Here is a 72,089-nt window from a genome sequence, read left to right on the forward strand (position 1 = left end):
GCACAAGTGGATCTTCTCGGAACTTGCATCTTTTCTCTTCCTCCATGCGATTGACAATCTTGCTCTTTCCCTTGTTGCACACTAGTATACTTACTTTTGTTGCTACTCCTGCTTCTAGTGTTGGTGCTATCTGGGATGTTGCTTCAAGTTGTTTCTCTAACCACTCCACAGTGAATTCAACCTATTCATTGTGTCTGAAGAAACTGTAGAAATATCTCCATGGGTCCTGCTCTACCTAATGAAATGCCTCGTGGATCTGGTTGAACTGTACTCTCGTACAGTAATATTTCATAAGACAATGTGGGTCATATGGATTGTAACTTCGGAGGTCGAACATATACTTCTTCATTTGTTCTGCTTCAACTTACGCTTGCTTGAAACTCCGGATCTCATATAACCCAATCTAGAGCGAAAGATTGGGCCAAGGTGCCTTCTTCTTCCAGTGCAGTCTAGGTGTCAATCCTGCCGAGATGTGATATGCTACTTCCTGCATGATGAGTATTTCCAAGGAAAAATTCAGTAGAACATGTGGAGTCTTCTTCGCGCTGAACATCCATATGAAGGTGTCGGATGGTGACGCATACCAATCATCGATGTCTATCAATTCCTCCATTGCTTCTTTCGACATGCAGGGTGGATCCTGTTTGAATATCATCTTGTAAACCGGGGTGAAAAAATGATCAGACAACCATGTGATAACTCCTTTGAAGCTACATTCGGGCAACAACTTACAAATAAGTGTTCACAGAAGTCTCCACCAGTGACCATGCCCATTCCAAGCCCAGGAACTCCTGTCAAGCACAGGTTTCATATAAGATGTAGGTGGACATGTAGACCTCTGATTGTATACCTTTTCGGCGACTGTCGAGCCTTTGTTACTTGTTCGTTCAGCTGATGAGCCGATATGCTGGACCAGTTACATGGTTTTCCCTCTCTGGCCAGTTGGTCCAGCATGATCACCCAACTCTGTGGGAAGGTTTCCATGCTTTCTTGGCCATACAGTCGACATGAAAATATGACCAAGTATTGATACGCCTTCCGTAGTATCTTTGTCTTATATATCTAGTTGGGTGTCATCCTAAATCTAGCCAGCTCCTTTACCTAGTTCTTCAGAATGTCTCTGGAGTTGGCACTATTGATGGGTAAGCTGAAGGGAGTCTCCATGATAGTCATAGGATCTGACATTTGATACATCTAATCATAATCCTGTTCCTAGAAGGTTTCAATCTTCATCTTGCTAACAATGCTCAAAGTCATCATCTCAAGATCAGTGTGCGAGATGATCCAATGTATCATGTTCCCACATGGGAATGTGGGGTATCTGCATGCAATCCAGTACAAACCCGACTTGTGAATTTTTACATACTCCTGGCAGTCTTCTAGGTCTTCCTTGAAAGTGCCTGAAAATGCTTCATTGACCTCTTTCCATTTTAGCTTGATGTCCTTTCCTAGAAACAACTTGGTATCTTCATAGATTGGTAGACATGCAGACACCCATTCAACTCCTACTCTAGTTGCACTTTTGTCAATTTCCTTTGATATTGCTCTCTTCAAGGCCATTGATCCTATACTGTTAAGAGGTGGATGAACACTTGAATGATCTAGATACAAAGCGACATGCGTGGCAAGAAATTTGTCAGCCAAAACTAAAGCAAATTCGAGAATGACTTGACACATACCTAGGGATTGATATGCAAAGATTGCTCAATTTCTTCTGGGAGGCTAAGAGAATGGCTACCAGACTTGTGAAAAAAGAAGTCTAGGCTTTCTGCGGAGGATGGTTGGCTACTGGATTTGCACAATTCGTAATCGAGGCTGACGACTGACTGTTGGAATTGTGCAAAGTGCAATTCTAGCTGGAAATGACTGTAGGCTCAATGACTGCATTATGCAATTTTCTATGCAAGAAATAACTATCCCTCAAAAATGTGTAAAGAAATCCTAGAGGATAATTCTTGGGTATAAATGTGCATTTTTGGAAAGGTATACAAGGCCTTCCTTCTCCAGATTGTGCAATGATGTCTTAGTGAGGCAGAGTATGGGCCAAGGCTGGCCATACTGCCGACAGGAAACTGAAAGAAAATATGATAGTGAATGCATGGCGATACTAAGTGAAAGCATAAGTGATTTATCATGCATGCAAACATTGAATGAAATATTCAGAAAACAAAACAACATGCATGTGGGTGAAGCCAGTCATCAAATCAGTGACCGTTCATGCAAAACATTTTCATGCATGCGACAGTAGTGAGATAACAACAAAAAGTAAAATGGTCCTAGTACATGTTAGTATGCATGTAAATGATAACAAGCATTCAAATAAATCAAGCAAAAAACACTCACACAAGTGAAAACACAAAAAGTGGCAGAAATGCTGAAAAAGACAAGTTGAGACCACTTACCCTTAAATAGTTGATCCGGATGTATCGAAGAGTCCTAGATGTGTTGTGCGATGTTAGAGCTCCAAGATCAATGTGAAAAAATGAGCTCTGATGCATTGAATAAATAATCTTGGGCTCATGAAACCCATGCCACAAATCTAGGAAAAACTGATACTTGGAGGGAAGATTCTAAAATGAACTTTTCATGTAACCTCCAGCTGATAAAAATAGCTCCCTAAAACAAGGGATAGTTTTTGCATGTTTCCTTTTTCTATTTTGGGAAAAAGAAAGCCATGCATGCAAGTCAAGCTTCCTTGGTCCCGGGTGGCATTGGTCAACCCAAATACACATGAAAGAGGCTACTCAACTGCTGAGAGAAAATGCACATTTCTGGATGGGAGCTAGATTGGCTGCCCAGGAGGTTTGTGCAATTTCTAGGTAGAGTAGCTGACTGCTACTCAAGACTGCACAGTTCCTGTGCTGAGCAGCCCTGCTAGAGAGAATTGTGAAATTGTTTGGATCAAGCATGACTGGAAGGATTGTGGAATTTTGGAGCCCAGCAGGCCGCCAAACAGAATTGCACAATTTCTTGAAGGAAAGCTGGTTTCCCTCCAGAATGGTGCATTTTCTTGAGGGAGTTTCTCAACCTACAGCTGGACCAATTCGTAGGAATAGCCTTTGAGGGAATGGATCAAGCTTTGATTAACAGGGTGTCTTTCTGCAAGAAAAACACTGAAGATTGTGTACTTGACGAAACAAGACAAGGTGTTGTGAAAGGTTGTTAGGGAGGCTTCAAAGTGAAGCTAAGGAAAAATTTTGGAGTGTGGTTGTAGCTACTACAACACTTGACAACACACTGGTAGAACTCCAACTCTCTGAATGGACCTTGTTCGTGAAAAACAAGTCTAACACCTCCAGAAGTATTGTTCAGTTCTCAGTTCGTCTTGGTCTCACACTAGCTTGATTGTAAGATGTAGCATCTGCCAAGCTCTTGCTCGATTGACACACATTCCAAGCCAATGCAACATAGTTGTTTCAAATGGAGATGAGGGGTGTATTGATGCACAAGCATTATAGTCATTAGAGTCTTAGTTTCATCTCTGGTGTTGCTCCACTACAAGTAGGCCTGGACAGTAACATAGCGGAGTCACATAGGAACACAAGCATGGCTCCACTACCAGCGAGCCTAGTTAATACCCCAACGAAGTTACTTGCATCACCTCTTTGCGTAGGAAGCCTTTCTCTTCTTTTTCCTTATTCATTGTTCATTTTGAATATTTCACTTTCTATTTTTTTGTTTTTCATTTTTATCATAACTGTGCATAGCACTTATTCATTTCAGAGGTGAAAGAGGGATCTTGACTTATTGAGAGAAGAAGAGGTTGTTCCAAAAGAAAAGTAGTTTATTATACCTCTGACACGCCTGTTAAGATTTTCCCCCTCGCCTTACTCTACTTGACTGAGCTGACAAGGGTTAACCCAAAAACAACTGACTAGAGTAGGTGACATTTGTTAGCACTCAAGCACTGTGCTTTCACCAAGTTTCACTTCAAACAGTACGTATTTTCCTTCGACGTATCATGGACTAAAAGTAGCAATTTCTTCATACAGAGGTAGGATGACAGATAACAAAGCAGTGATAGCTTCACAAGGCCTCTTGTACTTTACCCAGCTTGTTTCAAGAGTCATACATGGCTTCATGTGAAATTACCTACAAACAAAACAAGCAAACAAATGAACAACAAAGAATATTATAAGTAGAAGCAAAAGCGAAAGAAAACTAAGAAAACAAGTAGGCAAACAAATAAGTGAACAAAGCAACTAAGCATAAAAGCATGCAAGAAAACCAACTGAAAGAAAACACTACTCCCACTCCTAAATTAATGGTGCATGGGCTTGATCATGTGAAGTGATATTTCCAATGCAGCCACTGGCACATTGGTTGACCCATGTTGGCAAGGGCTTTGTTTGCGAGCAACCCAGTTGTGTGAACCAGCAAGCAAGAAAGATATCACAATGAAGACAACCACACTTTGTGTTTCAAGGTACCCATGGGACATAAGTGAGTGCAAGTGCATGATGAGGAATCCATGGAATTATCATGGTGATGTGCGACATTCCGTGCAGCTTTGAAGCATATGCACACTCTTGACTATGACATGCAAGCAAAGGAAAGAAACAAAGACAACTTGCGTCATGCACATGTGCCTGTAATGTAAGATTCCTCCAATGCATGAATGATAGGATCATGCAGGACAAGTGGAGGAAGCATGATCAATCTTCAATGTATACAGATGAGTGATGAGGAGCCTTGGGTGATTGAAAAATTTCTTGATTGGAAGTGAAACGAACTTCAAGGTAGCGAGGGATTAATATAACACCTAGCTCGAGCTGAAGTGCCTCGACAATCTTGGGTGTTTCGACTTCATTGCTAGATAGGTCATCATAAACCGGTGGCTTCAAAAAATCAACTGCGATAGAATAATGATCGTGATAAAATATGGGAGCATATGGATCACTACAACCATGATCAGAAAAACCAATGATTTCATCGGTGTCCTCATGATCTGATGAATCAAACAAAGGTGTAGATGAAAAGTGAACAAATTGATCCTCTGTGTTTCTGGAAAAGGTAGATGAAAGATCAAGTATATTTTCAGTGAATAACTTATCCTCTCCATTGTCCGATGATGGAATGACATTTGTTGTGTCTTGCGAGTGATCAATGATGGGTGCATCCATGAATGAAGATAAACATGTGAAATCATGGATCACAGGTTCACCAAGGATGTTAGGAAGGAATGGAGGGGGCTTAGACTGAAGCAAGTCATCCTACACCGATTGTTGATTCTCAAGGTCCCACTCACACTCTTCATGAATGACAGCGCATGTTGGTTGTGCAACACCAACTCTGTATGTGGATTTTTCCTCATTCACAATAAGTGTAGAGTATGGAATGGAAGAACACAAGACAATATCATCTGGAGGAACAACTGGGTGCAAAGACAGAGGTTGTAGAACAAAATGCATATGACAACCTGAAGGACTCACAACCAAATTTGTGTGAAAATTAGGCGAAGTGATGTTGGGATGATGTGATAGCTGAACCAATGTGTGTGCATGATCCTCAACATCACTCTATAGTGGTGGAGCTATTTGATGAGGGGATGGCAGAGAGTCACTTGTGACAGTGACTGCATCTGTTTGAGATTGTGCAGCTCCATCACTAAAGAATGTTGAGCGAGGTTTGATTTCAAACTTCTTCTTGGGACGAGCAAATTTTTTGATGCAATACTCGAATTGGTCCCAAATATAGAAAATTTTCACCTAGCTCTTCGGAGCTTGAAACTGCAAATCACAGAAGCATTGCCAAAACTCCATAGTCGATTCATGCAGACTCTTCTGTTGTTGTAACATCTTTTGGTCAAGATGTTCTAGATCAAAATGATAGAAAGTGTCTTCAATGAGATCACATAAGTTCTCAAGTGAGTGCACGGTGTCAGTCAGTAGGTTGCATAGCCACCAACATGGGGATTCACAAATTGTGTATGCAAGGATAAAACTGGCCTATTCGTCAGAACATCCATCTTCCTCATGAATCATGGAAAGAAGGTCATGTAAGAACTCAGGCCAGGCCACTTCGCCTTCACCATCATACGTGTAAGTGGACAAGTGATCAAAAAAATCCCTCGTGATGGTGACATCTTCGTGATTTGAAAAACATCCTGGAGGGAGGAGAGTGCAAGAATCCATGATAGATATGCAAAGGTTCAAAATAGGATGAGAGGACACATCTTGTCCTCTGGCCCTATTTCTAGTGCCAAAAATGTTGACAGTGTTGGACCTGCCAACATGTCAGGGGATCTCCCCCGTAAGACGTCCCAATTAGACCTTAGACCGTTTGGTGTTGGAGTCCCAGTAGTGGGTGTCACAGCTACAGTGAGCCAAGGAAGGTGCATGAGAGGTTCTAACACACGGGGGTTGAGATGAGTGCGCCCCTTGGAAACCTGTGACAGCACACAGTTAAGAAGGGAATACATGAGCAAAGATGCATCACAACATGGAAGGAAAGTTAGCTAGAAATCCAAAGTGATGGTAAAACCAACAACACATTTCAGAAAGGTCCATACATGCATACACAAATAGCTCTACATGCATGCATAAGTAGACATATACATATATCATTGAGAGTAAACTAGATAACATAGAATACAATACAACATATGCATGAAACATGTTGGCTCTTATTATATTAAGAAGTGTAAGTTCCAGCCATACAATACATCCATGTCCAACCACTAGTTCCGAAAATGGAACGTTATAGCCACAACCACATGCTCCTCCAAAGATATGCACTAGCTCTATGCAGTGGAGAAGCCAAGACTCGTTACAATACTATCTAAGCTCTCTCCAAGATAGTCTTATCAGAAGCTTGGTTGAACAAAAGCCTTTAAAATGAGTTATGAGGGACTATTTATAGCAAAGGGTGGGTGACCCTTCACACTCCTCTTTGTGATAGTTCATCTACCCTCATGACGCTTCATCTACTCTATGGCTATTACATCCAACTATCGACACTTGACTTACACTTGACAAGACATTACATTACAATGCGCATGTACCCATGTGAGACAAAATGACTTGAGAAAGCCATGCTAGACATCATTATGACTTAGACAACCATGGAAGTACAACTCTTCAACATCCTTGGCATGATCAACAGTAACATACTGATGCCAAGATCGGTAGTCTATGATGGTGTCTATGTGCTCCAAGGTGACATCTTTCTGGAACCTAACTCTTTCCTCCATAGCATCCGGGTACACTCCTCAAGATCCTCTTTCCAACTCGTCGAAAAGCATGTGCATCATTGTCATTAATGTGGCGATACCAACAACATACTTGTGCATGATGTCTACACTTATGGGCAAGTTTGGGCTAGTGGTAATGTGCATCAACTCATCGAAGTACGAGTCAAGCTCTAGTCGGACCTGTGCCTTTGTCTTTGCTTGTGTGAGAGTCCCAATAGATGGGATTGCATGTGCACGCACCACAACATCCATACTCTTGAGTACATGTGCATGGGAAGCCTATATATTAGTGACGAGAGGTGCGAGCTATTCATAGTTCCGAATCTAACTCTAGATATGTAGCTTCAACTCGACCACACTGACCTTCATCATCTTAGGCAAGTGAAGTGGGGCTCCCTTGTATCTTATCGTCCATGTTTGCATGTAATCAACAACAACATGTAAGTTCACCAAGATGTGTGCTCTTCTAGCACATCGTTGTTGCCATTTGTTGATATGGACAAGTGCCTTATGCACGATACCAAACCTAAAGTACAATCCTTGCATAACTATGTCAAGGGACAATACTTCATCTATTATTGCCTTCTTCAATTTAGCTTGGGAGGATGTTGTTACCAACTCTCCTCCTTGCTTTCCCGTCTGTAGTTCCTTAGCCATTTGGTCATTCTCATTTATCAGAAAGCGAACACTTGAGCTAGTGGCTTCAGCATACAGCCTGGTAGAATCGGCCAAGGTTGCTCGATGTTTGTGCACATCAAGCACAATCACTTGTTCCTCATCTTGCACAGGAGATGTATGATCATCTAGAGTCAACACTCTGTGAGATTGCACAACTCTATGTTGAGACTCGTCGAATGAGATGTTGTGCATCTATCCTTCCAGTTGATCACTAAGGATCTCAGTGCCTCCTTGGTCGCTTGAGACTTGCTCATCTTCTAGATGCAGTGAAGTGGGTATTTTGACCTCTTGGTGATGAGGCATAAGGTTGATGTCATGTTCAAATTATTGTTTCTCCATATCTGTATCCAACTGTTGAAGTGCTTGCTCTATCTCATGAGAAAAGCCTTTCTCCTACGATGGTTCACCTTGTCTACCTGATGATAGCTGCTCTGATGAGTCCACTACCTGTATGGGTATTGTTTCATCTGTTTTCACAAGTTGTGCCCCCTGTTGTATCTATTATTGTTGTGCTTCCCTCTCATGTTTGCACAGCTCTTCTTCCTTTCGGAGTTGCTCCTTCAGCTCATTCAACTCCTTCTTCATTTCCTCCATTCTTCTCTTCTCCTTCTTCTTTTGTGTGATTGTCTTGTCGTGTTGTTGCCTCTTTACCTCTATAGAAAAAGCTAATTTCTCCACAAGTGGATCTGCTCAGAACTTTCTTCTTTTCTCTTCCTCCATGCAATTGAAAATCGTCCCCTTTCCCTTGTCGCACACTGGTATGCTTACTTCTGCTTCTGCTACTACTTCAGGTGCTGGTGCTCTTCGGGATGATGCTTCACGTTGCTTCACTAACCACTCCACAGTGAAGCTGACCTATTCAGTGTGTCTATAGAAATTGTAGCAATATCTCCTTAGGTCCTCCTCTGCCCAATGAAATGCCTTGTGGATCCAATTGAACTGTACTCTCATGCAATTATCTTTCACAAGACAATGTGGTTCATACAGATTGTAACTTCGAAGGTCGAATGGATGCTTCTTCATCAGTTCTACTTAAACATCCTCTTGCATGAAACTACGAATCTCGTACAACCTAATCTGCAACGGAAGAGCGGGCCAAGGTTACATCTTCTTCCGGTGTAGTCTAGATTCCAATCTTGCCAAGATGTGATATGCTACTTCATGCATAACGAGTATGCTCAAGGCAAACTTTGGTAGAACATGTGGAGGTTTCTCTACATTGATCATCCGTATGAAGATGCCAGACGGTGAGGCATACCAATCAGCAATGTCTATTAGTGCCTCCATTGCTGCCTTCGACATGCAGGGTGGATCATGTTCGAATATCATCTTGTAAACTGGGGTGAAAAAATGATTGAATAGCCATGTGATAACTCCTCTAAAGTTTCATTCGGAAAACAACTTACAATAAGTGTTCACAGCAGTCTCTGCCCGTGACCATGCTCACTCCAAGCCTGGCAACTCCTGTCGGGCATAGATTGCATCTAAGATGTAGGCAGACATGTAGACCTCTACTTGCATATCTTCGGGTGACTGCCGAGCCTTTGTTACCTGTTCCTTCTACTGATGAGCCAACATGCTAGGCTAGTTACACGGTTTTCCCTCTCTAGCCAATTGGTCCAACACAATCACCCAACTTTGTGGGAAGGTTTCTATGATTTCTTGTCCATACAGTCGACATGCAAATATGACCAAGTAATGATACGCCTTCTATAGTATCTTCATCTTATAGATCTGGTTGGGTGTCATCTTCAATCTAGTTGACTCCTTTACCCACTTCCTGAAAATGTCTCTGGAGTTGGTATTGCTGCTGGGTAAGATGAAGGGATTCTCAATGATAGTCATGGGCTAGGACATCTAATACATCTCATAATAATATTGTGCCAAGAAGGTTGTAATATTCATCCCGCTGACACTGGTAAAATTCATCGTCTCAGGATCAGTGTCCGAGATGATTGAGTGTATCATGTCCATGCATGGGAACGTAGGGTATCTGCATGCAATCTGGTACAAGCTAGACTTGTGAATGTTTACATACACCTAGAGGTCTTCAAGGTGTTCCATAAAAGTGCCTACAAATGCTTCATTGACCTCTTGCCATTTTAGCTTGATGTCCTTGTCTAGACACAACATGGTATCTTCATAGATCTATAGACATCCGGACACCTGTTCAACTGCTGCTCCAGTTGCACTTACATCAGTGTCCTTTGATCCTACTCTCTTAGAGGCCATTGATCCTGTATTGCTAAGAGGTGGATGAACACCTGAAAGATATGGAGACAAATTAACATGCATGGTAAGAAATCTATCAATGAAAACCAAAGCAAATTTAGGAATGACATGACACATACCTAGGGATTGATAAACAAATATTGCACAATTTCTTCTAGGAGGCTGAGAGACCGGCTGCCAGACTTGTGCAAAACATAGTCTGGGCTGTCTAGGGAGGCTGACTGGCTACTAGATTTACATAATGCGCAATCCAAGCTGACTGCTGACTGTTGGAATTGCGCAATTCCAGCTAGCAATGACTGCAAGCTAAGTGACTGCATTGTGCAATTTTCTGGACCAGCAGTTACTATCCCTTAGAAATGCGCAAAGCATTCCTACAGGATAGTTCCTAGGTAGAAATGCACATGTCTCGAGAGGAAGACAAATCCTTCTCCAGATTACACAATGTTGTCTTGATGAGGCAGAGTCTGGGCCAAGGCTAGCCAGACTCGCTAACAAGAAACTGAAAGAAAATATGATAGTGAATGCATGGCGATACTAAGTGAAAGAATAAGTGATTGGTAATGCATGCAAACATTGAATGAAAGATTTAGAAAACAAAACAAAATGCATGTGGGTGAATTGAGTCACCGAATCGATGATCGTTCGTGCAAAACAGTTTCATCCATGCGACAGTAGTGAGATGGCAGCAAAAAATGAAACAGTGCTAGTACAAGCTAGTATGCATGTAAATGATAGCGAGCATTCAAAGAAATCAAGGAAACAACACTCACACAAGCGAAATCACAAAAACCAACAGAAATGCTGAAAAAGACAAGTTGAGACAACGTACCAGTGAATAGCTGAGTCGGATGTGTCGAAGGGTTTTGGATGTATTGTGGGATGTCAGGGCTCCAAGATTGATGTTAAAAAATAAGCTCTAATGCATCGAATAAATAATTTTTAGATCATGACGCGCATGCCACAAATATAGGAAAAATTGACACTTGGAGGGAAGATTCTAAAATGAACATTGCTTGTAAGCTCCATCTTCTAAAAGTAGCTCCCTAAAACAAGGGATGCTTTTTGCATGTTCTCTTTTGCGATTCAAGGAAAAAGCAAGCCATGCATGCAAGTCCAGTTTCCTTGGTCCTGGGTGGAACTAGTCAACCCAACTGCACATGCAAGAGGTTTCTTAACTACTGGGAGAAAATGTGCATTTCTAGATGGGAGTTGGGCTGGCTGCCCAGGAGATTTGTGCAATTTTTGGGAAAAGAAGCTAAATGCTGCCCAGGATTGCGCAATTCCTGGGTTGAACAACCTTACTGGGAAGAATTGCTCAATTTTCTAGAAGAAGCTTTACTGGCAGGATTGCACAATTCTAAAGCCCAGCAGGCTGCCAGACAGAATTGTGCAATTTCTGGAGGGAAAGGTGGTTGCCCTCCAGAATTACACAATTTCTTGAGGGAGCTGCTCAACCTGTAGCTGGACCAAGTCCATAGGAATAACCTATGAGGGGAATGCATCAAGCTTTGATTGACAGGGTGTCTTTCTGCAAGAAAAACACCGAAGCTTGTGTACTTGATGAAACAAGACAAGGTGCTATGAAAGGTTGGTAGGGAGGCTCCAAAACAAAGCTAAGGAAAACTTTTGGAGGGTGGTTGTAGCCGCTACAACATGTATCTAATATTTGGAAAGTAGTGTGTGAAGGTTGTGGAGAAGATCTAATTCCAGATGGAGTTTTGTAGTAGGATGCACAAGCATGGTGTATAGCATATGAGAAACTTCATAATGATGATATGAAGAGACTAGTGAGTTTGAAATGTGCCAAAGATATGTGGGACACACTAGAATCCATATTTGGAGATGGTACACGCAACAAATTTGAAAATGAGAAGAAGAGAAACAAGAAGAATAAGTAAAAGAAGAGTTTCTAGAAACAAGAATCTAACTACAAGAATCTCATTTTTCTAGTGTGCATGCTTCAACAGATGATGAGAAGAAATGAGAAAGTCATGCTCCTAAAGGTATAAACCTTTATGATTTTATATTAAGTTATAATCTTGATGATTCTAATTTAGATCATGCTAAAGCACAGAGTGAAGATGAGAATGTTATTAAAACTCTTAGATCTAAGATTTGTAGACTAACAACTGCATGCAAGGATCAATAGAAACTTTTGTAGATCTTTGATGACAAGAAGGCCAAGCTCAAGGAAGAGGTTGTGAGCTTGAAAGTTAAAATGGTAGAGTTTGAGAGAGTTGAGGAATGAATGAGGAAACAATATCAATTAAAGGTAGAAGAGTTTGAGAAATTAGAAGCTGAAATTGTTTCCTTTGAGAAAGCAATGGACGATGGAAAAGAGTACCATCGCCTTGGATAATTTGATTGAAATCCAAAGATCACCATTGGATAAATCCAGTATTGGATTTCAAAATGGTGAATCTAGTTTTCATGCAGGTAATAACATCAAATAAGAACCCAAAAAACCTGTTGCAAACAATACCCACAGCAAAAAGGAGAGACAAGGAACCAAGAAGTAGATCCAACAGTGAGTTAGAAAACAAAAGAATCAACAATTAAAAAATAAGAAAAACCAACAACAGAGTAGAAAATCTCAAGGAGAATCTACATTCAGAAGATCCTTTTCTCCTAGATATGTTTGTGGCCAAACCATTAGATTTCAAAGGAAGAAAAATCCTTTCATTCCTTTGATGCATGAGATACAATGCTACAATTGTCACAAGTTTGGACATATTGCAGCAAATTGTTGGAGCAAAATGTATAGACCATATCAACAGAGATTCCAACAATATCAGCAGCCAAAGACAATATCCAATAGGTATACTTGTGATTTTTATGGTTATTGTAACTCATATCACTTGTTTGGCCATAACACAAAGATTGTAGGTCTAATCATTAGAGGAGAGACAAATTTCATGCATTATTTAGATTTGGCATGAGTAGAAGAAGATTTTATCCTCTTGACCATGTGGAGTGCTATATTTTCCATAGATTTTGCCATCTGGTAAGGGATTGTTTGCTACCCCATTACTCAAGGCAAAATCCTCAAAGGCATAAAAAACCAAGAGGATCTAGCACAAAACTAGTGAAGGGAGAGAAGTAGATAAAGGAAGAAAGGAAGAAACCCAACACCGTGTGGAAGAAGAAGGAGCTTCATCTCTTCAACTAGTGAAGAGCATTCCCTCTTGCCGTCCATGGTTATTTCATTCATACTTATTAAGGACTGCAGATTATGAGAGGTGCATAACGTCAAGGGGAGCATATTATGGAGTTTACGACAACATATGATGAGTTCATTTTAGCCTCATGCACATTCAGGTCCATATGATCAGCATGTCTTATTGGAGGTGAACTGTATTTTTATGTCTGATCTATTTTCTTCAAGTTTATTTATCAGTGGATTAGCTATGTTGTTACTGATAGTGTTTGGAGCAGCTACATGTTGGAGTAGTTATGATGCTAATATTGATATGGTAGTCATGCATTGTCAAGATGTAGTGAGAAATCAAACATTCAGGGGGAGAATTTGTGCTTCCAAAATTTTTTGCAATGTGTTGGCATTGTGTTTCATGAATATTTTTGTTACGGCTACCACACATTGCATGTTGGATGATCTAGTATAGTTGCATGGCAAATTTGACATTGATTTTATCGATAGATGATATTATGCCATGTGTATGTTACTGTCGTGGACATTTATTGGCTCATCTAGATTTTGCACTTTAGTGCTCATGTTTTTATCTAGATGCATTATGCATGTTGCTACTCATATATGCAGTATACTTGTGTTGTTTCTCCCCAATTTGTTACTTATGCCTCATTGATGATATATTGCTCATCTTTAGTGAGGATAAGTACTAGTCATTCCCTATGATGCTTGGTATGTTGGATTTTGTTGCTTGAACATAATGCTATTGTTGCTGCTACTACCTATGATGCATTATGGTGTGGATGTATTTACTATTGCTTATGACATATTCCTATGTTGATGCTATTAGTTTACTTTATTTTTGGTACACATGAGGAGTATGGTGGTTGCATGGTGATTTTGTTGTAGGATATTTGTTGATGGGATGATGGCCCATGCACTAGAACAATTTTTGGTCAATGTTCCTATTTATTATTGCATTTGGAGAGCTTATGCTATATCTCATGGAGGCCTTGTGTTTGATGGATATACCATGTCTCACATTGTGTTGATGTTGCCATATGGAGCATATGTTGATGCTCATTGTTTCCATGTACTCAGTTATTTCATGTTTTTGGGATGTATCAATGATTGCACCATTGTGTGTAGATGTAAAATCCATTTATTTTCATTATGTCATCTTTTGGGAACATTTCTCATGGAGATACCCATGGTGTTGAGTATGTATTGTCATTTACTATGTATGGGTCAATGGAGTCGAAGTCAAGCATTTCATAATGTATATCTTTGATGTAGCCCCACTTCATTGGGTGCATGATGTAAACTTGGCTTCATAGATTCATGGTTGGTGATATGATCTTTTTTAGAGGATTCGTATATCAGTCCTATGTATATGTCACAATCATGTACTTGCTCCATGAAGCATATTGTATTGTAATGTATTGTATATCAAGTCAAAAGTGAAGTTGGAGTCACGGTCATGTGGATTAGTCTATTGGATTTACCAAGGAGGATTACTGCAGAAGGCAAAGTGTATGGTTGCATCTTCATTACATGCTTAGGGAGAGCATGTTTAGTGTTTAGAGTTGGCATGGTGTTGGTAGTGGTATTAGCAACCATTTTCCTTGTAGGAGACACATCTTTGGGATGCATTAATTATGGTGTTTAGTATGACAAGGGGAGAACTCTTCTCTTCCGAAACATTATTGGCATGGTACTTCCATGTTTGCATGGACCTTTTCCATTGATGTTAAAGGGGGAGATATTTTGGATTGATGAATTAGCCTCACATGTTTTGTTGAGGTTGCCATCAATGCCAAAATGGGAGTTTGTTGGCATTGATGTCAAAGAGCTCTTGGTGATGTTGGTCATATGCATGATTGGTGATGGTCTTGTTAGTTAGCATGGATGTCAACATACTTATGAATAGACCTAGTAGAGATGATGTTGTGGCTGCTAAGTGGATATGGATTCCAGATGATGTGTTGATTGGTGATGCTTCCACTGTAGGAGGATGGTAAGCTTCTCATGGAGTGAGATGTTGCTACTATAGGTAGTTGAAGTGATGATTTCTTGGTGCTGCATATGTCTCTATTTGCCTTGGAGACATTGGTTTGTTTCTTCATGTGATGGTTTGAGGTTGGTTTTGTTGGAGGTGCTTCCACCAGTGTTGGAGGCATTTGCATGGCATGTTTCTGATGTTGTAGGACTTCAAGATGTTTCTATAGAGGATAGAGATAATGTATAATAATTTTTCGTAAGAAATCACATTGAAGATTTTGGTCGAGCATTTCAACGAGTGTGGTTCATCTTCAGGACACGGCGAATAAATAGATCTAGGAATAGGGTTAAATAGGAGACAAGTCAACCTAACAGCTAGAAGATAACAACTATATTTGACTTGGGGAGATAACAACTATATTAGAATGGGGGAGAGAAAGAGGGGGAATGTTAAATTATTATTATTATTATTATTATTTAAAAATATATTTATATTATTATTAATTTATTAATTGTTTATTTTAATAAAAATGTATATATAAATATATTTATTCTTATTAGCTTACTAACAACTATATTTGACGATATTTGACTCATTTATATGATAATCAAAGATTAAAAATAATAACTAATCCTTATTTTATTACGTTATATTCAATTATAATATATTGATAAATAATATTTATATTATATATATATATATATATATATATGGTTATTTATGTTGATATATGTAATAATAGGTTAATATAAAGAATCAAAATTAATTACTTATAACAATCTAAATATATAAAGAAATTAAATATTAGGGTTTTAGAACTATATAATTTATTTTATTTTACTTAAATATATAACGGTATAATCAAATATTAAACTACCAATAAAGAATTAAATTTCTAATATATCTATATTATATTAAAGATCAAAAATTAATTAAAAGAGATCAAAATCTATATTATATTATTAAAAAATACTATAAATGACAATAACAATGTTCGTAAAATATTGTTAAAAAAAGAAAAATATAAGGGGCCTGGACAAAGATAGAGAAAACTAAGAAGAGAGGGTGGGAATCCAACAGCTACTAATTTTCCAGCCGTCGTCCCTATTAATATTACTGGAAGACCTCTCAATTTCAATGGCTTCCCTAAACTTACGATGGTGGAAATGAGGAATCTTAGCGATAACCCTAGCCTCCTCAATGCATATATGATGCTTTAGCATGGGAGGACCAAATCTTCAGCTTTAGCCAAACATGCAGAGAATACCACGCATCATATATGCATTAAGGAGGCTAGGGTTATCACTAAGATTCCTCATTTCCACCAGCGCAAGTTTAGGGAAGCCATTGAAATTGAGAGGTCTTCTAGTAATATTAATAGGGATGATGGATGGAAAATTAGTAGATGTTGTATTCTCGCCCTCTCTTCTTAGTCTTCTCGGTCTTTGTCTAGGCCCCTTAGTTTTTTTTTTTGAACAATACTTTATGAGCATTATGATTAGTATTTATAATATTGTTTTATAATATAATATAGATTTTAATCTCTTTTTATTAATTTTTAATCTTTAATATAACATAGATATATTACACATTTAATTCTTTATTGGTAGTTTAATATTTGATTACACCATTATATATTTAAATAAAATAAAATAAATTAAATAGTTCTAAAACCCTAATCTTTAGTTTATTTATATATTTATACTTTTATAAGTAATTAATTTTGATTCTTTATATTAACCTATTATTACATATATCAGCATAAATACCCATATATATATTGTTAGCTCTGCTACATAATTTGGTATTTGTTGGGCCAAAGACAGCTTGGCCGTGTTGTTTGTGCTTAAAGAAAGCTTGCAGCAGTCTTCCTCCCTCCTCCTTCATTTCCCTTATATTTCCCTTCACCCTTGCTTATAATTTCAAACCCACTATCTCCATTTTACCTTTTAAACTCTGTGTAATCCCATGTTTCCTCTAACCCCTGAGCACTAAGCTTTAGCCACCATATGACTTGGCGCTTTCATAAATCATAGCCTTAATCCCCACCATTGATCGCGCATCCCGATCTAACAGTCTCTATGATTTTCCCGCTCGTTAACCTGTTAGCTCCTTCCACCGTCCGATCGTTCCTGCCGAACGATCCAACGGTAGTCACAGCCTTGGCTCCTTTGAGTTTCCCACTTGATAACGCGCGGAGAAAGAGGTTTCCCACTGGTCACATCCGCCATGTGTCAGGCCCTGATTGTGATCGCGCCCCCACATACGAATACTACCTGACCCCGTAAGCAGTGCGGGGAATACCGCCTACCGCCCACTCGTACATTCCTCACTCACTATCGTCTGCATGCTTCTGACCCCTGATCACCGTCGGATCTACCTGATCGCGATAAGACAGTCCACGATTTTCTACCACTTCTCCCTCCTGATGGGTCCCTCCAATTCAGTCTCCGCCGTTCGCCTGTTGGATCCAACGGTTGTTGTTCGTTCCTCGACCTACTCTTACATCTACCATGCTTGTGTCTTCGACCTGTATCATACACACGAAGGTGCCCAGCTACCTATACCCGGCACAATTAGATCCTCAACAATTGCATTTAAGGAAGAGGATGGCTAAGAAGGAAAAGGATAGCCACGAGTAGATGTCAGCATTTATCAGTTATGGAGCTTCTTTCAGCCAACACTCCACCAGTTCGTGAAGTATAGTAGAGTATCAGAAAAGATCGATTTTGTTCACTAAAACAACAGACTGCACTCAGACACTCCATCAGTCAATTAAAATAGTTGGTAGGCAATTATGACCCCTCCACGTCCAGAATAGCAAAATATCTTTGTAATAAAACTCTATATATACCCAGAACATAGATGTAATCAGGGTTGATGGTTGTTGCTTTGATGTAAGGTTCAACTTCTGGAGACTGTAACTACTGTGATACCTGCAGCATCTGGTCTTCATTTTCAGCTAATACAAGCTTCTTTTGCTGTTAATTGCTCACTTTCCATTTCTACTATGTTCTAGGTTGTGCCTGTTATGCATTTTTCATGTGCTCTTGATGTTTAGCATTAGAGGGGCTGTCATCGCACCTCTGTGTTAGAATCTAGTATGTATCATTGAATGTGTTATGCAGGTTTCTGTTTGCTTAGTGCCAGAGAGCTGTCATCCTGTCTGTGCATTAAGAAATAGATTTGTAGACCTATTTACTGGTTACAATCGGCCATCACATGGTCTTGTGCATCTGCTGGTGTGGTCAATATTCTCCATGTTCAATTAATCCTCAAAATGTGAGTAATTGGTGGTCTAAAGCCTTGTAGTCTGGGGGTGTTCACCGATGTCTGGGGTTAAGCATAGTAGAAGTTGTTATCTGGCTTGAATATGCATCATTACTTCCATTCATCCACCTATTTCCAACATTTTATGTTGAGTTTGTAATGTTCCTGAGCATCTCTGAGATACAACCCAGGAGATTTTCTTGGGGTGATAACATTAATTGGCGCCGTTGCCAGGGAGAGGCGATTGAAGCTTAGCTTCCCTGGGAGATGACACAATTCTAGGTTTTGATGATAGACAAGGCCTGGACACATTTCTGGTTCTAATCATCTATCTGGTGACTCCACTAGAGGAAGACCAACCTTTGGTGACTCCACTTTACATTCATGGCTCAGTTTGTGAGGCATGCTCGAAGAAATCTTCAGAAATCACCAACTGTCCCAGTGCCTGACCCTGAGAGGATTGTCAAGAAGAAGAAAATATTGCAGAAAGGAGCATCAAGATCAGGTAAGCCTTAGAAATCTTGTGTATCTCTGCTAGTGAAATTCACCCTTAGAGATTTATAAAGCTCCTTGTTCATTCATCTCCCTTTCGGATCTCAGTCCAAAGAAGCATCCATGCTGTCCATAATATTCCTCTGTCTCTGTAATTCTTTTCATTGATTCATACCACTCAGTCTACTAGTATCCTTTCATATATCCCAGTCATGGCAGGTCAGCATGGTCTTACAAAGATAGAAAGAATCGTTGTTGCTAGGTATGGACCCTTGGTCTTGCCTGTCCCTTTGAATGCCAAACCTGCAGGAGATTATCAAGAATATATGCCTAAGTTTACTGGTACAAAAGGAGTAACAGCTGAAGAGCACCTTGAATCCTTTTATAGCTATGCTGATAACCTGGATATCAATGAAGATGATGTGTGGATGAGGGTTTTTGTCCAAAGCCTAGATGGGGAGGCTAGAAAATGGTTTAGAGAATTACCCCCTAGGTCTATTGCAGACATTGAGGCCTTAGATGATGTGTTTTTAAAGCATTGGGGGGATAATAAAGATCTGCTCTATTATCATACTGAATTTGGGAACTTGCAGAGAGAAGAGGGTGAGCTGTTGTCTGATTTTAACAAGAGATTCAACCATATGTACAGCAGAATACCATGTGAAATAAAGCCTACCCCTACTTCTGCTATGCTTACTTATGCCAATGCCTTCGATTCTCAGTTCTGCCTGCTGTTAAGAGAAAGAAGATGTGCTTCTTTGGCTGATATGCAAAATGCAGCCTTTGAAGCAGAATCGAACATTTTAGCTGCAGAGAGGCTCAAAGAAGAAGCTGATAGGAGAAGACGGGGAGGAGAACTCTCATCATCCTCAGATCTTAAGATCGATGAATTAGCCAGGATGATATAGTTATTAGCCTCTGAAGTTTCTAGATTGGAGGTTGAGCAGTATTCTGAAGAAGCAGGAGCTCCTTGTTCCTTTACTCTTCCAAAGCCAAATATATATAGAGGAGAACAGGAATAGTTGCATATTTTGCAGAGAAATAAAGATGCAAATGAAGACAAAAGGGTGAAGACCCTTTTTCAGAATACAGTCATGTAGGAAGAGTAGTTTGAAGAAGAGGAGGAGGTCCATGGTTTGGAAGATAAGGGCAGTGCCCCATTCTTAACTAGGGCTACTTATGAAGAAGCATTATCCAAAGGTACTGCTCATCAGTTTGTTGTACCTGCAGAACAACAAGCTCATCAGCAGAAGCAAGTAGTAGCAAATCCCACCATCCTGGAAGAATATGAGCCTGAAATCAACACGTCTTCTAATGGCTATGCAGATCTGCAAATTATCCAACTTGCTTTTGTCCCCTGCCCAGTGATCAATAAGGGAGAAGAAAGCTCCTTGTCATCTTTTGTCCCTCTATTTGCTCAAGTGGAAATCACTCATAGTTGCCCAATAGGCACTAAGGAAGACCATAGCTCAATACCCAAGTCTGATACTGATCACCTGAATCTTGGTATTCTGAAACTTGCTCAGTTGGCCTCCACACAGCTTGAAAGGGAAGCTTTCCAGATGATAGAGGAAGAGGATGTACAGTTTTGGGACTCCTCCTTGGATGTGGACTGCCCTAAGCAAGATACAGGAGCAGATGATGTCTTTGTGTCCTCCACACATGAACACATTGGTACACCATTCATACTAATTATGTAGGCCACAGATGACAGAGATAAGTACACAACTACCATTGTTATTCATCAGGTGTACAAAGGCTCCCATGAAGAACATCCAAGTAGGAGAGCACACAGAGAGGGGATGAAATATAGATCATCTCTACCAGATAAGGCCAAACATCCTAAAATATTTGAGGTAGAGGATCAAATAAAACCAGTTTTGCTGATTTATGATGAACCGGTCGAGAGGAGGAGAAATAGTTTTGATGGCCCATCAGATCGCCAGTTCTTGAGGATTTATGTTTAAGGTTTCCAAGCCTTAATGATTGTAAGCATTTTCTTTCACAGGTTTTAGTGTAGACTTAATTTGACTCCATGCCCAATGGATACTAGCCACTATTTTTAAGCTTGTTTTGTATGAAGGCATTGGTTTGCAGTTCTTGAGACATCATAGGAAGTTTCTCATCCCCAGAAGGAGCCAGTGTTTGCTCTGCTACATAATTCGGTATTTGTTAGGTCAAAGATAGCTTGGCCATGTTGTTTGTGCTTAAAGAATGCTCGCAGCAGTCTTCCTCCCTCCTCCCTCATTTCCCTTATATTCCCCTTCACCTCCGCTTATACTTTCAAACCCGCTACCTCCATTTTACCTTTGAAACTCTACGTAATCTCATGTTTCCTCTGACCCCCGAGCGCTAAGCTTTAGCCACCATATGACTTGACGCTTTCATAACTCATGGCCTTAATCCCCACCATTGATCGTGCATCCCGATCTAACAGTCTCCATGATTTTCCCACTCGTTAACCTATTATCTCCTTCCACCATCTGATCATTCTTGCCGAACGATCCAACGATAGTTGCAGCCCCCGCTCCTTTGAGTTTCCCACTTGATAACGCGCGGGGAAAGCAGTTTCCTACTGGTCACATCCACCACGTGTCAGGCTCTGATTGTGATCGCGCCCCCGCCTACGAATACCGCCCGACCCCATAAGTGGTGCAGGGAATACTGCATACTGCCCACTCGTACGTTCCCTGCTCATTATCGTCCACGTACTTCTGACCCCCGATCACCGTCGGATCTGCCCGATCACGATCTAACGACCCATGATTGTCTGACCCTGCTCCCTCCCAATAGCTCCCTCCGATTCAGTCTCCACCATTCATCTATTGGATTCAACGATTATTGCTTGTTCCCCGACCTGCTCTTGCGTCTGCCATGCTTGTGTCTTCGACCTGAATCATACACCCGAAGGTGGCTAGCTACCTGTACCCGACACAATTAGATCCTTAACAACTGCATTTAAGGAAGAGGATGGCTAAGAAGAAAAAGGAAATCCTTGAGCAGATCTCAACATTTATTAGTTATGGATCTTCTTTCAGTCAAGACTCCACCGGCTCGTGAAGTACAACAGAGTATCAAAAAAGATCGATTTTGTTCACTGAAACAATAGACTGCACTCAAAGACTCCATCAGTCAATTAAAATAGTTGGTGGTCAATTATGACCCCTCCATGTCCAGAATAGAAAAATATCTTTGTAATAAAACTCTATATATACCCAGAACACAGATGTAATCAGGGTTGATGGTTGTTGTTTTGATGTAAGGTTCAACTTTTGGAGACTGTAACTACTATGATACTTGCAGCCTCTGGTCTTCATTTTCAGCTAATACAAGCTTCTCTTACTATTAATTGCTCACTTTCAATTTATACTATGTTCTAGGTTGTGCCTGTTATGCATTTTGATCTGCTCTTGATGTTTAGCATTAGAGGGGCTGTCATCCCACCTATGAGTTAGAATCTAGTATGTATCATTGAATGAGTTATGCAGGTTTCTGTTTTCTTAGTGCCAGAGAGCTGTCATCCTGTCTGTGCATTAAGAAATAGATTTGCAGACCTCTTTACTGGTTGCAGCTGGCCATCACATGGTCTTGTGCATCTGCTAGTGTGGTCAATATTCTCCATGTTCACTTAATCCTCAAACTGTGAGTAATTGGTGATCTAAAGCCTTGTAGTCAGGGGGTGTTCACCCATGTCTGGGGTTAAGCATAGTAGAAGTGGTTATCTGGCTTGAATATGCATCATTCCTTCCATTCATCCACCTATTTCCAACATTTTATGTTGAGTTTGTAATGTTCCCAAGCATCTCTGAGATACAACCTAGGAGTGTTTCTTGGGGTGATAACATTAATTGGCGCCATTGCCGGGGAGAGGAGATTGAGGCTCATCTTCCCTGGGAGATGACACAGTTCTAGGTTTTGATGATAGGCAAGGCTTGGACACATTTTTTGTTGTAATCATCTATCTGGTGACTCAACTGGAGGAAGACCAACCTTTGGCGACTCCACTTTGTAGTCCTATCTCAGTTTGTGAGGCATGCTCAAAGAAATCTTCAGAAATCACCAGTTGTTCTAGTGCCTGACCCTGAGAAGATCGTTAAGCAGAAGAAAATATTGCAGAAAGGAGCATTAGGATCAGGTAAGCCTTTGAAATCCCGTGTATCTCTGCTAGTGAAAGTCACCCTCAAAGATTTATAAAGCTCCTTGTTCGTTCATCTCCCTTTTAGATCTCAGTCCAAAGAAGCATCCATGTTGTCTATCATATTCTTTTGTCTCTGTCATTCTTTTCATTGATTCATACCACTTAGTCTACCAGTATCCTTTCAGATATCCCAGTCATGGCAGGTCAGCATGCTCTTACAAACATAGAAAGAATCGTTGTTGCTAGGTATCGACCCTTGGTCTTTCCTGTCCCTTTGAATGCCATGCCTGCAATAGATTATCAAGAATATATGCCTAAGTTTATTGGTACAGAAGGAGTAACAACTGAAGAGCACCTTGAATCCTTTTATAGCTATGCTGATAACCTGGATATCAATGAAGAGGATGTGTGGATGAGGGTTTTTGTCCAAAGCCTAGATATGGAGGCTAGAAAATGGTTTTGAGAATTACCTGCTAGGTCTATTGCAGACATTGAGGCCTTAGTTGATGTGTTTTTAAAGCACTAGGGGGATAATAAAGACCGACTCTATTATCATATTGAATTTGGGAACTTGGAGAGAGAAGAGGGTGAGCTGCTGTTTGATTTTAACAAGAGATTCAACCATATGTACAGCAGAATACCAAGTGAAATAAAGCCTACCCTACTTCTGCTATGATTACTTATGCCAATGCCTTCGATTCTCAATTCTACCTACTGTTAAGAGAAAGAAGATGTGCTTCTCTGGCTGATATGAAAAATGTAGCCTTTGAAGTAGAATTGAACGTTTTAGCTACAAAGAGGCTCGAAGAAGAAGCTGATAGGAGAAGAAGGGGAGGAGAACTCTCATCATCCTCAGATCTTAAGATCGATGAATTAGCCAGGACGATAGAGTTATTAACTTCTGAAGTTTCCATATTGGAGGCTGAGCAGTATTCTGAAGAAGCAGGAACTCCTTGTTCCTTTACTCTTCCAAAGCCAAATCTATATAGAAGAGAACATGAATAGTTGCATATTTTGTAGAGAAATAAAGATGAAAACGAAGACAAAAGGGTGAAGACCCTTTTTCAGAATATAGTCATGTAGGAAGAGCAGTTTGAAGAAGAGGAGGAGGTCCATGGTTTGGAAGATAAGGGCAGTGCCGCTTTTTTAACCAGGGCTTCTTATGAAGTAGCATTATCCAAAGGTACTGCTCATCAGTTTGTTGTACTTGTAGAACAACAAGCTCATCAACAGAAGCAAGTAGCAGCGGATCCCACCATCCTCAAAGAATCTGAGCCCAAAACTAGCACATCTTCTAATGGCTATTCTAATCTGCAAATTATCCAACCTGCTTTTGTCCCCTACCCAATGATCAATAATGGAGAAGAAGCTCCCCGTAATATTTTTTTCCTCTGTCTGCTCAAGCGGCAATCCCTCACAGTTGCCCACTAGGCACTGAGGCAAGCCATAGCTCAATGGCCAAGTCTGATACTGATCACCTCAGTCTTGGTATTCTGAAACCTGCTCAGTTGGCCTCCACACAGCTTGAAATGGCAGCTTGCCAGATGACAGAGGAAGAGGATGTACAGTTTTGGGGACTCCTCCTTGGATGTGGACTACTCTAAGCAAGATATAGGAGCAGATGATGTCTTTGTGTCCTCCACACATGAACACATTGCTACACCATTCATACTAATTGTGTCGGCCACAGATGACACAGATAAGTACACAGCTACCATTGTTATTCATCAGGTGTACAAAGGCTCCCATGAAGGACATTCAAGTAGGAGAACACACAGAGAGGGGATGAAATATAAATCATCTCTACCAGATAAGGCCAAATTCCCTAATCTCTTTGAGGTAGAGGATCAAATAAACCCAATTTTGCTGATCTATGATGAACCGGTCGAGAGGAGGAGAAACAGATTCGATGGCCCAGCAGATGGCAAGCTTTTGAGGATTTATGTTTAAGGTTTCCGAGCCTTAGTGATTGTAAGCATTTTCTTTTATAGGTTTTAGTGTAGACTTAATTTGACTCCATGCCCAATGGATACTAGGCACTGTTTTTAAGCTTGTTTTGTATGAAGACATTGGTCTACAGTTCTTAAGACCTCACAGGGAGGATCTTATCCCCAGAAGGAGCCAATGTTAGCTCTGCTACATAATTCGGTATTTGTTGGGTCAAAGACATCTTGGCCGTGTTGTTTGTGCTTAAATAAAGCTTCCAGCAGTCTTCCTCCCTCCTCCTTCATTTCCCTTATATTCCCCTTCACCCCCACTTATACTTTCAAACCCACTACCTCCATTTTACCTTTGAAACTCTGCGTAATCCCGTGTTTCCTCTGACCCCCGAGCACTAAGCTTTAGCGACCATATGACTCGACGCTTTCATAGATCATGGCCTTAATCCCCATCGTTGATCGCGCATCCAGATCTAACGGTCTGTGTGCTTTTCCCGCTCGTTAACCTGTTAACTCCTTCCACCATCCAATCATTCCTGCCGAATGATCCAACGGTCGCCGCAGCCCCCGCTCCTTCGAGTTGCCCACTTGATAACATGTGGGGAAAGTGATTTCCCGCCGGTCACATCCACCACGTGTCAGGTGCTGATTGTGATCACCCCCGCATACGAATACCGCCCAACCCTGTAAGCGGTGCGGGGAATACCGCCTACCACCCACTCGTACGTTTGCTACTCATTATCGTCCATATACTTCCTACCCCTGATCACCGTTGGATCTGCCCGATCGCGATCTGACGGCCCATGATTGTCTGCTCCTGTTCCCTCTTGATAGCTCCCTTCGATTCAATCTCTACCGTTTGTCTGTTGGATTCAATGGTTATTATTTTTTCCCTGACCTGTTGTTGCATCTGCCATGCTTGTGTCTTCGATCTATATCATACACCCAAAAGTGGCCAGCTACATGTACCCGGCACAATTAGATCTTCAACAACTGCATTTAAGGAAGAGGACGGTTGAGAAGAAAAAGGACAGCCTCGAGCAGATCTCAGCATTTATCAGTTATGGAGCTTCTTTCAGTCGACACTCCACTAGTTCGCGAAATACAACAGAGTATCAGAAAAGATTGATTTTGTTCACTGAAACAATAGACTGCACTCAGAGACTCCATCAGTCAATTAAAACAGTTGGTGGTCAATTATGAGCCCTCCACATCCAGAATAGCAAAATATCTTTGTAATAAAACTCTATATATACACAGAACACAGATGTCCTGCAGCATCTGGTCTTCATTTTCAGCTAATACAAGTTTCTTTTGCTGTTAATTGCTCACATTCCATTTCTGCTATGTTCTAGGTTGTGCCTGTTATGCGTTTTTCATGTGCTCTTGATGTTTAGCATTAGAGGGGCTATCATCCCACCTCTGTGTTAGAATCTAGTATGTATCATTGAATGTGTTATGCAGGTTTCTATTTGCTTAGTGCCAGAGAGATGTCATCCTATCCGTGAATTAAGAAATAGATTTGCAGACCTCTTTACTAGTTGTAGCCAGCCATCACATGGTCTTGTGCATCTGCTAATGTGGTCAGTATTCTCCATGTTCACTTAATCCTCAAACTGTAAGTAATTGGTGGTCTAAAGCCTTGTAGTCTGGGGGTGTTCACCCATGTCTGGGGTTAAGCATAGTAGAAGTGGTTATCTAGCTTGAATATGCATCATTCCTTCCATTCATCCACCTATTTCCAACATTTTATGTTGAGTTTGTAATGTTCCTGAGCATCTCTGAGATACAACCTAGGAGAGTTTCTTCGGGTGATAACATATATATATATATATATAATATAAGTATTATTTATTAATATATTATAATTGAATATAACATAATAAAATAAGGATTAGTAATTATTTTTAATCTTTGATTGTCATATAAATGAGTCAAAACGCGTCGACAAAATTATCTCTATGTGATTTTCGCCGAAGATTCTTCTCAAAATTGATATGGATTAGAGAAGCCTAAATTCTATAATCATGAAATATAGTCGTTAGTAAGTTAATAAGAATAAATATATTTATATATACATTTTTATTAAAATAAACTATTAATAAATTAATAATAGTATAAATTTATTTTTATTAAAATAATAATAATAATAATTTAACATTCATAAAGGTGGGTGAACGCATAAGCGAAGCAGGAGCGACTAGGGTTTCAGGTTACGGTGGAAGTTATCCCCATGGATGGGCATAGAGGAGGGAGCTTCACTCCCTCCTACAAGGAGGCGGTAGCCAACAAGAGCAAGATACCTCTGGATAAAGGCAGAGGTAAAGTTGAGGAAGGAAGGAGAAACAGGGAAGAGGAAACAAAAGGTTCCAAATCGGAGGAGAATGATGGCACAAAAGACAAGGAGGAAAATGACAAAAAACAAAGAACAAAAGACAAAAATAAAAAAGCACTGTGTAAACACAAGGCTGAAATCACTCCTAGAGTAGTATTGAATAATCCAACGCTGCAGGTGCATAGGGAGCACATGCAGACTTATGCAATCATATGCAAATTCATGGGGTTGTGGCCCATTGGAAAAGCTTTACAAACTTGGATCAGATACCACTAGAAGCCTAAAGGGAGAATTGATTTGCATCTGGGGTCCAAGGGTTTCTTCACGGTGGTGTTCACCAACATTGAGGATAAAGACAGGGTGTTTGAAGGCGGGCCCTACTTCTATGTAGCAGCAGGGCTCTACATGAGGTCATGGATGATGAATTTCATTCCGAAGAGGGAAACTTTTACTTTAGTCTCAGTTTGGGTAAGACTCTATTCTCTACCTCTTGATTATTGGCAAACAAAATCACTAGCAACCATAGGCAATAAATTAGGAAGGTTTGTCAAAGCTTTTGAAGCCACAAGGAGGGGAAAACATACCTCCTTTGCAAGGATCTGTGTGGGGATGGATCTATCTAAAGCTCTTCCAGATGAAGTTATCTTGGAGGTATTTGATGAGGAATGGGTGCAGACAGTAGACTATGAGAATATTCCATTTAGATGTCATAGATGCCATGAACACGACCACCTTCTAAGAGACTACCCTGTCAGTAAAGCAAAAAACAAAAGCAAAACTAACACTATGAAAGATGCAGATAGCTTTCACAAAGTTGTTCATAAAGGAAAAAGTAGCAAAAAAGGGCCAAAGAAACATCAAGCGAGAGGATAGAAGGCCAGTCAGAATCAGTTCCAAGTTCTCGAAGAGGATGAAGAAATAGCAATAGAAGATCAACTAATGAAGGAAGGTTATGAGAATAGGGAGAAGGAAGAAGATAATGATCAGACACAGGAAAATGAAAAACAGAAAGGAAACATGATGAGTGAATCAGAACTAGAAATGGATCAGGAAATGAACCAGAGTGAGATGGAAATGGAGGACAATGAGCTACAGGAGATTCTTGACAGAGGAAACCTAGATCTAGAAGGGTTCCTGAATCAGGGAACTAAGGGCAGGGTAGAATCGTTACCCCAAGAAGAGATCAATAGAATACAATAGTTATTCCTATGCAAAACTTAGGCAAAGGGTCTGGAGGAAATAAACAACATTGAAAGACAAAGTAATGAAGGAGTGAAAGCAGTAAAAATGACTTCGGGGCTTGCACCGAGAAATCCAGGAAAAAAAAGAGGCAGGAAAAAACAGAAAGAGCTACTGATGCAATGTGGAAAGCTCATGGTAGACTCAGGCAAGATGAAAGATTTAACCAGTTACTCCTTTATCAATCTATAATTATGAAGTTCACAACTTGGAATATTAGAGGTCTAGGCAGCAAGAGAAAACAGAGAATGCTAAATAACAGAATGAAGCAATCAGCTCCGGATATAATTTTTGTCCAAGAAATGAAATGCTCTATACAAAAGTTAAGGAAAATCCATAGTAAATGGCTCAGCAGATTTGAGTTTCTAGAAGTTAAAGCTGAAAACATAACAGGGGGTATCCTCACTCTCTGGAATCCCCAAAAGGTTGGAATAATTGATGCGGAAGCATCAAGGAACTATTTATCAGTGGTCATACAGCCTGTAGGAGACAGGGACACTTATCTAGTCACGAATGTTTATGGCCCTCAAAGGTTGGATGACAAAATCAGGTTTATAGAATCCTTGGTGGATCTCCGGGTCAGGCATGTAGGATTACCTTGGGTCATAGGAGGAGACTTCAATATGATCAGATCTCTCTCGGAGAAAAAAGGGGGTACTAGAGCTCTAAACAAGGATTCCTCAGCCTTCCAAAACTTTTCAGAAAGCATGAAGCTTGTTGACATTGAGACAAACAATGGCCTCTGCACATGGAATAATAAAAGAGGAGGGGATTCCCAGGTAGCCTCCAAGTTAGATAGATTCATGATCTCTGAAGATCTCATGCTTTTAGACAAGGAAATAATTGGAGGAATTCTCCCTTTTGGAGGCTCAAATCACTGGCAGGTTTGAAAGTATTTGGCTTTCACACCCAGATTTCATCAACAACATTGGAAAATGGTGGATGGAAGATTTGCATATTCAGAGATCATCAATGATCCTACTACACAAAAGATTAAAGCACATCAAGATGAAGCTAAAAGCTTGGAACAAGAATGTATTCGAAAATATTTTTGTAAGTAAGGAATCTATTGAAAATAAAATTCTGGAGATCAACCAAGCTTTGATCAAGGAAGGATTTGATAAGAAAAAAAATGATAAGGTAGAGAAATATCATCTAGAATGGGAAAAGTTATGTAAACAAGAGGACATTTTTTGGAAACAAAAATCAAGAGTTCAATGGCTAAAGGAAGGAGAGCGCAACACCAAATTTTTCCATAGATCCACCATTGCTAATAGGACTCACAACAGGATCTCTTCGATCAAGGATGAGGATGGGCAGATCCATCAATCCCATAAGGATATAGAAGCAGTGTTAGTTAAACACTTCTGAAGTATTGCCCAGGAAGGCATTTTAGTAAGGGAACCTTTCATCAAAGACTTCACTAAACACATCCCTAAGTTGGTATCTAGAGAGGACAACTGTAATCTCAACAGACCTATAACTGAAAAGGAGGTAAGTGAGGTGCTCAAGGAAATGCAAAATGGCAAGGCCCCAGGTCCAGATGGATTCAATGCAGATTTCTTCAAAGTTTGTTGGAACATTGTCAAAAAGGATATTGTAAGGGTAGTGGAAGATTCCAGGCTGAACATAACTATTTTGAAAGCTCTCAATACCTCCTTCATCGCCCTAATTCCAAAACAGGATAATGCTCAAATGCCAGAGAGGTATAGGCCCATCACCTTATGCAATGTAGTTTACAAGATAATTTCCAAGGTAGTGGCCAACAGACTCAAACCTTTGCTGCTTATGCTTGTTTCGGGGGAATAATCTAGGTATGTGGAAGGTAGACAAATACTAGATAACATCATTCAAGCTCACGAGGTGGTTCACTCGTTAACTAGTAAAAAGAAAGCGGGTATGATAATGCAATTGGACATAGCCAAAGAATATGATAAAGTGAACTGGACATATATCAAGAAAGTGCTCACTGTGCTTCGTTTTGATCATAATTGGATCAGATGGGTAATGGCCCTAGTGACTTCCTCCAACTTCTCAATTTTAGTTAATGGCTCTCCCTCTGAAACGTTTCTTCATTCTAGAGGACTCGGACAGGGTGATCTGCTCTCGGCTTTTCTTTTCATCCTCATGATGGAAGGGCTAGGGCAGTGCATTAAGCATGCTAAAGTAATGGGCAAAATTCAAGGACTCCAACTATTGGAGAATAGTCAAGCTCTAACCCACCAACAACTTGTAGACGACACCATGTTACAGGGAATTCCTACAATCAAGGAAGCGCTAACATAAAACAAATTTTGAATGACTTTGCCATGGCAACAAGTATGGAGGTCAATCCTTCCAAATAATTTTTTTTTTTCTTTAACACCCACATTACCATCCAGAGAAATGTCTCTAGAAATCTTGGTTTTCAAAGAGATGCCCTCCCGTCTAGATATTTGGGAGTTCCTCTAACAAATAAACCTTTGCATAAGAGGGTTTGGGAACCCTTAATCATAAAGATGCAAGACAAGGTCAGAAGTTAGACAATCAGGTCTTTAAATCTGGCTAGTAGATTGGTTCTTACAAAGGCAGTGCTCCAAGCTATCCCAGTCTTTATGCTATCAGCTCTCCCTACTCCAAAAGGAGTCCTACAGCAATTTAGAAATATCCAAAGGGATTTTCTTTGGGGAAAGGAGGAAACTAGGAAAAAATGGGCTTTAGTTTCATGGGAAAAGATCTGTAAACCTAAGAACCAAGGAGGCCTAGGATTGGATGATCTAGAGATTCTCAGTAAGGTTCTTGGGGCCAAAATTTGGTGGTGGTGGGTTAAGGATCCTAAGGCTCAATGGGCAAGCATCTGGAAGGAAAAATATGCCAGCTCCTGGCACTCTTTTGAACTAATAAGAATGTCTGGAAACATGAAGGGCTCTCCCATATGGAACAAAGCCTAGGAGAACAAAGAGGTGGTTCAAAAAAACAGTTTCTAGGAAATCAGAGATGGAGATTAAGCACTATTCTGGGAGGATAAGTGGAAAAAAGAACCAACAATGTTGAAAGAGGAATTTTTGGGCCTCAAGGAAGAAACAGACAACCAAGGATTAGTAAAGGTAAAGGAATTTTGGGAACATGCTCATAACACAGAAAAATTGAGAACATGGAAAAAAATAGATGGCAAAGAGGACAATACCCTCAACAGTAGAGCAGAGACCCTAAAGAGGATGTTGGATCAGAGGATGATTTTAGTCACTGAAGGGAAGGATCAACTAAGATGGGGTAACAACAAAGAGGGCAACTTTAATATTAAGGAAGCAAAAGGTATTCTCCTTGGACTGGAATCCCAAGCCCCGGTCAGAATCTGGTAGAAGCTATGGAGGAACAAAGGCTGGATGAAGATCAAGCTCTTTATGTGGCTGGTTCACCATAGGAAAATCTTAACCTGGGACAATATTAGAAAGAGGGGTATGCTGGGACCCTCCAGATGCCAGCTCTGTGAAGCACAAGAGGAGACAATGGAACATCTTCTCAATAGCTGCATTTTCACCTCAAGGTTATGGGATTTTTTTGCCACCATCTTCAATCAGTCTGATAGAGACAGAGATAGCATCACTAACACCATAAACAATTGGAGGAATAATTTTTCGGATTATGAGATTCTTAACTCTGCCTGGGCTCTCTTGCCAAGTTTCATAATATGGAATGTGTGGAAAGAAAGAAACAAAAGAATTTTTAAAGAAGAGAAGAACTCCTCTCTACGCCTGTTGGAGCAAATATTGAAATAGCTAAAAGAGACAGTGGGAACAATAGTTAGGGATCTCCCCAAAAATCCTCCCTCAGAAATAGAATTGAGAATACTCAGGTAGCTAGACATGCAGGGGTTCATTCCACAAGGACTTGACAGGAAAATAATCTTGAGGGAATTGGTTAAGGAATTTTGGAATTTCCCCCGGGAAGTTTTTTTGAAATATAACATTGATGGAGCTTCAAAATACAACCCGAGAATGGCAGGCTTTGGAGGAGTTCTGAGGGATGAAACTAGAAGCATCATCTCCCTCTTCCATTTTCATTTAGGAAAAGCTACCAACAACATGGTGGAACTAATGGCATTGAAGAAATGCTTAGAATTTTTGAAACAAGAAAACCACCAAAACGTGATAATAGAAACCGATTCAGAGCTAGTCATCAATGTGGCCAAGAAAATTAGTCATGGAACAGGGCTGAAAAAAGTTTCAAGACATTGGAGGTTAATGCTCCAAAAAATACAGGATCATCTTCAGGGACTACGCACACTTAGATTCATCCATGTGCGTAGAAAGGCCAACAAATTGGCAGACATCCTAGCAAACCAAGGGGTCACCTGTAAAGACAGTGGAATTTCGATGAGTTGGAGTGCAATGCCGCAAAGTGAACTAAAGAGACTTTGCCACAACAAGGTAGAAGAGGATAAAAAAGTGTATCAGGACAAAACTCAGGAATCTAATATGCAATGAGCAGATTTCTGCAGGATTCACATTTTGGTCAGACAAGTCTATGGAGGATAGCTCGCCAAGGGTGGCCTCTGCAGTTATGGTCATCACTTCACTGAAAATCCCTGAAGGCGGGTGCCGGGTTTTCACAATCAGGAGAAAGGTTGAGAACAATAACTGTGCTGGTGGCACCATTTCCCATTTTTCCCAGTGTTGGGAGACAAAACCACCCCTCAATTGGTTTTGGTGTGATCGAACTGCTTTCAAGTCAAAGGTGGTTTCGAATTCTTAGTAGCGATACCTTACAATGCTTGACACGTGGATGAGGGATGGGTCTGAAAACCACCCTCATCGCACAATAAAATTCAATGATTTTTTGGCGCACGATCTTCCACTCCACCGTCCGATTTGATCATGTCTGATCAACGATCAGGATTGTACGAGTGGTTCAGTGGGGTTGGGGGTTTAAACATCTTGCTCCTTTATAAAGTGATATGTATCTCCAGTGTAGGATTTTATAAGAAATTTGGATGGCAGTGATTAAGAAGTGGGTTTTTGTGGGGAGGGCTCAGGTGCCCGGCGACTCCCGTAACTTGTTTTTGTCGGTTCTCAAAAGTGTTCGATGGGAACTTTTTGGGGTTGGAGGGCTTAGATCCTTTAGAACATCTTCCTATTTTTCCTTGTACCACACAGTTTGGTGGAAAGGTGTAAATATTGTAAATTTTGTTTGATTTAATGAAAAAGAAGGCACGACTCTTGCTTTAGCAAAAAAAAAATATAATAATAATTTAACATTCCCCCTCTTTCTCTCCCCCAGTTAAATATATTTTGTATCTTCTAGTTGTTAGGTTGACCTGTCTCCCTATGTAACCCTATTTCTAGATCTGTTTCTTCATCATGTCCTGAAGATGAACCACACTTATTGGTTCGAAACGCATCGACCAAAATATTCAATGTGTTTTCTCCCGAAAAATTCATATAAATTATGATATGGATCACAAAAGCTTGAATTCAAGGATAGAGATGCTGCTACAAGTATCAAAGAGATTGAGGTTGTTGCTTGAGGAGCATGAGGTGTTGGTCTTGGTCCTAAAGTTGGCAAAATAACTCTAGCATGTATTAGACGTGTCCCTTGCCTATTCATTAGTTCCAGACCTATTGTAGAGGCTTGGAGGAGTTTAGAAGAGTAGAGGAATATGATGGATCAGGTGGCATAGGTTCTGGACTGAAGAACAATTGTTTTACTTCAGTTTTAGGCCCAGTTGTTGAGTATGGTGTTTGGATAGAAGTGGAGGTTTTGGATTAGACTTTCTGGGCAAATGAAGATTAATTTCAAAATTATGAAACATGGGTTTTATGGACAATGGACCCAGTTGTCTTTCACTGTGATCATTTTTTTGAAATACCATCCGGATTGCGAGAAAACGAAGGTTCTCTACCCTAGATGCAAGCATAGAGGCTTGTGGGAGTGACTCTGGTCATTGGCATAGTGTGTCATGAGAATTACTGATGACCTACACTCTTGCATAGTGTGTCATGGGAGTGACTGAGCCTGTAGATTAGTTTTCTCTATGTTTCTCGTGCTCCTCAATTTTTTTATTTGGTTTTATATTATATCTTCGTTGGAAATTTTGAGTATGTGGTCATAAAAGATCATGGTGTCTCTAGGAGTGGATCAAGTTTGAAGATATCGAAGGGATAACGTAATTAGTGCTTGATTTGGTCAAGATGCCTTCGTAAACCAAATCTGAAGCATGGAAAATGAGTTGTTAAGTCTTCCATAACCTGTAGCATTTACTGAGTTAATCATCTCAGGAATTTTATAAACAAAGGAAGACATTGAGTTTATTGATTGTCTAGAGAGTGTGTTGAGTGAGTGAGAGCTTGGAGTAAAGCTAGCAAACTATGTGAGCCATATTATGCAGATTTACTGAATCAGTTTGCAGTTGTAGTAGTAGTGAGCTGAAGCACATTTCAGCCATTATGTTTATGTAGTGAGTGAGTTGCTTATGTGTTATTGTAGTAGTGATTGAGGAGATTTATTTTGTGGTTGTGTGGATATTTTTGTATGGAGATTTGATGGTAGTTGTTGCTACAAATTTATTGGTGTTTTGATGCTATGTTGTTGCAATGCTCATGTTGAGCAAGTTTTCATAGTCCAGTTTGAAAATAGATGAAAGGAGGCTTGCATGGAGGTAGTGAAGACATGGAGGCTTTGAGTAGATAGTGACTTGGTGGATTTAGTAGAAGGAAGAGTTTTCTCCATCCAATAGGAGTTGGATAGTCCCATCAGAGTGGGTGAGGATTGATTGATCGTGGTGGCCTTCAGCAGATGGTAGTCTGGAGGTCCAAGAGAGAAATAGGTTTCTGTTTGAAAGGATTAAAATACTGTGAAAGAAGCAAGTCTTCAAGGCTAATTGGAGTGAGATTATCCATGTATAATTTTTTTAGCTATTAATAATAGAATTGAGTAGTGCAACAATAGTAGGGTGGTTTTTTTCTCAAGATGGTTTTTCCAACATAAACCATTGTGTCACTGTGTTGACTGGTTTTGTGATTTCATGTTTATTTTTGTTGCACTAATCTCTAATTATATGTTTCAGTTTATGCATGCTAAAGATTAAATAATTGGAGAAAATTTTTGTCAGTGCCCTCAGTACTAATTCCCCCCCCCCCTCTCTCAGTAGTGAATATATTTCCAACAAGTTATTAACTAGTTTTGGGCGTACAGGTGTTTCATGCAATCAGTGATCAATCCTTAGGAAAGGTGCAATAAATTTGGAGGAAATTCTTATATTTTAGGGCTAATTTCCTGAGGATTATGTAAGGAAATAGGAGGCTTGGTGAGAAAATAATTGGCTATTTGTTGGAAAGAGTTATTCATTGAGCAGAGAAAAAAATTATTCTTTTGTAGGTTGGGCTTAGAGTTGGAGCTAGCAATTGTAGTAGTTTCTTTATTCATCTTAGTAATGCAAAGAGGCTTGAGGGGTTTTCCCCAGTTGAGATTCCATAGAAATCAATGTGTATTTGTGTGTTTTATTATTGCATGTATTTGCATGTTTTCTAAATTGTGATTTACATTCCACAAATCAATAGAGTAGAATTGTGTCTCTTGTTTCCAAGTTTAAATCTTGAGAAGCTAAAATTTCTATAAAATTTCTACATACTTGGTGAACATCCAAATGAGGTATGTGCCTTAAAGAGGTTGTGGTGTTGGTATCCATATGTATTCCTCCTAGAATTATGTTCTAATCTTGTGGGGAGTTATAAATGTTCAAGTAAAGGCCTTGTTATATTGCAATTTGACAGTGCTAGTTATGATGTTGATGTCTGATGATGCCTTATCAATATGACACTTCTTCTTAGAATATTTCAATTTGAAAGTATCCTTGTACTGGTTATGTAATTATGAACATCTCCCAAGTTAAAACAAAGTGTAGGAAAACATAAATAGGTTCAATATTCATAATTTTCATTGTATATGCATCATTATATATTTCATGTAAAAAGAAAAACAAGAATTTTTATTTTTATTTTTCAAGCATGGGTTTCATGCTCAAGTTAAATTGTTATCTAGGTTTAGCATGTTCTACATGCTTCTAGGGTTTATTGAGTCAAAAGAATGTTTGTCATAAGTCAAATTATTGTAATTGAGTTAAGTCCCAATTAGACTCTTGAAAGAAAATGGAAAAATAATTTTATTTGTGTAAAAAATATCAACTTTTATCCCACAGGACCAAGTCAACCCTTCTTGTAAAATTCAGCTTTGGAAGGGACCCATTCTACCTCCTGGATCTGTATAAATAAAGGACAATTTGACCTCATTTGAAACATATCCAGAAGATTTGATTTCTATGCCAAGAAGAGAGAGAGAATCAACAAAGAAGTCAAGAAGAAGAGCTAAAGTCAAAAGAGAGAGAGCAAGGGTCAATGTAGGAAGAAATTTGTCAGACGTGCAAAATTGCAGGAGTTCTAGGGGCCAAAAATTGTAGACCTAATTGCAAGGGTTGAAAACCTATTGTGGGGGCTGAAAATCAAAAATTTGACTAGATTTAGAAGGCTTTGGCTTGAATTAACTTTGACTTGTTGGAAGAGCTTGGAAGGAGGGCTAACTCAGGTCTTGTGGGAGGTCATGGTATTGGTCTTTGGGTCTTGGATTTATCACACTGATTTGATTCTATAAGAAGGGGAGATTTGAATGGGTTTTACCCCTTATGGGGTTTTTCCCTAGCTTGGAGCCTATATCTTGCATTCATTTTCTTTTTTTTTCTTTTTTTTCCCCTAGGAAAAAATCGTAATTTTATTCATGTTGATAAAATTACATTTTGTAGATGCTTGAAGCATATGCAAATGGATGTTCCTGTAATAACAGGCAACATAACAGAAAATAGAACACAGAGACTATTCCTGTGATGACAGGAATACAGCAAAATTTTAAAAAATTGTATCTACCGGCCTATATTTTCCTTCCTTTTTTCTTCTCCACTTTTCGCCAGACTCCAGTATTGGCAGTGGGGACAATTATGGCAAGTTGGTTTTCCTCTATGTGCCCAGGTTGTTCTTTGTCCGAGTCCGATCCTTCGGTACTATGTGCTCGTTTGGCACCGCTTATTTCCAGCTGTAGTTCTTGCTGCCGTACCATGCTGTTTGGTTCTAGTTTGGGCCCTTCAGTGTTTTCTTCCTGCATTTTTTCCTGTCTCCTATATATGTCTGTGGGTTCCGTGTTTAGTGCCTCCTCCTCCAGTGGTTCAGTGTGCTGCCAACCTTTTGGCTTTTTCTGTTGTTTCTTATTCCCCTTGGGCTCCTTACAAGTCAGTGGACATGCATATTGAAGGTGCCCTGTCTGCAAGCAGCTGCGACATCTGAAAGCCGTGTTCTCGTAATCTAGTTGTTGCGTCCACAGTGAGTTATTAAAGTTCAATGTGATGTGATCTGGGAGTCCTTGACTTAGGTCCACTTCTACACATATTCTGGCATATGTGAAAATTCCCCGGTTGGCTCTGTCCTCATCTATTTTGAGATGTTTTCCTAAGGAGTTCCCAATGGATGTTAAAGCTTTTCGATGCCAGAAATGCAGTGGTAGGTTGTGTAGCCTTACCCAAACTGGCATTGTCGATACTACCATGGTATTGGCGTCGAAATCCGGGAACCAGGGTGTGAGAAAGAGACCAGCATTGCCCCAAAACCAAGGCCCCTGATTAATGGTATTGTCTCGTTCCAGCTCTGTGCTAAATCTGACTATGAAGAATCCCTTAGGGCATAGATATATTTCACAATTGGTTGTCCATGATGTGTAAATCCATTGGTGCAGTGCATCAGCTTTGGGCCAATAACCGTTAAATCTGCATATAACAACATTATGAGTTAGATCTGAGTATAGATCTGTTACCTCTGGCAATGATACAGTAAGTATAGGTGCTTCTGGCTTTAGTTCCACTATGTAGGGTCCTGTAAGCTCTGGTGTGGATGCTGGTCTGTGTTGCATTGGTTCTTTTCCTTTAACTGCATCGCGAAAAGAGCCTGAATTTTTTGAGCTGGTTCCCTTGCATCCGCCTCGGAGTCTTAGATTGAGGATGATGGTTGAATCTTTAACAACCCCGTAATGCTGGAGAGTGTGTTGGTCCTGCATACAGAACCCTGAGAATAAGAGACTTTGGTTTGCTTCCGGAATACCCAGTTTGATCTGGATCTGCTTTTTTAACTCCTGGATATCCATCCCCTCCTTGATTTGTACGCAACATCATTTTCCTTCTACGGATCTGATAAATATTTGTTTCAGATTTGATGGATCGGCCTTAATCAAGCCCTGATTCCCATGATTGTTCTCCAGATCTGGCGTTGTTCCATCTCCTATCATCCATTTTTTAGATTCAATAGCCTTAGATTCTGAGTGTGCCTTATTTGATTCAAGATCGGAGGTTCGTGTTCTTTTCTCCCCAGGGCTTTCTGTTATCAGATCTGAGCCGCTCCTGCTTCTTCCAACTGGAAATGGGCCAGTATTCTTTATGGCTCCTGCTCGCGCGGTCATCTCTGGCCAATCCACTTCGCTCTCACCCTTAATCGTAGTTAGAGACTGCGGATCAAGGTAGGGTTGCGTTATCAACTGCAGATCTGAACGTTTGCAGTCTAAATCATCCTGGCCGTAACCTGTTACAGTAAGGGCAAAAAGTTTATCATGAAAATAACCCTTAATCAGATAGTGGAAAACCGTCCATGACCTGTGAGCAAACCATTGTTCATCCGCGGCTCGATTCGTTGCTGAGGGATTGTGGTCTCGACCTCTGCAGTACCAGATCCATATCGGCGTATTCAGTTGGGTTGGTCCGGCGTTCGACCTCCATGGATTCTCTGTCGCCTCTGCCTCTTCGCAGCGCAGTGTGTCGACGGCGCCCAAGTAAACCCTAGCCATCCTCGCTTCAAAGCTCTCATTCAGGGGTATTTTAATTTTTTCATTTTCTATTTTTTATATTCATGGTTTATGGTTTTAGTAATTGTTTTATGAAAGTACATAATAAAATTAATAAGAAGACAACATATGTTCACAAGAAATGATCCAGTACAAGAGAAATCACCCTAATTGTCTCCCTATTGATTTCTCAACATGTTACAAGGCACCATCCACTTTACACATCTTTTTTCTATGAAAAATGTATTGTGCATCAAAGGAAAGAATTGATGATAAGTAAGACCTATGAGTTAACATGCCCAACTATTTTCCTATATGTTTACTGTTCGGGTCCTATAATAATAGGATTCATAATTTTTAATTGGCTATGATCAGTCTTGTAATATTATACATCACTTTTGCTTTTTGAAAAATGTTTTCCCATATTAAAAATAAAAAATGTAAAGAGGGTAAGTCCTAAAAGAATAGAATTAAAAAAAAAAAAAAAAAATATGAACCCCACCAAAAAGAGATAAAAGATAGATTGTGAAAGGGATGCAAATTCAAATGCCACTACTTTTTACTTTGCCTTTGCAAAATAAGGTTGTGTGCAGCTTGTCAAAATGCCACAATCCATGATGGTCAAATAGTTTAATATTGATTCATTCATGCTTTAAATTTCATGTTGATAGATAGAGAAGAAATATCTAGCCAAACTGTTTAATTTCGGCAGATCAGTAGTTACGTAGAGAATAGTAATGAGCTCATCAGTTTAATCTAAGCCATTGGAAGTTATAAGATTAGAATTAGATAGTTTTCTTATCATAGAGAAATAAATAAAGGGTCAACAAGCTCAAATGCACCCAAAATACTGAAAAGAAAATGCTAGGGTAAATAAATGGTAGGTAAAAGAGGTTTGGGATGCATAAGGTTGCTAACTCAAATGCACCTTCATCATGCTTGATCCTATGTTTCATGTGCAAGAGGAATTATCAAAGAGAAAGGACATTCACAAAAGTTGTATGTTACTTTGGGGTATTTACCCTAAAATGTTCTATATAATTTTAGGCCTGAATACTAAAGCTCATTCACTAATTTTCTCTCATTTCACTAAACCACTTACATGTCTAATTTATTAATTTCCCTCCATTACCCCTTCATTGATTTTCATGCACTAATTTCCCCTTCTTGATTCCAAAGGACCCTTCCCTTTCATTTCCTCTTATTCTAATACATTTCCCCTTTATCTTTACAATTCCCCTTTCCCTAGACATTTCCCCTTTAAAAATCATTCTCCCCTTAACAATTTCTCATTTTCCCATGTAAACCCACTGAAATGCCCTTATCCTAAGTTTAAAAAAGTTAAATGTATTGAACCCCATTGAAAAACCCTCCCTGATACCCTTTTGACTCGACCCTCACAAGACCTTTGTATATATTTAACCCACTACAATATTTATCCCCGGGCCCGCCAATCAATCTCCGACTCATCCCTTACAACTCCGCCATGCGATAACCCTCTAATCACTGACCTTCAGATCCGATGGCCCACATCCCATATCGTGCGCTCCCAAATCTGATCTTTAGCATCCCAAAAGCACACGACATTTTCGGTTTTCCTTATCGCCCTTTTGCTATGTGGCAGCCCCATGTTATATTGTGTGCTCCGAAAAAATACCACCCTACACTAAAAAGTGGTGCGATAAGCCATAAGACTACCTCCCCATATAGGATGAAACTGTATAGTATTCAAACATTAACTCTGCTCCCAAAATCAACCACTATTGGTTAAAAACCAAAAAGCCACCCTTTTTACACCTTTTCGTTGTTATTCCACTACCAAGAAACTTTGCCAACCAATTCTAAACCCCAGAAGATCTATTCAACTGTTTCAACCCATTTTTTGACTAGAAGACACTGTAGGCACCAATTTGAAGCAGTATAAAGACAATTGAAGCCTCAGAAATCCTCTGGTGCTACCACAGAACCCTGATTGCACACCAAATCTTCGTTTTCTAGGTATTCCTAAAAGCTACCAGAAAGGCCCTCTACATAAGCTCTACACAGTGTTTATAAAAGGTTAATTAATTGAACTAATTAAAAGCCTAGACAAACTATAGAAATCCACTGTGCATCTAAAAAACCCCTTTTCTACAGACTATATTCACCTTTCGCACTGTTCTAGAGGTCCTAAGCTTACTCCTTAAGCCAGTTAAAAATAATTCAATAAAACAAACAAATTGTGGCTTCCCAAAGTATTCTGAATGAAAAGCCCCTACAAATCCTCACCTGGATATTGACCACCTCCCATTGGTTGAGTAAAGATAAATTCCTAAACCAAAATGATGACATTCATTTATGGGAATCAGATTTTCCCAAATACTTGTTCCCACAGGTATACCAATTCCCTGAAATCATCCACCTATTCCAACTCTGCTATATCCCAAGCCAAAGAGCCATAGTCTCTCCTGACCAGCAGATTTTGTTTACAATCACTACAGAGTCAATAAACCAAATGTTGCAGATCCAGCAAAAGCCAAATGAAACCCCGTTTTCTATTGAAAACCCACTTGAACTATACCTAAAGCTTGACCTACCCAAAAGATATCACATTTTCCTGATTTTCATCCTAGAAAAGGCTCATATTCCTACAAACAGTCCTCCATACTCTACCACCATTTTCTCTGAGAAGGTCAGATAGGTTGTAACCATGATGTCTTGTATTCTAGGATATACCACTGATGAGCATTTAGATGAGCCTATACTTGCTTTCCTCTCTATTTTTTTGCCTAGGCAAGCCTCCAGCTACAGTTTTCAATTTTATATAGTTCTTAGCAGACAGAATCCATGATCAATTGATAAGATTGCCAAATGAAAGACTATTCAAATACTCTTTAGTATTGTTCCATATGTTCCTATATTTCCAATCAAACAGGTTTCCAGTCAACATCCAAAATTTGGACTCTAAGGGTCATCCTAGATCTGTTATCTTTTGGACACCCTTAATCCAAAAATATTCCATTGTTTTCAACTACAGGGAGTTCATTGATTCCTTTGTTAACCCAGTTGTTAATATTCTAAGTAGTAGCAATCAACCTAGGATCAGTGATGAAATAATGAGAAGTTTACAATTGTCTGAAAACATTAGAATAGGAGACTGGTATTTATAATAGAACAACATCGAAATTAGGGTGTACGGATGCTAGCTCACTCCCTATAAGATGCCCAAATACCTCCCTATGAGGATATTTGCATTAGAATATATCAGGAAGATCATAAATTGAGATGATGTAATTTTTCTATCTGCCAAGAAGAAAACACAGTTCAAAATCAAAGACCAGCTTGGTCCTTTTATCTAGAATAATAGGGAAGCTGGAGAAGAAGCCAAAAAATCTTTACAGGAAATGAAGTTCAGTAGCAGTTTCAAATGACAGTATAACCCTTTAGGAGTCATAAACAAACTAAGACTCAAATTTAGATTGAGCCCTTTCATGCATGAGTCCAGGCCAAACATTGAAAAATATGCCAACCAGTCAAAGTGGTTGGAAAACACCTTGATAGATATGGAGAAACAGATGGATATTAGTTCCATTATGCATACTCCAACCCTATAGGACAGAAATGCAAAAAGGACAAAGGAGAAAGGTTCTTGCTCCAACAAGGATACAACAAATGAGAGATTTGAAATCATGTATAGGAAGAAGCCTAAGCTAAATCTTGTAAATGAGCAAGAAGAGATAGTTGAGACAATTGAGACACTTCAAATCATTGATATAGGTACAGTGCTGAGAGAGAAAACATGTTAGGCCCCTATACTACTAGTGTAACCCCTTATTGTTATTAGTGCAACCCACTTATTATATTGATGTACCCATGTAGTGCCCATATTGTTACTATTGTGCCCCATAGAAGCCCACTATTGTTATTATTGTGCCCTTACATTATTATTGTTATGTTGGCTCTGATTATGTTATGAACCCTTAGACTCCTATATATAGAAAGGAGGTCTTTTCATTTGTATCATCGAAGAATTGTTCATTTATTTAATGTAAAGGAGGTTTCGTCCTAGAAGAGGCTGAATTCTAAGGCGTTGATCTATCTTTTCTTGAACTGGTTTCATAACATTTGGTATTAGAGCTTTCGATTCTAGGGTTTCGCTACTCCAAACAGGTCATCGTGGAATTTTCGCTATAAAATTTTTTCTGCGATGTTTCAGAAGTTGAAAAAACAACCCATTTGAGAAGAAATCGCGCTGAACCTTGGGTCCAAATTTCAGATCTTTTTTCACTATATTTGCGGAGATATGATCTGAGGAAGTGGGTATTTTTGTAGACTCCTGAATTACATTCCAAACAGGTGACCTGGGGAAAATCGTCATAACTTTCTCTCTGGGGATTGAATTGAAATTTTGTAAAAAGGTACAGAAAGAGGACAGACTGTAGTTTCTTGTATGAATTTTTCAGATCGAAAGGTTGAAACAGTGACACGTGGCACTTCATACAAGTTCGCTCTTCTGGAAAGTTCTATAATCAGGTCATCTTGGGAGATTGTGCATAACTCTTTCTTAGAGAATCCAATTTGGATCAGACTGGTGGCATTGGAAAGAGGACATATAGGGCTACTATAGGTCGCAATTTCAGAACTTAAATATCCGAAAGTACAGAGTTACAGTCATTTCAAGGTCAAGCTCCTAAAATCATGAAAAAGCAAGATGAGGAAGTTTGATGGCAAGGATCCAGTAAATTGGATACTTCAGATGGAGCAATATTTTGATCTACATGGTGTAAAACTGTTACAGAAGGTATGTATTGCATCTTCATATTTAGACCCAGATCAATTTTTATGGTACGAAGGGCTTTGTTCTCGTAAACAACTTGTTACATGGTCAATTTTCACGGAGGAAATGATAGCACATTATGAGGATACAAAGAGAAACACCTTCTTTAGAGCAACACCACAACAATTGGAAAGAGTAAAAGGGCTTTGTGACATAGTGGAAAGCAAAATTATGGAAACCAAGAAGCGTACCCCTCACAACTATAAAGATGGAAGTGTTGTTTCTCCTAGCCTTCCACAACCTACAAGGGTTACACCACAACAATTGGAAGAAAAAAGAGAAAAAGGGCTTTGTTACAATTGTGATAGCAAATGCACTAAAGGTCATAAGTGTGCTGAGAAGAAATTATTTTACATAGAATATGAAGAGGAGGAAGAAAAGGATCAAGAAACATCAAAAGGAGAAGATATATGCCAGGACCCCACGCTAGAGAAAGAAGAAATGAATCAGACCATATCTTGTAAAGCATTGGCAAGAATTACCACTCCTCAAACTCTCAAGATAGAAGGACATATCAAGAAGAAAAAAGTACAAGAAGTGAAAGATCACATCGAGAAAGAAGAAATGAATCCAACCATATCTTGTAATTCATTGTTCGAAATTACCACTCCTCAAACTATGAAGATAGAAAGACATATCAAGAAGAAAAATGTTCAAGAAGTGAAAGATCACATCGAGCATCAAGAAATGAATCTGACCATATCTTGTAAAGGATTGGAAGAAATTACCACTCCTCAAACTCTAGAGATAGAAGGACATATCAAGAAGAAAAAGGTTCAAGTAGTGAAAGATCACATCGAGCATCAACAACAAGTTCTCCAACTTTTCAAGGATAACACCAATTCGGTGCAAAATCAAACGAAACAATAGGTAGATCAACATCGTAGTGAAAAATGTTTTGATGTAGGTGATTGGGTATTTTTATTGCTACATCTCAAGCAAGCTATTTATGAGAAGGAAATGCTGGAAATACTACATGCACTTAAAAAATGGCGACCTTACCGAATGGGAAGACTCTTCAAGGATGAGGATGTGGAAGCATTGTTTTATGTTATTTCTATTATCCAACCAGATTGGATAAATGAAGCAATGGATGAATGGAAGAAGGACGAAGAAGTATGGCCACTTATTCAAAAGTTGCAAAAGATCCCAATTCAAACAATATTGCCAGAAATTGAAGAGGAAGGAAAAATCATAATGGAACCTGGAGCAGTCACAGAAACAAGAACCCGACAGCTACGAAATCAATCAATTTCAGAGTGTCTCATCAAGTGGAAGAACTTACCCACTGAAGATTCCATATGGGAGGACAAGAATTTTATACAAAAGCATCAAGAACCACTCAAGCGTTGAGGACAACACTTTTTGAAGGAGAAGGGCATGTTAGGCCCCTATACTACTAGTGTAACCCCTTATTGTTATTAGTGCAACCCACTTATTATATTGATGTACCCATGTAGTGCCCATATTGTTACTATTGTGCCCCATAGAAGCCCACTATTGTTATTATTGTGCCCTTACATTATTATTGTTATGTTGGCTCTGATTATGTTATGACCCCTTAGACTCCTATATATAGAAAGGAGGTCTTTTCATTTGTATCATCGAAGAATTGTTCATTTATGTAATGTAAAGGAGGTTGCCCCTTCGAAGAGGTTGAATTCTAAGGCGTTGATCTATCTTTTCTATCTTTTCTTGAACTGGTTTCATAACAAAACAACTCCAGCAGTTTCAGAGGAAACTCATTAGCCTTCCACCTCTAATACTCAGAGTATTCAGAAGTAGCTTAGTATTGAAGTCTCTTCATCCAGCAAACCAGTGGATAAGGAAAAAGACATAGAGGAGAAGTATAAAGAGATCAAGTTGAGAAATGAAGCATTGAAAGCTGAAACCTATGCCGAGTATTTCAAGAAGACTCCTAGTAATCAGAATAGGTTACTTTAAGCTTTTAACATTAAAACAGGGAAAATGCAAATGACCTTTTTGCAGCCCATAGTATAGCAGCCTAAGTCATCAACGGATTATAAAAAGATGGAATTTGAATTTTTGGCCAAGAATGTTCACCCTATAGATCAAATTGAATTTCATAAGCTGGTAGGAGAAATGATATACTCAACAATGACCAACAAAGCTATGAGTGTAAAAAGGCTTCAAAATTCTCTAGATAATATCACAACATAGTTTAAGCTAGAGAAAGCATCCTCACAAAAAAAAGGTAACATAATTAAATCACTAGAAGACTTAGTTATTGAGACTGGCTACAATCCAAATGTCATCAAGGAAACAGAAAAGCTCATAAAGAAGAAAAATGAAGACATTGTTGCATTAAAGAGGCAACTAAAATTGCCTCCTTCTGAACATCCACAGACCAAGGATGTTCTACAGAGCCAAAGCCAGAAGGATGAGATAATGTACCTCATTCTTTAGTTAAATGCTCAATTAAAGGAAATGGAGAATGAGATGGATAAGTTAGTATAGGAGAAACAGGCCACCATTCAAGCAGCTACTGCCACTGCTATTCCTATAGTTACTACAACAGTGCCTTCTACTTTGGGAACTTCATTAGCCCTAGCAGCTCTAGTAGCTACAACACTTCCAACTGCAGCAACAACTACATAAGAAACAGGTTCAACAATAGCATCAGCTAATCCTAGTGATGAAGCAGGTAAATAGGTAAAATCCATGGAGGATATGTCCATCCAAACCACTGAAATAAATAGACTTAAAGAATAAATAAAAATTCTATAGGATGAAAAGAAATTGGCTCAAAGCATGCACAAGAATGAAGCTCAAAATACAAAGAGATTGAATGAAAGGATATAAGGATAAAGAATTAACACTGAAAGATACACTAGCCCAAGCAAAACAACTTTTATGGGCCAATATCATTGCCTCAGTCAATGATATTTGGCAACCTATATGGGTAATATTTGAGAAAAATGATTTGGTCAAAGAGGTTGGTGAGGCAATTCAAAGGGTTAGAGCCAAACTTGGAAATATGTCAGAAGAATCCTCAAGAATAATCTAGTGCCTTAACACAAAGAATAAGTATGAATTGTAGGAGCTTGGAATAGCTGACAGAACTGACACCATACTAGAGGTGAAGAAGGTAATCACTAGGGGGACCTGATGATGCAGCTTGAGGAGAAGTACCAAACAATGGAGCTAGCAATAGACAGGTTCATGGTCAAATTTGATGCTTTGAGGCAGAAAGGTCTACCTAACCCATTGGTGATTAAGGACAGGTTGATGCCACATGAAGAGTATTGTAAGATAATCAGAGAAGTGGCAAAGAACCAAGCCAACAATTCCTCCATGAAATGGATTCCTATTGGAAAATTCCTTTACTAGACTTCTGAGAACCTCTTTTACCTCTACCATGAGGTAAAACATCTTTTTATAAACAAGCCCACTTTTGCAAAATACACAGAAAGAAATGAAGTCTACAGAAGAATGGCAAATATTACATTGCTCAGCTACCTTGCCCTGTGAACACTATCTTTAGAACTTGATTCAGTCCTGTTTTCTTGACATTTGGACTCCATGGCCCAATGGTAAAAGGACACTTATCTATCCATCTGTATCAGTGATAACACCACCAAATGAAATCAAAACCCAATCAAGCTTAAATAACTAGCCTAAAATCAATTAACTCAACAAAGTTAAATCATTAAGAGAGAGCCCTCTATGAGCATTAGGAATGCTAGATCCTGATCTCAAAAGCAGGTTTGTGGTTACCTCTATCATTTCTTTCAACACAACATAAAAACCCTAGGGAAATTTTAGAGTGATAACATAGTGGAGACCATACTGGGGAACGAGTCCTCAGTTTAATAAACCTTAAAGGAAATCCTAAATCTCATGTTTGCACCTTAAGGCCATTTAATGTTGTCCAAGGTTTCATTAAAAAGTTAAGAAATTAAAATTCTGGCTTCCAAAAAAACATACTATAGCAAGGCACTTCCAGATCCAAACCCCGCTATAATTGTTGATAATCCAGAAAAAATCTTGAGAAGAAACAATAAAGTATAAAGTCAAGAAAGCATTAGTTAGCTAGCCAAAGAAAATTTAGTTCCTAGAGAGTTATCAAACTTAGAGGATCTTCAATTTGATTTATCATTTGAGCATTCATTGTTTCATACCAAATCTGAAACTTCAGTCCATAATACTATAATAGACCGTAATTTTATTCAATTTATTGGATCAAAGAAGAATACTATTCATCTTGATTTAGATCAACATGTTCTAGACACTTTTGACAAACCTAATGCTTTAACCTCAAATTTGATCAGAAACATAGATGAAGCTTATTTTCAATAGTCAGTTGAGTTAGCTGCCGTAATTGATACTACTCCTAATCCTTATACCATACCTTCATGTCTGTAAATTCATCTTTATTTAGTACCACCTCATCTATTATTTCCACTACACTTCATTCCACAGAATCATTCATCCCCAAGCTTCCTCTTCAACCCAGAATTTTATGTCCATCTGCAAATACTTCAACCTCATCTGTAAGCCCTTCAAGTTCATCTTCAAGCACTACCACTTCACCTCCTAGCCAATCTATAATCTTAGCCATGGCTACCAAATATGCTCCTTTGACCTTACCAGTTCAAGTACATGCCATGCCCCAAGACTATCAGAGTAAAATCCTTCAGTTTGATGGTACTGGGCAATATACTGCACAACAACATGTAAATAAAATGAATGATTTCTTTGAATTACATGAAATTGATGAAGAAGATGTAAAAAAGAGATTATTTGCACAAACACTCGCAGGAGATGTCAAGCAATGGTTTAAAGGTTTACCTATTGGTCATATTGTTGATTTACCTGCTTTCCATAGATTGTTTATCAATATATGGGAAAGGAAGAAAAAACATTTACAAATATTGTATGAATATGAAAACATTAGAAGAGCTCCTAATGAATCTGTTTAGGACTATTGTACTAGGATTAACAGTATTTACAATGCAATCCCTGCAAATATGAAACCTGCCCCAGACTTAACAGTAATTAAATTTCCTAATGATTTTGACACTGATATTTCTTACCAATTGAGAGAAAGAAACCCTTCAACTTTGGAACAGATGAAGAGTGATGCAGTTAGTGTAGAAGCTAACTTGTTTACTAAAAGAGATAGAATGAGGAATGAGTTGAGAGTTACCATTAAGGAAGAACCACCCGCTTCAGATGTTAAGATAGATACTTTGGCTAAAAGTTTAGAAAATTTAGTGGATATTTTAGAAATTATGGAAAGGAAACAACAATGGGATAATCAAGAACAAGGTCTTGAAATAAGAAATCCAAACTTTAGGAAGAATCCCAACATTGGTAAACCTGGAGAAGGGCCACCTAATCAAAAAATTAGACCACCTTTCCAAGGAAACTATGCTGAAAGTTCTCACTGAAATGAAGAAGATGAAGACACTCAGATTAACTTAATGGGAATCAATGATGGTAATACTATTTTTCTTACACAAGAAGAACAATAATTATGCATGTTACAACAATTACAATTACAATTGGGAGAGTCCTTTGATTATAAACAAGGTTATGAATTTTCTATTAATGAAGTTCATAAGCAATATAATCTTAGGAGTAAGAAAAATGCAGAAGCCCCTACTAATAAAGATGTAAAACTCATACCAAGAAAACAGTAGGAGCTCCTGCAACCAAAGCATTGCAAATTCTCTTTAGGGAAACCCAAAAAACTTTCACTCCAAAGATTGCAGCCAGTCCAAAAATTGTAGACATTACAGATACTACTGTTAAAACTTTAGCTGATATTCAAAAAGCAGTTGCTGTTAAAATTTCAAAGGACGTCCAAGCTTCAGATGCTATTCAAATTTCAACTACTTCCCAAACTATTCCAAAACAAATAATTGAAAATAGTAAAACTGTGGACACCCAAATAGAAACTGAACTACCAAATGAAGATAAGAAAGAAAAAACTACACAAACTCTAATTTCCAAGGAAGAAATCATTCAGTCAAGCACAATACAGACTCCATTTAATATCCAAATTGAAATTTCCAAATTGAAAATATCAGTTCCTTTAACAGAATTGATAAAAAATGATTCCTACAAAGCCCAAATCACTGAGCCACTGAATATAGATGAAGGAGAAGACTCTGTTAATCTAAATGATGACCAACCAGAGTTAATATTTGGCCCTAAAGTAAATGGAAAACATGGAAAAGGTGGTGTTCCTACATAATTTCTACATTAGCTTGATTATTCATGATAAAATATTACACAATGCTATGTTAGACTCAGGATCATCTCACAATTTGATGCCTAAAGATATCATGGAAACATTGGATTTAGATATAACCAGGCCATACAAATATATTTTCTCTTTGATTCTAGTAAAGTCAAATTCGTGGGCCTAATAAAAGACTTGTGTGTCACTCTAGTTCAATACCCAGGTAAGAGTATTGTCATGGATATTGTAGTTGTTGATATCCCTCCAAAGTATGGAATGCTATTGTCTCACTCATGGGGAGAAAAATTGCAGGGATCCCTATAGTTAGACATATCTTATGCCACAATTTCAGTATTTGGTCACCCCAAAAAACTTTATAGAGAAACTTTAATGAAATACATGGTTAGTTGTATAGATAAACCATGGAACTATCCTATTTATTCTGTACATTCTAATATGGATTCTTTCATTTTATGTAATTCAGACACTGAAAGGGATAATAACACAGTTGTCAAACAAGAACATAAAGAACCTGATAGTGAAAATATATTTCATGATTCTAGGTGGCACTTAGACTTTGATGGTTTGGTGAATATATTAGGAGTAGGTGTGTTACAGGGAAAAGTGTCTACACAGAACTGCTTATCCCACTAAGGTGTGATAGTTACCTTAGAAACAAACAAAGTAAAGCTACTTTCATTTTTCCTTTATGAAGTATAGATGAGAGAAGAACAAAGAAGACCAACCTCTGTCTTGCGCTAATCTCCTAGTTCGATTCCTCTCTCTCTTGAGATTCTTTCGCTACTTGTTCCCTTGCACGCCCAGCTTCACAGAGTACCTGTAAGATCACAGTAGCATAGCACTATACAAGAACATGGATCTATAATCATAAACAATCTAGGATCAGATGTAAATTGACCACACAAATGCAGGAAACATAAATGACACAAGAGTATGGAGGAAAACTTGAATAGCTTTTATTGATAAACAAGAAAGAGCCAAGGGAGTTACAACCAGTTGTTCTAACCCAGCATCATCCTCTCAGCAAGGAAGCCCCTCTTCACCTCATACAAAGCTTAGATCACCCAACAATCTGATGTTGTCTCAAGAAACCAACAGAAATTCCTTATAATATGCAAAATTCTAGCCTCTGAATCTCTGGGATGAGGGATCCATATATAGATATCTGTAAGGGAGATGAGTCAGCTTGTGATTTGATTAGTGCCTTCCCTCTGATAGTTCTTGCTTCCACTTGGAGATTGATGATCTCTTACTCATCCTTGGTCGAATTCAGAGAGGCAAGTGTCACAGGAGAAGTTTCTAGAAGTTTCCATGCCTCTCCACCTCGCGGAATGACAGTGCCATTTGTCACTTCTCGCCCATCGCACCCCATAGAAGGGATTTTTGAAATGCAACGCACCCACACAGTGTATTTAGGTGAGATGCAATGCACTTTGCCTATGGAGCAGCTGAAATGATCCTGTTTTGACCAGTTCTGAGCAGTTTTTCATGGAGAACTTCTGGGAGAAGCTGTAATCAGTTGACCTTGCTCCTTTAGGGATTAGAACAACACTTTAAGGTACTTAGGAGCCCTTGGTTTATGGACATTTTATGCTTGGGGTTGTAGTGCCCAAAAATGTCTATAACAGCTGCCCCCTAAAGCATGAGGTTGTTAATCTTTTGATGTCGGGTGCAATGCTTTATTATGAGGATCCGAAGTTCTTTCAAGCTGGGAGGAGACCTGTAATAAGATACAATACAATACATTATCTTCATAATATTTTCATGATCTAGCTAAGGCGGGAATTCCCATGCTTAGTTTTATATATTCATTTTCATGTACATAGGACAGACAATCGTCTGAGTGTAGACTGATGATTCTGGTAGAGCCATCATCCCTTTGATTGGATGATTATCTGTGCAGCAATGATGTACATTTGATGTCTTTATTTCCCTGAATATATATCGCAGCCCAGATGGATGAAACTAGATCCGGGCTCTTCAATCTCATTCGATCTTCACTCGAAGTACAAGTCTATCCATGTGAGAGATGTTCTGGAGTCGAACACGGAAAGACATCACCTGATTACCAGCCAATGATGTAAGCTGTTAACAGGCGCGAGAGGAATCACCGATAATGATAATGACCCTCAAGGTACTGTAGTACAATTCACATGGTGTGAATAAAGGACTTGGCGTCGAACACCACGCAAAATCTTTCGGTCGAAGGCCGTTGATGTAAACCTATCGCCGGAAGTGAGAAACTTGCCATTGAGGCATGCAAGCTTCAAAGTACTAAACGGGGTGTTCCTAGATCGACTTCTTGGATAATGAGTTGATGTCGACAAGAAGCGATCCGTCATAGAGGGCCTTAATGAATCCCACATCAATGACACGGAACGGAGCAAATGATTTTAATGGAGGTGAAAATGATCTGATGACATACGGTTCAGGGTGGCGGTCATGAAAGAATGGACTGTAAATGTATTGTAGTGGGTGAGACACAGGTGAATTCTCTGAATGACTTCTCTTGAACATATCGGCAACACTGACATGATGGATTGGTAGCATTACCCCGAATGTGGATGGTGTGATGGGACCATGGTGATGTGGCTGGTGAATGAAACAACCCAACCCGACTTGGATGCGGAGTGAAAGTGTCATGTTCAAGAGTGACTTGCTACCAACAAAGTTTCTTCAAGTTTTCTTCCCAATTTTACCCAATCATTGCTGACCAGTACCTCTTTATTTTTGTCAAGCTTGAGGAGGATAACATATGCTTGTTCTATAATTTTCCCTTCGGGCAAACCCATCGCTATGTTTTAATGAGCCTAGCGATAGTGAAACTCATTCTTGTCTGCTATGGACAAGTTTGTCGCTATTAAGTTTTAACGAGTTTAATGACAAAGATAACTCGGTCCTTTTCAATTTTAGAGAGTCTGAAAAGGAACATGAAGGAAACTCCAAAATTCCTTTTTCGTCATCTAATCCCTTAAGTCCGAAAAAGTATAAAACAATACAGAAGGGATGAATTTTCGATACTTTTAATGAGCCGAACAAAACAAGCGCTCAATCTTTTTGTGTAATAATCCCTCAGGTCCAAAAGGATTAAAATTTAGAGGAGGGATAGCACTTCCGGTCCCTTCAACGAGCTGGAGAGGCCAATGGCTCGAAAATCTTTTCATATTTTATGAGTCAATTGAAAAGAGCTTAAAGGAGACTCGTCTTTTGAGGAACGAGTGACAAAATTGGGTAGCAGTTGATTCCAGGTAAGGTTTGGAATGTTCCAATCACGGCAGTGTTACAAGGATGGCTAGTGAGATCACTCTTCACAGTTGTTCCTCAAAAGGGGTAAAAAATCAAATGGAGGTGAATGATCAGCCAATACAGAGTGGAGGTGATGATGAGAACACGACCAAGGCTTTTAAAGGTTGAAGTACTACATTCAAGATGGTTATTTACCAGGAAATAGTTCATTTTTTAATGAGCTTAAACGCTGGGGGAAACATTTGCTCATGGCTTATGTTTATTTTTTAACGAGCTTGAACTATGCGCTAAACTGCTCGATGCAATGGTCATTTCTTGACTTTACCATAAATAGCTTTGTTCTTTCAAAGATTGTACTGCATTTTCCATTGCTTCATCAAACTAGTCAGAAATGAACAATATATGTTTGAAAAATGAGTTAGAACGCTAATATTTTACTTCGAACTACATAAAAAGTAATGTAAAAGTGCTTTTACCTCTCATTTTACCATTTCATTTGAACTTTTGTTTGTTGGAGCTTTGGAGGTGCTTTCCCCCCTTGATTTTCATCAGTTGATTTCGGGAGATTTTGTGGACGATTCTTGGCACCGTCTGGACCAGGTAGGAGCTAAACTTGAGCTCTTTCATTTCATGCTTTCCATTCTGCATTCTAAGCTTGATTCCTGGTTTTTCTGAGCCTCTGGGGTTTGAAAAACTCGCCCTGGCTTCAGCGCACCCTTTGTGTATCGAAAGGTGCGTTGGATGTTGGCCTGTCTACTGGCCATTTGACATACAATGAACCCATAGCACTACTGTAGGTGCGATGGGCGCAAGGAAGGAATTTTATGCACAGTTTTTGATGGAAATTTTGCCTGTTTCTTACCAAAATCAGGATCTAACTCTTCTCTTGTTTGTTTTCAGAGATTTTTGGAGCAAGATGACTATTACATGGTGAGAACGTGAGCATGAAGAATAGGACATGCTTTCTTTACATGATCCAGTTACAGTAAACGCACTTCGGAACTGTGGCTTGCTGAAGTTTTTCCGCATTTCTAGCATGAGACAACAGATCAACTTGCTACAGTATTTGCTCGATGCTTGGGATCCTACCAACTAGGTGTTCCAGATTAGGGGCAAATCCATCCCCTTGACTGTAGTGGACATCTATTTCTTGACTGGCTTGTCAAGGCAGGGTGCCCCCATCTCTTTATCAGGTTCGGCCCGAGGAGGTGAATCTGTGAGAGATTATGTTCGCCGGTATTGCAGAGAGGGATCTCAGCCAAGTAAGGATGGCAAGATCATCATCCGTGATGTCACTGACAGGTCTCTCAGGACTATTCTGTTCACTTTTGGTAGGATGGCTGGTGGTGCGGCTCTTCATGTAGCCAACCGATCTTATATGCAGTATGCCTTGGAATGTCTCCAACCGAAGGTGTTCAACTGGTGCGACGCATTACTTCTTGTGATGAAAGAACAGTTGGCCAAGGTGAAGAGTGGGAGGTTGAAGAACTTTGGTTATGGTTCTATCTTGACTGCCTTTGCCTTGGAAAAGATACCACTGATGCAGTCGCAGTATATTGCACTCGATTTACCTTCACCGACTGAACCACGTATGTAGAGATGGGTCGACCATATGTCTAGGCATGCTGGTCAGTCTCAGATTTCCTTTTCTGATACCTTCTTCGGGTGGTTTGATCGTCAGGAGATGGTTTATTCCGAGTATCCATATGTTGGTATGGACTTCCGGGGTGATCCAGATTTAGTACTGACGGCTGGTGAACATTGGGGTGCCATTGGTAAATTCTTTGACCATATTCCTCTTTATCGTTTTTCTTTTATAATGTCCTTGTGCTTTATTATGTCAAGACTTAACCAAACTCATGTGTTCATGTAGACGTTGGTCCCATTCGGCCAGTAGTATGCCTGAGAGTGCCAGCTGCCGCCCCAGCAGGAGAGGCTGTTGGAAGGGCTATCCTTCGCGACTTCGATGTGGCCGAGACTCTCACAGCATTACAGGAACAGGTTGAGGGCCTCACTCTTGGTATTCCAGATGTGAGGACTGATGAGCTGCCCTTGAGGTTGCAGCGGCATACTACTGGTGTGCCAAGACGATGGACTCGGCTCTTGCGCATGATCGCACAGGCTGTGACTTGCTATCACGAGCATCATTAGACTAGGGTGCCCCCTAGCGTTCTGAGTTTTTGTTCATTTGACCAATTTTATCTTGGTTACAGAACGTTATGTGTAAACCATAAAAAGTTATATATATATTTTTTATTTTCGAAGCTTTATTTTGGTTAAGTTACACGATCCAAATGCAAATATTGATGGTATGCTTCTTTTTATAAATGTTGCAAATGTCTATCTAACACATAATTTGCCAATGAGTCAGTTAATGTGTTTAAGGTTCTCGAAATATGCTGATATTGAATAAAATCAAATTGTCTTTCCAAAATATTAACCCTTAGGAACATGCGATAAATAGCTGGATTTCGGACAGAGTAGATACCAGTGAGTTGTAGTATGACGAGTTGTGAGTCTAGCCTGACAATCAGATGGCGTATACCATGTGTGATGGCATCAGAGAGAAGTTCTATCAACGCGCTATATTCAACGATGTTATTCGTTGATCGACCAATACATACCCCTCTGAAACTTACTAACTCACCGCTTGGATCAAAAGTTGCCCAGGCCGCGGAAGATAGGTTCCACGAACTACGACTCGCTCTGTCGGCATATCCAACACATGACTCCAATAGGTTTGACATCTACAATAAATGTAAAAATTGGATTACTTGACCAAAACAAACACTTTATCGAAAACAAAAACATAAGAAAAGCATACAGGTTACTATACTGAATCACGCATAGTAATGCTTGAGGTACAACCCGTTACGAGGTTGTGCCAGTGGAATTCCGTCATAATCCATTCACTCGTAGGCTCCTTTTGCTAACACTCACTTAAAAATATAGGGGCCTATCCATAAAGACTTGAATTTACCTACCCCCAATTTATCGGATTCTTGGTCATAAAGCAAGACCAAGTCACCTTCTGAGAAGACACGGGGTTTGACATTCTTGTCGAACTGCGCTTTGACTCGTTTCTTATGGGCTTCATTAGCCAAAGCAGCATCATGACAGGTTTCATCCAATTGGATTAGTTCCAAGAAACGAGCCTCCTCTTCTGAAGTTCCGGGGAGAAGGTCAATTGCGAGTTTGAGGGACGAGATTTCACACTGGATTGGTAAGATTGCTTCCAGGCCATATACCAGTTGGAAAGGTGTAAACCCGGTCACATTCCTTAATGATGTTCAGTAAGCCCACAAGGCTGAGTACAGGATTAGGTGCCAACTTCTTTTGTGAACTTCAATCATCCTTTGTAGCATGCGCTTCAGGACCTTGTTGATTGCTTCAACTTGTCCGTTGGCTTGCGAGTAATATGGAGTAGAGCTGTCGTGAGACAACCCTAGTTTGGCAGCTAATTCGACCATCATGTGATTGCGAAAATGTGATCCATGATCTGTGACTATAGCTTGTGGGATGCCGAATCTGGCGACTACATGATTGAAAAAGAAGAGGGCAGTTGTTTCACCAGTATTATCTAATGTAGGCATCGCCTCGGCCCATTTGGTAAAATAGTCAACTGCGACTATGATATACCCATGCCCCCCGGTCGAGGTGGGGTTACATGTCATGAAATCGATGCCCCATTTGGCGAATGGCCCGACAACAACTATTGGCTGTAGAGGTGCGGGTGGTCTTCTGGTTTTGCTATCGAAAATTTGACAAGCATGGCAACTTCTGACTGCGGTTATGCAATCTTTGAACATTGTTGGCTAGAAGTATCCTGCTCGTAAATTTTTTTGTGCTGTAGCATAACCGGATTGATGCCCCCCACACGCGCCTGAATGGCAATCATTCAGGACTTTTTCGGCCTCCTCATGGGTGAGGCACCTTCTCAGAACCGTATCGATACCACGACGGTATAGTGTATCACCGACGATCATGTAGTATTTTGCTTGGTATCGAATACGTTTTTGTTCGGAGCGAGAGGTATTTGGCCTATATTTTTGGGTTTGGAGATAAATGATTATATCCCCATACCACAGATTGCTTGAAGATATCAGAAACAAATTTTTGTCCACGATTGTTTCTTTGGATGTTTCATCGTTGGACGACGATGGGAGATCGCATAATAATCCCACAAAAACTAGAGGTTTCTTTGACTTGGATTTTACAAATTCCAGATCAAACTCTTGTAGAATTGCTATCCATTTTGAATATTTTCCCCCTAGCAACTGTCATGACAATATATAAGTCATGGGGTTGCAATCTGATAGAATGGTAGTTTTTCGAAAGAGGACATAGTGTCGAAATCTCTGTATCGCTTGAACAGCTGCGAGCGCTAGCTTTTCAACATAAGAATATCTACTTTCTGTATCATTTAAGTTCTTACTTAAATAATATATAAGATGTTCAATTCCGTTGTCTTCTTGAACTAAAACCATTGCGATGGTTGTATCCGCTGCAGCCTGATACAGGTTAAAGTCTTTTTGATAATCAGGAGCGTACATTAATGATGCTTTCATTAGGGATTCTTTTAAAGCATCAAAGGAAGCTTGCGCAACCTGATCCCAGACAAAGGGTACTTCCTTTTTCAAAAGACCCGTATAACCTGTTAGCCTCCTGTTGCAACAGGTTTCATCTTTCATGATTGACATTTTTACATGCCAAATATGTCATACTTGGCAAGCTGTAGTGTTCCATATTTACAGAAGATACCATGATAGTGTGCTAGTCCAAATGCCACTGCTGAGATTCCATTTTGATGAGTTGTTCCAGTTCTGAAGAATTCTTCATTTAAGGGAGGTCCAAACAGTTTAATCTTGGTCTCCCTAGGCTTCAATTTCCTGTTGTAGAATATAGAGAATGCATCTGTCCAAACAATTTAATCTTGGAAAATTTGTAGATAGGTAGAGAATCAAAGGGACGCAACTGTTTAATCTGGGCCCTGGCAGAAATAAGTGTAGATTTAGATAGGAAACATTCAAAAGAAAAAAATGTAAATCTGGGTCTGCAAGTCTAAGTGCACCCTAATCAGAAAAGAAGAAAAAATGTTAGGAAAGTAGGCTGGGTAGGTAGCTGTGGTTGCAGAATGGTGATTCATGATCAATTTTGTGTTTCAAACTGTTTTATCTTTTCAGATCAGTGCAGGCAGTTTTATTCAGAAGAGCTCAGAACTGGACATTACTAACTTCCCCTTCTTCTAATTCCCCAAGTCACTTACTAACTCCCCAAAGAGGTCAAGATCTGCTTGATTCCTCTTAGCTTCATCATCATCCATATCATTTGCCTTGGTGAAGATTTGCTTCACTCAAGGAGTTCATTTCTCTACAAGTTCTTTTCGCCAAATTCAGCCTAAGGTCCCTGACCTTAGCGCTTGCTAGTCACCTTCATAGTAACTACTAACAGTATTATATAACTCCCTATCAGTTTTCCCATTCCCCTACTAAAGCTATGTACATATAACTCCCCTATGTAAATATCCCCTCCCTGGCAATATAGCCATATTTTTATAAGTCCGGGGAAAAAATAGTCCATTTGGGGCTATTTTTAGCCCATTCGAGTCATAACAAGGATTAATCTGACACCTGGCCAGATTAATAACCTCCCCCCTAGCCCAAAAACACCCTATTTTGCACCCAAACCAAAGTTCTGTACATGAAATCTTAAACTGGCGCTCAAAACCCATATTTTACCCCTTACCCTAAAGACCCGAGCGCAAAAAACATACTCCGCCTGTTTATAACCCCCATAACCCATATAAACCATAGTTTAAAACCCCCGCGCGCTTTATTAAAAAGAGAATATTCCTTGAATATCCCTGCCCACTAACCCGCCAACGCCTCGCCAACGCCGCTAGCCGTCCGTTTCCCCGCCTCGCAGATCAACGGTTGGCAGGCCGCCCCATCGCCGAAACGCCCGAAGGTTAGTGTCCGGGAGATGGGCAGTATTACCGCTGTACCTCCTGCCACGTGTCACCTTCTGAGCTATGGCGGAGGCCCCCCCAAGAAACCACCATCCCCAAAAAGCGGTGCGCCACAATATCGCTTATCGCCCTCCCTGGTGACGTAAACCCCACGTCACATGCACAGTCACCGCTCACGTCACCCCCCCTACCCAGTCACATGTCGAGTCACCTGCCTGCGTGGCCCCTTGCCATGTGTCATGCCACGTCACCGTCCGTACATGATGATGTCATGCTGACGTCATCCCGCCACGTCATCATGCTGATGTCACCTACCGTACAACGTCACATCATGCTGACGACATGCTGACTTCATCAGCACTCTTTTGGCGCGAAGGAGAAAAAATCGCACTTCGGAGCCCCGAAATCCAATTCTGAGGCAGTTTTTGATGAGCGATTTGCGCTCATCGCAGGATTTTTTAGGCCGAAATGGAGAATCTTCAGGGAATCTTTTCATTATGCAGCCCCCAGGAAGCCTCAAAGGCACAAAAATGACCTGTTTTCTTCGCAAAGCATACCGAAAGGAGTAGAAAACAGTTTTGAAAGAAATAGAGGCCGAACAACGACCATTAATTTGTGAATAAGACCCACAGCACATCAGAACAACATCAATTTATTGCCAAAGAGTATCAGAGGAAGAAAGGACGCCAAAGAGTATCAGAAAAGATTTTGTTCAGTGGCTCAAGGCACCTATACATTAATGAAGCCCCCAGAAAGTCAAATCAGGCAGCATAAGCCCATCCTTGCCTTCAAATCACAATTAAGGCATTCAAAGCCACAGGACAACAAAGAAGCAGAAACCCACGCACATTTATTTCAGAAGCACCTACACCAAGCCACCAAGGACTACATAAGTTATTCAGTTTTGATACGGCCGCCCCCAGCGTAGCCTGAGATATTATCATGCATTTATTTCAGATAGGAGTAGGTAAATTAATTATTCTTTATGACCTGATTAGGTCAAGATGTAGTAAAGGAACTCTGTAGATAGTTTTTACCTATATATACCACCCTTTGTATAGTTTTAAGGGTTGGTCAATTGAGAATTTTCACTAGAGACCCGCACTGTATACCTGACTGTTTCTATAATCAAAGATTGCAGAAATCTTGGAGAGTAAATTGTTTGTTGTAAATGAATGTTTTGGAGACTGAAGATGGAATTCTTGTGCTGCAGCCTAAAACAATAAGTGCATCTTACCTCTGTTTTTATTGTTATCATTGTCTAAATAGCAGAAAGAAAGAATAGCTTAGAATTAGTTTAAATACTCTCTATGCTCAATTTCTGTTGTTTCTTTATGTTTTCCTCTGAATGAATTGGTTATGAATATGAATTCCTTCTGGCTCATGTTTACCCCAATTCACCTGTGTTTGCCAATTATCTAGGGATTCTTAACTGCCCCTAGGTAGCGCTCTGTTACTTCCCTCTGCTAAGTTGATTGAGAGATTCTTAACTGCCTCTCATCGCTTAGCATTTCTTTCCATCACTTAGACCTGAAACATTGTTTCCTGCGCAGCTGTCTTGCTCCATTTTCCCTCTGTTGTGACCAAGTGAAAGCACCAGCAGTCACACTCCTCGACTCCACACCCAATGGTTTGAAACTTCCAGACTATGCCTTGCCTCTCTATCTAAAGACATCAATTTTCCCACCAAAAACAAAACAAAAACCCTCTGAACTCGAGACCTAGCCTAAAATCCTTTTCAACAAAGCTAAATCTTTAAAGACAGAGCCCTCTCTGATTGCAGGTTGGCTAGAACCTGCAGTCCAAAGTTGGTCTGTGGTTACCTCGGCCATATCCTTTTCCAGAGCTTAAGGACAACCTGAGTGATAACATAATGGTGACTCCACTCGGGACAAACCTCAGATAATTTCAGATAGTTTCACAAAGAAGGTAAGAAAGCTCTTCCAAGACCATAAATCAAACTTTCCAAGTGTTGTTTATCTCTTAAAACTACAGATGAAGCCTAAATGTTTGCGAGGAAGCCTTTGAGACTATTTTTTCTTTGCATTAACAGGAGTAAATAAATGCTACTTCAGTCAATCTTCATGCTAGTTTTAAGTCACAAACGAGCCGTCCCATATTTTAATTAGTCCCTTGTCAATTACAAAAACATTCCCAGGAAAAATAGCCAAAAAAACAATTCAGAAGCTAGCTCCCAAGAAAAATCCACAATATACAAGGTCAAATCCAAATCCCAACCCTCTAGTTGTTTTTGAAAACCCTAACATAATCCCCAAAATCATTAGGAAGCAAGAAAGACAGGAAAATTTTGCTGATTTGAGCCCTGAAACAACTTACCCTAGCTGTTTTCCGACTCCTGTCAATGTTTTGTTCCGTTCAACCCCTATTTCCATCAGTTCATCATCTACATCCCGTAGTACTCCTTCCACACCTTCATTCACTGAACATACTGACACCACTATTGTTTCCAGTGTTCCAGTTACTCCTGTTATCCCTGTTACTCCAGTTGTTCCACTTATCCCCGTTGTTCCGCTTATACCTGCCAATATGGCTAATAGATATGCACCCCTGCAATTACCTGCCAATGCTGGGGCTTTACCTCAAGAGTACCAATCTAAAATCACATATTTTGACAGCACCGGTCCTTTCACAGCCATTCAGCATACCAAAAAGATGCAAGATTATTTTGAAAACTATGAGATAGACGATGATAGCGTAAGAATGAGAATTTTTGTTCAGAGTTTGACAAGTGATGTAAGAACTTGGTTCAGATCACTTGCTGCAAATTCCATAACCACCCCAGATGAGCTTTATCAATCCTTCACCAACAGATGGGAGAAAAAGAAAGACCCCTTTCACATACTAGCTGAATATGATACGATCAAACGAGGCCCTCAAGAGACTATTTTGGAGTACTGTGCAAGATTCAATAAAATATATAAAGCAATACCACAGAACTTAAGACCTCCACCTGACCTTGCTTTGTATAAATTTTTGGATGGTTTTGACCCTGATATGGCATATCAGTTGAAAGAAAGAGCCCCTGCAACTCTTGCAGACGCACAAAATGTTGCTGTCACCGTAGAAGCCAATTTAATTGCTAAGAGAAATAGAGCTAGAGCCAAAAGAAGAACTACCTTTAAGGAAGAACCCTCAGCCTTTGACCAGAAGCTTGATGCTATCATCAATGGCCTGCAAAGACTGGGAGAAAGAGTAGAAAATGTTGAGAGAAAAGCATCATGGGAAGGACAACAGTCTAATACCATAAAAAACCCAAATTTTAGGAGAACGCAGAACACAAATGCTGGTAGGCCTAACCAAGACCATGATATAAGACCCCCTTTCCAAGACAACTATGTAGAAGGATCCACCTCTGGTAATCAAACAGAAGACGATCACATGAACTTAATGGATCTAAAGGGTGAGCATCAAACTTTTCTGACACAAGAAGACCAGAATCAACATGACTATAATCAATTTAAAACTAAAATTGGTGAGTCTTTTGATTTTAAACAAGGTTATGATACTGCTGTGTACGAAGTACACAAACAATATAAACTGAGAACTAGGACCGTTGACATTTCCGAACCTAGCAAAACAAAAGAAAGCAAACAGCCCAACAAGATTAAAAACAAAGCTGTTGTAACAGAACCAACTGATATAAGTGCATCAAACTCGCATCAAGTGACTGTGGAAGACATAACCGACACGCAGCCTTATGTTGATCAGCTTTTGCCACCTTCTTCCTCGAAAGAAAGCTCGAACAGGGTTCCCAAAAACTTTCCTGAAGTTGAAAAACTGCAAGCAGAAATTTCCCATAACGCTGATAAACAAGAGCAGATTGCCAAGAATGCAAATGAAAGGGAAAAAACTGCCATTATCAACAGCAAGACTCCACTAGAAAAGCCCTTTAATTTAGAGGCAGAGATAGGAAAACTCAATATAGCCATCCCTCTATCTGAACTTGCAAAACACAATGTATATAGGCAACAAATTCAAAGATCACTTGAAATGCCAGAGGTTAAGGATGATGTAAATGTTTTAGACGACACCCCAGAGCTGCTATTTGGCCCAGAAGTTAACGGAAAATCAACACATGGACCTGTCCCACCCTTTTATGTCAGTTTGCATATACATGACAAAGTTTTGCACAATGCTATGTTTGACTCAGGGGCATCGCATAATCTTATGCCCAAAGCAGTTATGGAAAAACTGAATCTTGATGTTACAAGACCTTACAAAGATCTGTACTCATTTGACTCAAGTCAAGTGAAATGTTTAGGCCTCATCAAAGACTTGTGTGTCTCTTTAGTCCAATATCCCAACAAGACCATCCTCATGGATGTAGTGGTCGCTGACATTCCACCAAAGTACGGTATGCTCCTGTCAAGATCATGGGGAGCAAAGCTCCAAGGATCCCTTCAATTAGACCTTTCCTACGCTACTATTTCAGTCTTTGGGCAACCAAAGAGACTGTACAGAGAAATGCTCATGAAGTATGTAGTAAGTAGTGAAAGTAAGCCTGAAAATTTTCCCATTTATTCAATCCATTCCGATATGGATTCTTTCATTTTATTTAATGATGAAATAAATCTGCCCACTGATGATAAACCGCTGGTTTTAGAAACAGACACACGTATCAATGAAGAATCGGTTACCCACATGGAAGAAATTGTCAAAACAGCAAATGCAGCCATCATGTTACAAGAACCTCCCCAAACAGAAATTTTAGATCTGCCCAATCCTGAAACAGCTCAAACCCTTAGTACTGACCATAAGCAAGAAATCACATGGTACTTAGAGTTTGATGGCTCTGTCAACAAGTTAGGAGCAGGGGCAGGTGTTTGGATTCACAATACACACAATAACCATGCAGAAGGACATGCCTACAGACTGAATTTCAAATGCACAAATAACATGGCAGAGTATGAGGCTCTGCTTTTAGGCCTTAAACTGCTAAAAACTCTAGGAGCTGTAAAAGTGTCTATCTTGGGTGACTCTGACCTAGTTATACAACAGATGAAAGGTAATTTTGTTACCAATGACAATAGAATGAGATCCTATAGGACTGCTGATACTAACATACTCTAGACATTCACTGAATTGAAGCTTGACAAGATTTCCAGAAATCACAACATTAATGCACACAGCCTAGCCACCTTTGCTAGTACATGTAAACTTCCTTTTGCCCCAAATCATCACTTCACGGCTGAAATAAAACATAGGCCTATAGTCCCAAATAACGTTAAAGACTGGCAAGTATTCGAAAATGATGCCCAGATTAATAATTTCCTCACCCTCGAGCATGAGTTTTCAAGTATCAACATTGACATGGATGCTATGACAGATCTAGAACACCTAACAACTGAAAATCAGCAAGATATAACAGCTACAACAATCAAGCAAATCATGAGACCGACTGTTTTTGACAAAGAAAACATAGAACAGCTAAAACAAACACAAGTAGAAGAAATAGACAAAACAGAAGCAGAGGTCATTGACTTGAAAGACAATTTTTTGCCTGTTGGTCTAACCCCGCTAGAAGACATGTTTGACTCTAATGACGTTCCCAGAAAACCAAAATTGCAACCCATAAACACTGAGATAGAAGAACATAACATTGGGACAGCAGAAAAGCCAAAAATGATCAAACTGTCCAAAAATTTGCCACCTGATCAAAAGCCCAAGTACATTGACCTATTCAATGAATTCCAAGATGTATTTGCTTGGAGCTATGAAGATCTGAAATCCTATGATACTTCGGTGATCCAACACACCATTTCTTTAAAACCAAACCAGAAACCCTTCAAGCAGAAACTTAGAAGAATTAACCCCATTCTTCTTCCCTTGATTGAGAAGGAAGTAAAGAGGATGTTTGAAGCAAGCATTATAGCACCCATCAGATTCTTCGAATGGGTATCCAATCTTGTCCCTACGAGAAAAAAGACAGGCGAGATTAGACTTTGTGTAGATCTCAGAAATTTAAATCAAGTCTCCTTAAAAGACCACTATCCTCTGCCCAAAATGGACCACATATTGCAGAGAGTAGTGGGTTCATCTAGAATCTCTTTACTAGATGGTTTTCTGGGTTTCAACCAAATACTTGTTCACCCAGACGATCAAGATAAAACTGCCTTTACTACACCCTGGGCAACATTCAAATATGTAAAGATGCCATTTGGACATAAAAACGCTGGTGCAACCTTTCAACGAGCAATGGACATCACTTTCGCCAAAGAAATACATGATTTCCTGGTTGTCTACCTGGATGACTTAACCCCATTTTCCAAGTCTGATGAAGAACACCTCAAGCATCTCAGGCAAATTTTCATAACATGCAGGAAATATGGCATTTCCTTGAACCCCAAGAAGTCTCTGTTTGGCCTTGAAGAAGGCAAATTACTTGGCCACATCATATCAAAGGATGGGATCAGAATTGATCCTGAAAGAATACAAGCCATCCTCCAAATCCCATTCCCCATAAACATAAAAGAGCTACAAGCATTCCTTGGAAAAATCAACTTCTTAAGAAGCCAAATCTGGCTAAATTAATAAGACTGTTAAGCAACATGTTAAAGAAGGATGCCAAGGTAAAATGGTCTCTAGAAACCAAGCAAGCATTTGAGAGTATCAAAACAGCCTTAACCCAAACCCCTGTCCTAACCAGCCCACAGTTTGACAAAGATTTTATCATATTTTCATTTGCATCTGATCACACCATAGCCGCTATCCTTTTGCAAAAGGATGAACAGGGAGCTGAAAAACCAATTGCTTTTTTCCGCCGAGCCTTAAGAGATGCCCCTTTGAAGTACCCAATAATGGAAAAATAGGCCTACGCGCTTGTTAAGGCCACCAAGGATTTCAGGGTGTATATTTTATATTCACACGTGATTGCCTATGTCCCACACGCTGCTGTTAAAGACATATTGACCCAAGAAGGATTAGAAGGCAAAAGAGGTAAGTGGATTGCAAACATCCTTGAATATGACATAGAAATAAAACCAACCAAGCTGATAAAGGGACAAGGTTTAGCTAAACTGATGTCCGAAACAAACTTTCAGGCCTTAGACATAAACCAGCTGGACAATGAACCGGAGCTGGCGACTCCACAGATCAGTGAAATCCTTTTACAATCCCCATGGTACGGTGATATATGCTTTGTATTGTTAAACCTGTGTGCTCCCCCAGAATTGTCCAGAACCAAGAAAAGATTTTTGAAAATGAAGGCTTTAAAGTTTTGTGTCATAGATGGTGCTTTATTTTGGAGAAATCATGAAGGTATATTGCTTAATTGTTTAACCATGAATGAAACTAACAATGTCATGAAATAATTCCATGTAGGTGATTGTGGAGGACATCTCTGCTGTAAGTCCACTACCGATAAAATTTTAAGGGCTGGTTTCTATTGGCCCACTCTTTTCGCAGATGTAAAAAAGTTTTCCATATCATGTCACAAGTGCCAAATCTTTGAAGGCAAGAGAAAATTGTTGCCCCTGCCCCTTAAACCCATCTCCACTGAAAAACCTTTTCAACAATGGGGTCTTGACTTCATTGGAGAAATCCATCCCTCTTCCTCAGGCCAGCACAAATGGATCCTAACAGCCACCAACTATTTCACTAAGTGGGTTGAAGCCATTCCCTGTAGACAAGCCAATGATACCATCATTATCCAATTCCTCGAGTGCAATATCCTTTCCAGATTTGGCTGCCCTGAGAAAATTATCACTGACAATGCCACTGCCTTTAAGTCCAAAAAGATGATCAATTTCTGCCATAAGTTCCATATTACCCTGGGCCACTCCACAGCTTATTACCCTCAAGGTAATGGTTTGGCCGAATCATCTAACAAAAGCCTCATCAACATCATAAAGAAAGTGTTGGAAGAAAACAAGAAGAACTGGCACAAAAAGCTGGTAAATGCCCTATGGGCAGACAAACTTTCAAGCAAAAGATCCATTGGAATGAGCCCTTATGAGCTAGTATATGGCATGGAGGCTAGATTTCCTTCATCCCTGGGCATTCCTACTATCAAGTTGTTACAAGAGATTCAGGCTGAACCAAATGACATTCAAAGAAGAATCAATCAGACAATTCACCTTCAGCAAACCAGAGAACAAGTTTATGATAGAGCTCAAATTTTGCAAGAAAAGCTCAAAAAGATGTTTGATAAGAGAGCTAAGGCTGAGGATTTCAATGTTGGTGACAAAGTTTTAAAGTGGGACTCAAGAAGGGAAGACAAGGGCAAACATGCCAAATTTGATTTTTTATGGAAAGGTCCCTTTGAAATTGCTGTTGTTTAGGGAAACAACACTTATTTTCTCAGATCTATGGAGGACAGCACTGTTGAAGAAGGCCCTGTGAATGGCAGGATGTTGAAACATTATCATGATCCTTGTTGTTGAAACAATGCAAATTCTGTAAATATCTTTGTACAGTATTATTTGTAAATACTAGCACTCAGTTTTTATTTCTATAAACAGGCTGATTGTCTAAGGAATAGCAGCAAATTTGGTGAGGACGCAGCCGATGCAAATTTTCCAGTCTCAAAAGCATCAAAACAGAGCAAATTTTTCAGTTCATATCAGCACCGTGCTCTGAGAAAAAGCAGGGCAAACACAGCAGTTTGATCCATGTCCCTAAACTGTTTTAAAAGGCATGTTCCAGCAGCATTATACCTAAGAGATCAAGCACGCAGAAGAAAGCAGGCGATGCTGTACAATTCACAGTAACTCAATTGAGGAGGAGGTTGTTCATAGTTCAAAGTTTCATATCTTTAACAACCAGAACAAAGAAGAATTTCCCGGTCCGCAACAACAAACAGAAGATCAAGGCAGTCTGACCTGTTGTTCTTGACTTTTCACAAGGAAAAGCCATCCCCAAGTGGAGCCACTGTTAGCCTCCTGTTGCAACAGGTTTCATCTTTCATGATTGACATTTTTACATGCCAAATATGTCATACTTGGCAAGCTGCAGTGTTCCATATTTCCAGAAGATACCATGATAGTGTGCTAGTCCAAATGCCACTGCTGGGATTCCATTTTGATGAGTTGTTCCAATTTTGAAGAATTCTTCATTTAAGGGAGGTCCAAATAGTTTAATCTTGGTCTCCCTAGGCTTCAATTTCCTGTTGTAGAATATAGAGAATGCATCTGTCCAAACAATTTAATCTTGGCAGATTTGTAGATAGGTAGAGAATCAAAGGGACCCAACTGTTTAATCTGGGCCCTGGCAGAAATAAGTGTAGATTTAGATAGGAAACATTCAAAAGAAAAAAATGTAAATCTGGGTCTGCAAGTTTAAGTGCACCCTAATCAGAAAAGAAGAAAAAATGTTAGGAAAGTAGGCTGGGTAGGTAGCTGTGGTTGCAGAATGGTGATTCATGATCAATTTTGTGTTTCAAACTGTTTTATCTTTTCAGATCAGTGCAAGCAGTTTTATTCAGAAGAGCTCAGAACTGGACATTACTAACTTCCCCTTCTTCTAATTCCCCAAGTCACTTACTAACTCCCCAAAGAGGTCAAGATCTGCTTGATTCCTCTTAGCTTCATCATCATCCATATCAGTTGCCTTGGTGAAGATTTGCTTCACTCAAGGAGTTCATTTCTCTACAAGTTCTTTTCCCCAAATTTAGCCTAAGGTCCCTGACCTTAGCGCTTGCTAGTCACCTTCATATTAACTACTAACAGTATTATATAACTCCCTATCAGTTTTCCCATTCCCCTACTAAAGCTATGTACATATAACTCCCCTATGTAAATATCCCCTCCCTGGCAATATAGCCATATTTTTATAAGTCCGGGGAAAAAATAGTCCATCTGGGGCTGTTTTCAACCCATCTGAGTCATAACAGGGATTAATCTGACACCTGGCCAGATTAATAACCTCCCCCCTAGCCCAAAAACCACCTATTTTTCTCCCAAACCAAAGTTCTGTACATGAAATCTTAAACCCGCGCTCAAAACCCATATTTTACCCCTTACCCTAAAGACCCGAGCACAAAAAACATACTCCACCTGTTTATAACCTCCATAACCCATATAAACCATAGTTTAAAACCCCCGCGCGCTTTATTAAAAATGTTGGGCATTGGATAATCCAGCGCTCCCCGTGTGTTTCGTGACATGGACTAACCGCCTCTCGAAGATCCGTTAACTCTGGCGATGCGTCCATTTACTAACACCTGCAGGTTTTGGTGTAATGGCAATCATGATCCCAACAAGTAGTATCGGAGCCAAAGGTCTCGAGTTCGAATCACACCCGGCTCATGCTGGGGGGGAGATTGTTGGGCATTGGATAATCCAGCGCTCCCCGTGTGTTTCGTGACATGGACTAACCGCCTCTCGAAGATCTGTTAACTCTGGCGATGCGTCCGTTTACTAGCACCTGTGGGTTTTGGTGTAATGGCAATCGTGATCCCAACAAAAAAGAGAAAATTCCTTGAATATCCCCACCCACTAACCTGCCAACGCCTCGCCATCGCCGCCAGTCGTCCGTTTCCCCACCCCGCAGATCAACGGCTAGCGGGCTGCCCCATCCCCGAACCGCCCAAAGGTTAGCGTCCGGGAGATGGGCGGTATTACTGCTGTACCTCCCGCCACGCGTCACCTTCTAGGCTGTGGCGGAGGCCCCCCCTCACGAAACCACCATCCCCAAAAAGCAGTGCGCCACAATACCGCTTACCGCCCTCCCTGGTGACGTAAACCCCACGTCACATGCACAGTCATCGCTCACGTCACACCCCCTGCCCAGTCACATGTCGAGTCACCTGCCTACGTGGCCCCTTGCCACGTTTCATGCCACGTCACCGTCCGTACATGATGATGTCATCCTGCCACATCATCATGCTGACATCATCACTAATGTCACCCGCCATACAACGTCACATCATGCTGACGTCATCAACACTCTTTTGGCGCGAAGGAGCAAAAATCACACTTCGGAGCCCCGGAATCCAATTCTGAGGCAGTTTTTGATGAGCAATTTGCGCCTAGAGCAAATCGCTCATCACAGGATTTTTTAGGCCGAAATGGAGAATCTTTGGGGAATCTTCAGGGAATCTTTTCATTATGCAGCCCCCAGGAAGCCCGAAAGGCACAAAAATGACCCGTTTTCTTCGCAGAGCATACCGAAAGGAGCAGAAAACAGTTTTGAAAGAAATAGAGGCCGAACAGTGGCCATTAATTTGTGAATAAGACCCACAACACATCAGAGCAACATCAATTTATTGCCAAAGAGTATCAGAGGAAGAAAGGACGCCAAAGAGTATCAGCAAAGATTTTGTTCAGTGGCTCAAGGAACCTGTACATTAATGAAGCCCCCAGAATGTCAAATCAGGCAGCATAAGCCCATCCTTGCCTTCAGATCACAATTAAGGCATTCAAAGCCACAGGACAACAAAGAAGCAGAAACCCACGCACATTTATTTCAGAAGCACCTACACCAAGCCACCAAGGACTACATAAGTAATTCAGTTTTGATACGACCGCCCCCAGCGCAGCCTGAGATATTATCATGCATTTATTTCAGATAGGAGTAGGTAAATTAATTATTCTTTATGACCTGATTAGGTCAAGATGTAGTAAAGGAACTCTGTAGATAGTTTTTCCCTATATATACCACCCTCCGTATAGTTTTAAGGGTTGGTTAATTGAGAATTTTCACTAGATACCCGCACTCTATACCTGAATGTTTATATAATCAAAGATTGCAGAAAGCTTGGAGAGTAAACTGTTTGTTGTAAATGAATGTTTTGGAGACTGAAGATGGAATTCTTGTGCTGCAGCTTGAAACAATAAGTGCATCTTACCTCTATTTTTATTGTTATCACTGTCTAAATAGCAGAAAGAAAGAATAGCTTAAATACTCTCTATGCTCAATTTCTGTTGTTTCTTTATGTTTTCCTCTGAATGAATTGGTTATGAATATGAATTCCTTCTGGCTCATGTTTACCCCAATTCACCTGTGTTTGCCAATTATCTAGGGATTCTTAACTGCCCCTAGGTAGCACTCTGTTACTTCCCTCTGCTAAGTTGATTGAGAGATTCTTAACTGCCTCTCATCGCTTAGCATTTCTTTCCATCACTTAGACCTGAAACATTGTTTCCTGCGCAGCTGTCTTGCTCCATTTTCCCTCTGTTGTGACCAAGTGAAAGCACCAGCAGTCATACTCCTCAACTCCACACCCAATTGTTTGAAACTTCCAGACTATGCCTTGCCTCTCTATCTGAAGACATCAATTTTCCCACCAAAAACAAAACAAAAACCCTCTGAACTCGAGACCTAGCCTAAAATCCTTTTCAACAAAGCTAAA

Source organism: Pinus tabuliformis, chromosome 4_1 (assembly GCF_031772625.1).
Source record: "Pinus tabuliformis cultivar Carrire ecotype Pingquan chromosome 4_1, CPIR1, whole genome shotgun sequence".
Taxonomy (NCBI): Eukaryota; Viridiplantae; Streptophyta; class Pinopsida; order Pinales; family Pinaceae; genus Pinus; species Pinus tabuliformis.